A 60,948-nucleotide genomic window follows, 5' to 3' on the forward strand; every position below is an offset into this window, starting at 1 on the left:
GGGTTATCTAAAAAGTCATTGCCATACCCAAGGTCATCTAGAGTTTCACTTCTGTTATCTTCTAGGAGTTTTATAATTTTGTACTTTACACTTATATCTATGGTCCATTTTTTAAACCACATTGTTTTTTTTTCAATGATTTACCATCAGATTTGTCTTCAAAGGACAAAATTGGTATTAAAAACCAGAGTCCTATATTTCAGTTATATGTTACCTAACTCTGGTGAGCTTTTGCATAACAATCACAAGTTGGTACAGTCTTCTATTTATGTTCCAATTTCCAAACCTAAGCTTTATTTTCTTTAAATTCAGTTTTCTGCCTTGATTGCAGGGGTTAGCTTGTGAAAGTAAATAAAATGTTCTTCCTTGGGTTGAAGTATGAGCTGTTAAATTCACACACAAGTTTCCATCAAGAATGGTCACAGTCATAATCCTCAGAGGTGAACCGTGCTTGGCTTGATGTGTAAGTACAAGTAACTTCAACTACTTGCCAAGTAATAATACTACTGGCTTACTTTTATATTTTTCAAAGAACTTTTATATCCATTATTTTATCTGCTCCTCAAAATAATCCCAAGAGGATGCAGGTGAGGAACTGACATGAGAATGCTCGTGGTCACAACATGAATCAGTGGCAGAGACAAGCTTAGAGCAACACCGACTATGATGACAACAGTGATGATGATGACGATGACAGCTGACGTTTGCTGAGTGCACCCTCTGTGCTGAGCACCTCACCTGCCTATCACTGTTAATGAGGACCGGGTGGCTTGTCTTTTTTAGTTGCCCTGAACCCATAAAAGAACAGTGATCGTCTGCCACTAATACTGCTAAATCAGGCTCAGCCCAGCAACTCTGGGTCCTGTGAAAACAAAGAGCTACAAAGAACTCACGAGTGGGAAGCAGAAAAGCAATAGGAGTGGGGTTGACATTGCTTCTAAAATCTGTCTTGATTGCCCTTTGCCTAAAGACATACCTGCTGATTTCTTTCAAAGGAGCACAGAAGTGAGAGCCAGGGCTCTCTGCCACCTTCTAGCCATGTGACAAAGGAAGACATTGACCCTCTTGGGGCTTTGCTGAAACCCTATGATGAAGGATAGAGTGAACCAACTGGTTCTGTTTCTCTGGTGAATCCTGACTGATACAAGGACATTTCAGGCAAATCAGCTCCATGAATGAGAATAAAGCCTGGACCCTCTCTCTGGTGAGGACCCTCAGGTCCAGGTGTGTATAGAAAACCCCACATTCAACCTTAAGCTGCCTTTGAAAGGCTTTGACCAGGGTCCTGCTCTGCAAAATTCTTCTGTTGACCCTGATCAAGCTGCCCCTACCCAGACAACATGGACCACTCCCAGCCACTGTTGCCTCCCTGGACTCCAGAGTAAGAGAGGTGTAGGCGTGGGCCTCCTTCCAGAGGTAGATCTGTCAGTCACTCGGGCTTGGTCCTCCCCATGGCTCTGGCGAGCTGTCTGACGCATCCTAGGAGATCTCTGTGTTGTTCCAGGTCGGGCAGGACACACTGAGATCCATCTTCCCAGAGAATGCTCTATGCTCACCGAGTCTAGGCGGTGCCAGCCATCAGGCCAAGGGCTCCAGGGGTTCAGCAGAGAACCGCAAGGGCTTGGGGAAAGCAAGAGAAATGTTCACAGTACGTGGGGGAGCAACGTCACATTCAGATCCCAGGGAGATTGGGGAGCACCAGGAGCTGAGCGGGCACATACTCCCCGGAGTCACAGCTGCCCACCTGAGTGCCCTCAGCAGGGAAGGAAGGTGACTAAGAGCCTGACAGCCAGGGCTGGGCTTGGCATCCCACCTGGCTCTGGACCTAACACACTGATCACAGTGTATCCACATTGGGCTCGGCGGCCAGGACCTGCTACATGCCAGGGACCTTGCTAATCCCCTAGCGTGAATTTGTAGCAGGCACCAATCTCACACAGTCCATAATTCAAGTGGGTAAGAAATACTTTCATGATTTTCTGACTCAGCCTTACTTTCATTTCGAATCCCCACGCCAGTGGCAGCCAACTCTTGATCTCAGACAACTCAAATTTCATGCCATTTTGCCCAGGAGGATGTCCCAGTTCCGATGGGTGAGAGTGGGGTCATCGTTAGAGACAAGAAGACATCAAGTGAGACCACGATGTCATGAGTCCACCTGGTCACCACGGAGGTGCCCTGTGATCCTGTCTGCATGATCCCTCCAATCTGGGAGGGGATGCAGGGTCGGGGGGTGTCTCTCCACTTCTTCTGGGCCACGGTTACACCTGGGACCCATGTGCTGCTTCCACATCCTGATGGGGCAGGAGAACTCACCACGGGGCTGTTTAAGGCCATGACCTTGTCACGCTGCGCAGTCCTTTCCTTTCTCTGGCCCTCGTTGCCTCCCCGGGTTCTCCCCAGGAGGGGAGCCTAGGTCCCCTCTGCTCCCAGATCCCAGACCTCAAGTGGAGCCTTGGCTCTTCCCCAGGACCCAGCCTCGACTCACAGCTCCATCTCCTCAACCCCGCCCAGCCATCCTCCTTTTCCTCCCCGTCAGAGAGTGGTTTTCTAGTTGGTGCCGTGGGGTTGCTCCTACTCACTCAGGATGTATTTTCCTAAATCTTTTCAGTTTCCCCTACAGCCAAGGCTTTGCACACAAATGTCCGGAAGAGACTCTTGGTATTTCCCTTTGCCTCCTACTCTCACATCCTTTCCCTGAGGCAATGAGCACAGAAGAGCCTGGCTGCAGGAATGGGAGAAGGGTGGGGAAGGGAGGAAATACAGTGGGGAAAAAATACCAGTCCATTTTTCAAAGTGCTACGGGGCGGCTGGTAGGTCATTAAACCGCAACAACGTTGTGATGTAAATATCAACACTACCATTATGTCCACTTTATAGATGAGGAAACCAAGGCTTAGAAAAGTAGGGGACGTGCCCAAGGTCATCTAAACCCCGATGCTTTGCCTGGCTGGTGCCCCTAACCCCAAGGCCATACTTCCTGCCTGCCGCCTGCTCTCCTGCCTCCCTGAGGCTTCCCAGGGGTGTGCGGGCAGCAAGAGCAGGGTCTGCAGGATGTCTGGGTCTCCTGCTGAGTCCTGCAGGTCCCGAGGGGGAGGTTCAGAGCCCAGCCCACAGGCACTAACACATCATTTTTCTTAAGGAGCAGATGTTTGATCTGACTGGGACTTCCTGCCTGGTTCACAGCCAGTAATCAATAAGACAAATATTGGCTACCATTGTTTGTAATCTCCTTTGAGCCTCGCAACAACCTAGTGAGAAAGCTATTCTGACATTCTGTTGACAGAAGTTAACTTACTCGCCCAGGTCACAGGCAGGATGGCTGCGCTGACCCCTAGCTCCCTGGCAGAGCTGTGTCTACCACCCCAAGCAGCACCCAAAGATGGAGCCACTCGGGGTCATCCTTCCCCGTGATAAGGCCACCAAGCTGCCCCCCTCAATAGCCCTGGGTAAGGGAGGGTCATCTCCCCACATCCCACACCCCCCAGCAGGGGATTCCCTCTTTGGAAGCCTTTGCTTTCTGTGGCCTTCCAGCAAGGACAGACCCTTGAAATGGGACTGTTGGTCCCCTGTGTCAGGGAGAGTCCCCTTCAGGCCTAAGGGAGGATCCTCCCGCCCAAGCTGTCCGGAGCCCTGGGCACTTTGCAGACTGACCTGAGGCTCATTCCTCCCCCTCCCAACCCGCCTGTGACCACAGAATAATCAGGCGGCAGGCTCTACCAGGGGAGACTTGGCATCAATGGGGCTTGGGGGTTGGGGAGGTGGAGAGGGGCACTGCCACCAACCCCTCTCAGACATCCCAGCTGGCCTCCCATGTGCTCCTGACAGGGCTTCCTGGCCACCGTGGGTGCTCGGAGAACCTGGAGTCTGGAGCTGCCCCTGGCCACAGCTGTGAGAAGACCCTGCCTCCAGCCTCTCATCAGGCCAGACTTTAGGAGCTGGTACTTTGGCAAAGCCCTCCCAGGCCTGGGGGAAGGAAGATAAAGAGGAACTGAAACCTCTCCCATCCCCTAATCCCTCTCCTTTTCTACCAAACTCCCAATCCACACTGCTGCTCAACTGGGAGGGAGATCTCCTAAGGCCTTTCAGAGCTGAGGTCCCTGTCCCAGCTGCAACCCCTCCCGCCTCCCGCCACTCATCTCCCCCACCCCCATTGCCCATCATGCCCAGGCCAGCCTTCCCCAGAGGACAGAGGACAGCCCTACCCAGCACCGCGATGCGGGCTGCTCCCAGCCCTCCCTGCAAAGCACCAGTCCCAGATCAGTTCCTCACAGGCCATAGGGTCAGGCAGTGGGCTGGAAGGGAGCTCTGCCGGCCAGAGGAGCTCCCCAGTGGCATCTGTGACTCCGCTCCGGCCCTCCGTTGCCGGGTCTTCTGATTTTTCAAGAGAAGCTAGAAATCTAGATTTGTTTGTAAAAGATTCTCCAATGTAAGTGCCAACTGATAACTCAAAATGAAAACAAAATGAACAAAAATATCACCGGGTGGGCCTATTAAAAATAAATTTTGTGCCACAGGCTACTTACCAGTGGAGAACCTGGGCGGGGGGGGACCCTCAATACCCCTGAACCCATAGCTTGACCCAAGCACCAGCAGGGGCCTTTTGTCCCTCAAAGGGGCCTGAGCCACTTCTCTTCCAGAAAGCTCAGTGGACTCTGGGAGTGGGACCTAGCCTTCCTCCATCCCTCTCCCATGCACCCCACACACCCCTGTGCTTTACCCCTTGTGAAGCAATGGCTTCCCTTGGCAGAAAAGGAAGGCATGCTGCTTTCCCACCTGCCAGGGGAACCAGCTAGGGGGCAACAGATCCTGCCACCATCCTTGTCCATCCACAGAGTCCAGGGTGGGATGAGAACCCATGGCTGGGGGTCCTGGGTCTACCCGTCTCCACACTGCGCACATAGGGCCACCAGGACATCAGTCCCTGACCTGGTCAGGTACCGGAGAGGCATCCCCATAGGCTGGGGAGCCATAGAAGGAGCCACATTGCAGAAGTGGGGGTTAGAATCCAGCCCAGCCCACCCTTGACACATAGAATTCTGTGCATCCAGCGTAAGCTGGGTGGCCAGCCCCGCCACCGCGGGTCCCCAAGCTGGCTGTCATCACCCCCACACCGCACTCTGGCTGGACAGCAGTCAGAAGGGTCAAGCACTAGCCACCGGCCCAGCCCATCTAAGGCCCCAGGAGAGCCCCTTGCAGGCGGACTGGGGTCCTGGCGCAAAGGATGCTTGTCTATACCCAGGCAGCCTGGCAGCTTGGGTGTGACGTGAACACATGGCAGGGCCCTGCAGTTCCTTATATAAACCGAAAACCTGCAGACTGGGAGACAGAGCTTTTTCAGCGAAAGCAGGACTAAAGTTGGCCTCTGATAAGCAAACACTTTCTGCTCAGAGTCCAGATCCTTACAAACAAGATCCTCAGAGGGAAGATACTTACAGATACTATGGAGAACAAACAGATTTTAAGCACTTTGACCCAATAAAAAAAGGCTCAATCACCTTCTTGTTTTTTTTAATTGGGGTACAGTTGTTTTACAATGTTGTGTTAGTTTCTACTGTACAGCAAAGTGGAGTTCCCTGTACTATACAGCAGGGTCTCATTAGTTATCTATTTTATACATTTAGTATATATATGTCAATCCCAATATGCCACTTCATCCCACCCACCCCCTTCCCCCCTTGGTGTCCATACATTTGTTCTCTACAGCTGTGTCTCTATTTCTGCCTTGCAAACCGGTTCATCCTTACCATTTTTCTAGATTCCACATATATGCATTAATGTACGATATTTGTTTTTCTCTGACTTACTTCACTCTGTATAACGGTCTCTAGGTCCATCCACGTCTCTACAAATGACCCAATTTTGTTCCTTTCTATGGTTGAGTAATATTCCATTGTATGTATGTACGTCTTCTTCAGTTACCTTCTGATGATATTTTTAAGATGAGAATGGCAGCCATTCTCTATTTCTGACTCACATCCTTCAGAGACTCTGAGTGTCTTGCTTGAATATGTCATTCAGTGTATTTTCTTTTCTACAGGACATTCTCTAAATCAGACTGACCTTCCTTTCTGTTAGTCAGTCAACAAATATTTCGGGAGCCTGTCCAAATGGCCAACCAGGGAGAGGTTTGTGGACCTACTCACCCCTAGCCCGGAGCCTACTTTGCAGAGACTTCCTGCCAGTCACCTGCTAAGAAGACACATGTAGTTTTGGAGCCTGCAGGCCTCCCCCTTCTGCAGCCCCAGAAAGCTCCAGAATCCCAACCCTCCAGCCAAGAGAGGCAGCTGGGAGGGCTGGTCAAGTGGTTCATGAGAACCTGATAGCTGTGCGGCTGACATCTGGGAGCGGCCATCCGGGTGCCGGGCACCACTCGATCCCCGGCCCAGCCCCTGATGAGGCCCGGGCTGCCACCTCCTCCCTTGACCAGCCGTTTTTGGCTGGTCTGGCCCACACCCACCCCCTGCCTTGGCCCCTCTCACATCTTTATGTCCCGGGAGCTTTCTTTCCATTTGGGCCTAAAACACACTAAAGAGCCCCCCATCCCTTGCAGCGCCAAGCTCTGATGCTGATTTGGCAAAGGCAAGAGGCGATCTGGAGTTTGTCTGCTCCTGAGGACCAGCCTCCACTCCCCAAGGCTTTATTACGGGCCTCCAGACCAGACTTTAGGCATCTGAAAGAGCTGCCTCCTGGGGTGGTTAGCAGGGGCACACCTATCTGAGGAATCACAGGAACCAACAGGAAGAGACTCAGGGGCCTTCCTCAGGGGAGGGGTCACTTGGTACCCAAAGCCCTAAGGCCAAGTATGGCTGGCCTACAGCCAGATGGAAGAGCTGCAGCCGAGGTGCTCACTGGGCCTGCAACACCTTGAGCCCTCTCTGAGCCTTGGCTTCCTTATCTTTAAATGGGATGAAGTCTGGAGCAGTGGGGTAGACTTAGGCAGTACAGCCGGACAGGCCTGGATTCAAACCCCAGTTTTGAGCCATGATCTTGCGTGAGTTCCTTAACCTATCCGAACCACAGATATATCATCTGTAGAGGGGAAAGGATAACAGCACTCACCCTCTGTGGCTGTTGACAGTGCTAGAGGACATGTACATAAAGTACCTGGCACAGAGCAGGGCTCAGTAAGCAGGAGTTATCATTATTACGTCATAGGCCTGTTTTGAGGATTAAGTCCAAAGAGATGATGTGTGTGCAAAGGCTTGGTGAAATACAGTGAACAAATGGTAGCAATTACCGCTTACCAGTTTGTCCTCCTCTCCCTGGGCCTCTTCCCCCTCCTTCTCTTTTCTCTGTCTGGTTTATTTTTCCTTCTCTGCCTTAACCTTCTCTTGGCTTCTCTTCCTCTAGTCCCTCCCCTCTCCCCCTGGTCCCACAGCCTTAAAAACCAACCTCCAACACCAGTTTCATCTTCCCTCACTCCAGAACCTACAATGGCGTCCCAGTCTCCCCAAGCCCAAACTCAGCAGCACTGCCATCCCTCACCACCAATTTTACCTCACATCCCACCCCATCAAATTAAAGTAGTGGTTATGGGAAGGAAATCCAAAAAAGAGGGGATATAGGTATACATCTAGCTGAATCACTTTGCTGTACAGCTGAAACTAACACAACATTGTAAAGCAACTATACTCCAATAAAAACTAATAAAAAAGTTTAAAAATAAAAGAAAATGGAAGTAAAAAAAATTAAGGTAGTGGTTTGTAAAGTTTCTAGCATAGTGTTTAGTACATAGAAAATGATTAATAAACAGTAGGGACTTTTGTCATCCTGGTTCTTGGGCATATAAAACAAAGCAACACGGACAGGCAGGGAGTGTTAGGTTTTTGCTGTGCATTTAGCGATCCTTTGGTTAAAATCAGCAAACTCTCACTCATCGAGTGCCTGGCCAGGCTTCCAAAGCTCTGTGTCACAGTATCCTCAGAGTTCCAGTCATTCAAAACTCACTTACAGTTGACCCGTCTGTGCAGGGAGTTGTGCTAGGCACGGGACAGGGGTGACACGGGGGGCTTGGCACAGCCAGAACAGGTTCACAGAAGGACTGGAAAGCAGGTAATAAGGACCCAGGCCCCCATGCCACCTCGGAACACAAGGGCACTGGGTGGACTGGGACACAACCCAGCTTTCTCTACACGGCCTGCCCTATCCACCCCGGGGCCGTCCCTTCTCTAGGCCCCAGTTCATTCTCCCGGCCCTGGCACTCCCTGCCCTTGCCACCCTGGCCTCCCTGCCCTTGCCACCCTGGCCTCCCTTCTGTCTGGTAAAGGAACAGCTCTGGCCTGGTGTGGAGTCTTTGCACATGCTCTTCCTCCTGCCCAGGATATGCTTTCCAGCCTAGACACCTCCAAAGGTGTAAGAACTCCACCTAGAGCCCGCCTCTGCCCATGCTTGTGGGATGGCTGGCTTTCTTTTAGGTTGTTATGAAAAGAGCTGGGTTTGAATCCAGCTCTCTCACCTCCCAGCTGGCCTTAAGCAAGTGGCAGCCCCTCACCTACACCAAGGAGTCCCATGACCACACATGTCAGGGCAGCCGACATAGGCCAGGGGCCTAAAGACAGTGGCTGATGATGAGAGACAGGAACACACCCCATTTTAGAGGCTGGAAAGGTAGGTGGGAATCAAGTGGCTTCAATGCCAGTAAAGAGCTGGCTTTTTAGCCCAAGCCAGAGGGAAGCAGGCAGCATTGAGGAAGGTCAGTCAAGGTCTGTACAGGATGGATCCTTGGAGAGAGCAGGCAGGATCCCACGCCCGGATCTTTAGCCAAACCCTGTTCACCCTATGGTCCATGGGTGCACCCTTATCTTCTATACCAGGTCAAGGGCAACTTGGGAGCAGAGGCCATGCCCCATGCCTCTGAACTCCTCTAAGCTCTAAGGCAGGCTGGGCACCCAACAGGTGCCCAGTAAAGATTGTCACCGGATGCTGTGGTTGCATGGTTCTCAGCAGGCCATCTGGCACGGGCTTTCCGGGGTCTCTAACTCCCCTGCCCAGCATCTCTCCCAGTTAAAAAGATGGTCCCTTCTCCCTGCAACCCCACCCCTTTGCTCCCCTCAATTAGATTATGTCTGTAAAGCACCCTGAGGTAAGTGTGCTATAAATACAAGACATTTCTATTAGATCCAGGTTAGGGAAGCTGTGAGGAGGCGGGCAAAGGACAGGGGCTCCGGGGAGTCTGCGCCAGCTGAACTGAATAGGGTTTCTTGTGGCCCAGATGCCATTAGTCAAAACTGATGGCTGCTGCCAGTTCCTCGGACTTACTAGTAACCAGGGAGGGCAGAGTTGGCCGAGATTCGAGCATGTTGAGTGCTTCGGACTATCTTTCTAGCATTTGCAGCTGGAGTAAGCCCAGGGAACGTTCAGCTGAGACACTTTAAAATTCGTTTTTCGGCCCACATGAATTTAAGGGTTTGGGGGGTTCTCCGGGTTCTCACTTGTTTTCAGACTGTTCTCTGAGACCCCTTCTGAGACGGGACTGTGATGTGCTGGACCGAGGATAAAAGGCCCCACAAGCTGGAACCTGACCCCAACGCTGGGCAGTCGTGGGTCTCTGGCTGAATGCTCTCAAGCACACTCCTCTTCCCATTCTCTCCTTCGATGATGTCTCCTTGGGACGTAAGGGGATCTACAATCCTCATCAATCCTCTCTTTCCTTACCAGCCTTTGAACATCAGCGTGGCTTTTTATTCTTGCTGGTTTGGTTCCCCACTATGGGGTACACAGCACATGGGAGCAGGACATAAGCTGGGCGTTCAACCCACCTCGTCTTCAGGTAGAAGCGCACACTAGGAGGTCCTGCCAGCTGACTGAGATCCACTGGTAGAGCTTAGCATGACCTGGCAGATCTCCCGATGAGTCCCTCCTCAGCTGACCACCACAGATGCAGCCACACCCCTGTTTAACTCCCCATCACTGCCTCCACCACCGACCCTCACCTCACCCACCACCACCTCCCACCTCCCTCCCTCAAGGAATAGTCAAGATGCTGATGAAGTCAAAAGGAGACCTTTGTCAGGAAAACTCCATGGAGGAGCAAATGAAACCAGAGATTGCAGAAGATCCTGGGAAATTTAGAGTCCGAACAAGATCTGCAAAGGGTGCAAGCAGGCAGCCAGCCCTGTCCGTGAAAGGACTGAATTCCATGTCTCCTATCCCACGTCCCCCACAGCCTAAAGGTTGGCAAAGGCCGGCCTGATGGATGAATGAACAGCCATTCACAGTGTGCCTGGATTTCGAGCAGCCCTTTGTCCTCCAAGAGGAAGAGGGGTGGAATTATTCACGGTGTGCCCACGAGGATGCGCCCTTTCCTCAAGGAGCTTGTAATATCTCGGAAGAGACAGAGTAGAAAAATAATAACGGCAGGAATAAGTATAAAGTTGAATGAAGGAAAGGTTGGGGTGCTGCAGGAGACAGGGAGAAGGGGGTCTGACCTCACTGGGTGTCTGGAAAGGCTTCTCTGAGGAAGTGACGGAACTTCCAGCCTGAGGCCTCCCCTCTCCTGTCCCCACGGCCCTGGCCCTTTTCTGAATGCCCTGCTCCATGGCCCTCCTACAGGTACCATCTGCTCTTGAGATGCCCACAACTGAAGGCCCCCTCCAGCACCTGGACATCATGCTCATCAGGTGTCACAACCGGAAGAGGCCTTAGCAGCCCACTGCCTGTGATGCAGACTCTCCTAGCATCACGGGAACTCTGTGATGAACCCACTTAACTTCTGCATGCCTCAGTTTTTTCATCTGTAAAATGGGCCTGCCTTAGATGATTACAAGGTTCAAGCAGGACAAGGGCAGTGACGGTCCTCTGTGGGCTGGGGGCATCGGGGATGAAGTATTTCTGAGGTCTGAAGGCAGCAGATAAAGGCCAGGACGATTTTCTTTCAGACAACTCCACCCCCAGAGGCGCCAGTCCCACTCAGGGATATCTCTGACTCAGGAGTGTGACCTCAGTCAAGGTTCGTGGGATCACACGGAGGGTCTGCGGAGGGTGGCGGGGAGGAAGGGGCTTGTTCCCATCCTGGGACAGGCCTGGCTGACTTTCCATCAGTAATGGCTTCAGGGTGCAGACAGCTGGAGACAGCGAGGTGGGGGTGGCTGGGAGAACGAGAAGCCCAGACAGGGGACAGGAAGGTGAGCGCTCAGCGCTGTGGCACGCGGGCCCCTGAGCCTGGCCCCACGTTAAATATAACCCCGGCCCATTGTTTTCTCAGTTATTGTATTTTGCAGTTTTCCCTCTTGAGAGGCAGCCTAAATGAGGACTGGCCAAGTCAGGGGCCGCCTGGAAGTTCTAAGAACACAATTGTTTTCGTGATGAAAATTTAAATTGTATATTTTCTAAGTTTAAAAAAGCAAACACTCCAAGGTCATACACTGGACCTGTGCCTCCTGGAATCCGGCTGGTTTGCTATTCGTCCTCAAGGTGCCTGAGTCTGGGGGTCCAGAAGGAAGGGTCAGCAGGGGGCCATCGCCTGGAAGATGGCTGAGAAATACACCCAGTGGGACACTCAAGTCCTTAAGAAGCAGCTCGTCCTGGCCCGACAGCTCGTAGGCACCACGGGAGGCTCAAAGGGAAAACTGGCAGATGAGTCCGGCTCAGAGCTCTAATGCTGGGAGACCTACTCACTGCCTCACTTCTAGGGACCCAACCTGCCAAGAACAAGGCTTGCTGGCCTGGGTGACCAGGCCTGGAGGTGGAAGGGGGATGCACCTCTACTTCGGGGCTCAAGACCCAGAGTTCTCCTCTCCTGGAGCAAGTGGGCAGCAAGGGGGCATCAAAGCCCCTCCAAGGGTGCACATGTCCGTGCACTGGGTCCTCGCGCTTCTGTGCTCTCTCCCTCTGCTCCCCTGACTCTCTCTGCTTCTGTCTCTCTAACTCTCTTGCTCTCCCTCTGTCTGTTTCTATCTCTGTCTCTCTCATTCTTTCTCTCTCCCTCTCTCTCTCTTGCTCTCACTCTCATATTCTCAATCCTCAGAGAATCTCTGTTGAACTAATGAGTCTTAATTCCACTTGACAGATGGTAAAGGAGCCCCGAGGGATCCCTGAGAGACCAGCTTGGGGTCAGCCAGGGGCAGGACCAGGCCAAAAATCCAGGGCTTGGGTGTCCCAAGTGGTTTGAGCACTCCACCTCCCCACCAAGCGGGTTGGCCCGGAGGAGGCTGTGGAGACCACCTAGTGAGTCGCCATTCTCCCCTCCTTCCCTTCCCTACAGCTCTCGGTGGCACTGCCCCTTCCTACCACGGGAGCAGGGGAAGCGCCCTCCGTTTTTTCCCTCCACTCCCAGCACCCACTCCTCCCTCAGCTGGGGTGATATCGGCCTACATGTTTACCCTCTGACCCTCCCTCTGACAACCTTGGCAGCCTTCCCCAGCTTGGCACTCCAGGGAAAATGGCTCAGTGGTCGGACCAGCAGATTTATGAGGCTGAGTTCCCAGCAACCACAGCTATGTGCTCCTGACCACAGTGGGTCCCAGCTCCATCAGCGCTGGCTCACCCTGGCCTGCTCCTGGGGAAGAGGTGAGAGGAGGCTGGGCGGAGTGGGTCCTGGGAACCCCTCCCGGCTTCCAAACAGTCCTCTTTGTGTCACTGAGCAGCCAGAGCCTGGACGGGGCAGCTGGGGAGGCCCTGATGTGAGCTGGGAAGCTGGAGACAAATTTTCACTCTAGAAGAGCATGCGTGTAAACAACAACAGCAAACCCTTGTGTAACCTGTTCTAAGCAATTTGTGCATTAGCTTGTTTAATCTCCACAATGGCCCATTATTATCCCCATTTTACAGATGGGGGAACCAAAGTCTGGAGGGGTTAAATGACTTGCCAAGATCCCAGGACCCCAGCCCTGCTGGCTCCAAAGACTGCTCCCAGGCACTTCCCCGGGCCTGCTCAGGGACAGTCTAACAGACCAAGCTCTTTCCAACACTGAGATGCTCAGGGATGTACAACCGCAGTCACACCAGGCCCAGCCCATGCTGGGTTTAATGCTCTGCAGCTGCCATCTTGAAATTCTGAGTCTTTGAAAAAAGGGCTCAGCATTTGTATTTTGCACTGGGCTCTGAAAATCATGTAGCCAGTCCTTGGAACAGAAACCATGCCCCCAGAGGTCATTCTCTGAAGGGAAAGCTGGCCGCTGAGCTCTGCCTCTCCACTTCTTATTCACTGGTCTTTGCTTGGACTTTCTCTAGCTCCTTCTGGGTATATGCTGGGGGCCACGTGAGCTCTCAGTTTGTGTCTTTCCCTGAACAGTGCCAACATGAGAGACCCCAAACACTCCATACCTCTGACCAGCCCTGGAGAGAGAAGCTGGAGCAGGGAGCAGCCTAGGCCGAGGTGAGTTGGCCCCGGTCCCCAGGGCAGCTGGGAAGGGAGGCTTCTGGAGCTATTCTGTTCCATTCCACCTCCTGGTGATGGATGTGTACCTACAGCTCTCCTGAGCCTGGGGCAGGCTGCTCGGCTGTAACACTGAGCTCAGCCCAAGAACCCCACACGCTCAGAACCAGGTGGTGGGGTAAGCTCGGTCCCCTTCTAGGTGTTTTCTTTCCCAACACCCACCCTCTTGTGGGAAGTGATCCCCAGGGTCCAGGGCCCCCGGAGGCTGGATTCCAGGCTGCAGTTTCCACAGTTCCAGCAGGCAGAGCCCTCTCCCCTCAGAGAGCAGGATTCCTTGTGCTTTAATGCCTGAATGTTAGACCCTGGGCCAGTTTCATTCCTGCTGAAGCTGAGAAGCTGGACAGGGACAAGAGGAGACCCTGGGTACAGTGGATAGAGGGCAGGGGCAGGCAGGACACCAGCGTTCCATCCAGCTCTGTCACTGCATAGCAGGGGGACGGGAGGAAGCCAGGCAACCCTCCGGGCCTCTGTTCTCTAGTCAGTCACATTAGAAGATTGGACCTGAGGGGCTTTCTTTGAGGTCCCTCCTTGCTCTGAGAGTCAACAGTTTGAGGACTCAAGAAGATGGACTTTCTTCTTTTCCTTTTTTTGGCCACGCAACATGCAGGTTCTTAGTTCCCCAACCAGGGATTGAACCCATGTCCCCTGCAGTGGAAGCGTGGAGTCCTAACCACTAGATCGCCAGGGACTTCCCTGGACATATTTTAAAGCCAGCCCACTAAGACCAGAATTCTTCTGATTGGGAAGCAACTCTGACATGATCCCCAGCCTCAACTAACATCCTATCATCTCAGCATCCCCAAGACTCCAGCAAAGGCCCGTATGACACCTTCATTCATCTTGCTTGGGGTCAGAAGCCAACTCTTGAGCGAGCGCCATGGGCAGAGGGAAGGAATGCTCTGGTTGACCAGGCTGGTTCCACCTGAATGGCCAGGAGTGAGCCGGCAGTGCGGGAGGCATAGCTCTCAGAGAGAAGTCAGGGGGAGGGGAGTCAAAGCTGCTCAGGCCATCATGACAACCAACATTCACGCCACACAGCCTCACTGACCACCCAAAAGGGGCCACCCCTCCTCTCTGGGGGCACAGAGCCCTCCATGCACCCCTCTATCGCAGCACGGCAGATGTGCCCACCTGCATCCTCTCTAAGGCAAGAGCTTCTCCGGGGGACCACACCTCATTCATCTGACTGTCCCAGCACACGGCCGAGGATCTGGCACAGTCGCTGCTCAGCACACATTTGCTGGATGAGGACTCAAGTCAGAGGCTCCAGAAAATAATGCTATGGAGTGTGTCCTAGAGCACATGTTTCAAGATCCATCTCCAGTGTCACCTTCTTCAAGGAGCAAGAGCCTCCATCATTTAGGACTTTGTGTTGGAAAGTAACAACAATGAAAGCTTTCTCAAATGGATTAAACAAAAAGGGAATGCATTGTTCACATAAGGTGGCAAGTTCAGAAATAGAGTGGATCTCAGGACTGGTTTGACCCAGTGGCTCAAAAATGTCTCCAAGGACCTCGTTTCTTTCTTTTGCCTCTCTGCCACTCATGATGCTATCTTTACCCTAAGGCCGACTTCCTTTGTGGTCTCAGGGTAGCTCCCAGAATCTCCCCCAAACCACAGACTTCTCTCTCATATCCAGAGAGAGAGGGAGTAAGCAAGCCACTCTGCCTCAGCAATCCAAGCAAAATCCTGAGACTCACTCGGATGGACCACATGTCCACCCACCAACAAATCGTGTGGCAGGGGACGGAACATGCTGACTGGCTTACTCCCAACAGGGTCTCTTTCTTCCCGAAGCTACAATGGAGTCCACTGTGTCCAGAGAACCTCATAAAGATTCTCTGAGCAGGAGTGGTGGGTGCCCAGTTGAAGACAGGGTCCTGTCAGGAAAGCAGAAGGGCAGGTAGAGGCAACCATCGAAATCCCACTCCACCTTCCCTAACTCTGCTCACCCTGATGCTGAGCTCCCAAGAACCCTGTCTCCTGCTTTATCTATACACTTAGCACACTAGACTGTAAAGTACATGTTTACCCATTTGTCTGCCACATGAGACCATGAACTTGCTGAAAGCAGGCACCACATCATATCCACCCCTGTGGCCTGTTTCAGGCCCTCACTCAGGGCTGCATACTCAACAGGTACTCAGTTTACATTTGTTCAGTGAAAAAGCTGCCCAGAGTAAAACTCTCATGAAACGGATGTCCCTCTGTCCAAAGAGGCCATAACAACTTCCTGTTTGTTTTAAAATAAGTGTGTGTAGTCTTTTCCTTGCATGATTTCTTAATGTGATCTCTTGCATCCGGAAGAATGGCGCCCGTAATTCCAGGAAGCAGGTTTGTATGTGCCATGCCGCCTGTGCTTCCTGCTCAGGCAGAGACGGGAGGGGGTGGTACACGGGTCCTCCAGGTGCCTGTTCCCTCCTTGCGGTGGCGAGTGGACATAAATGTGCCCACTCACTGGTCCAGTCACCACATCCATGCACCAGAGGCGCTGGGACGGTCACAGGAAACCGGACAGCTCAGAGCTCTGCACATCACAGGCCTGGACTGGGGGCTAAAAACGGCCTCAGGAAGACCAGCCATGGTGGATCAAAGAGTTCTTCCTGCTTTGGAGGAAACCCCCCAGCACATGAGCTCATCCCATGCTGCTCCCAGGAGGATTCCAGATCTCCAGAAGGGAGGCAGGCTGGATGGCCAAACTGCCTTGTCTCCTTAGTTACGTTCTTTGTCTAACCCCTGGGGTTCCAGTTGTGACGGGAGAGTGGCATCTTCGCCCCCATCCCACCAGCCTTGCCAGGCCTGTCCCAAGGCCCAGGAGGGCAGAAAGGACCAGGGTCCAGCTCCCAGCCTCTGCCAGCCCACCAAGCAAGGCCTCAAAATACAAGCGAGGACACTCGGTCACGTGTCCGAGGGGACCTGGAGCTTGTGAAGAGCCACTTCCCAGACCTCCCTCCTGTAAACCAGCTGTGTAAACCTGCCCCTCTGGGGCTGCTTGGTGGAAACTGGGTCAGAGCACAAGAAACTGTTAGGAACCGAGCAGCGTGCAGCCCCGAACAACACTCCTGCTCTTCCTCAAGGAAGCTGAAGGCTCCACCTAATAGTCAACACATCTTCGTTTTGTTGCTTGGAAAGTATAGACAGGGAGGGGCACCACGGTGTGAACACCAAGATGGGGGGAAGCAAGCAAGTGCTGAGTCTGCGGGAGGCCAGCAGCTGGAGCGGGGGCTAGTGGGGTCAGGCTTCCAGCTCAGCACCCCCAGCCCAAGCACACCCCATCCCTACCACCTTCAGAAACCCACACAGCCAGGGCCTGTCGGGCCTTGCATTTTTCTTTGGAAAATTCCTTGGTTCACTTTGCGTTTATCCTCATGGGTTGCCAACACCCAACACACAAACACACACTCTCATAAAACATAATCATGAAACACACACACAAGCCTTTTTTAAACCTCTGTGGGTTCCCTTCCCTCCTTCCTAGTGTATACACATTCCTTTTAGACATTCCATCATTTTATGCATTATGTATAAACATTATATATGTATTTTTATTCTGCCCTGTCTACCTAATACATCACATACAGTATAAACATTGTTTGACATATAAACAATGTATAAACATTGTTTGATAGCACAGCTACTTTAAAAGAGAACAAGTGCAGAAGGCCATGCATTGTGGTCTGAGGGTAGGGGTGGAGGGAGACACGAGAAGCGTGGAAAGGCAAGTCCACAGAGCTTTAAGCGTTGAACACACAGCACAGGATGCACCCAGCGGCTCTGGCCTGGGGGACATCCCCTCGAGCGCCCATTAAGCTCCTCTGGCCTCAGAGGAGGAGACAGATGAGGGCAGATCCCAGATCTACAGCTGGAGGGCAGAGGTTCCTTAAAGAAAAGAATGCAGAAATCCAAAAACAACAAATAGGTACAAAAGTGAAAACTTATTTAGAATGAGAAAATCAAAACAAATTACAAGTTTTAAAAAGCTGACAAATTCCACAAACATCACAAAATCCAAAACGCTATTCCAGACCAGCTTCTGCCTTTGCACAGTTCAAAGCTCATTTCCCTCCCCTCCACCTGCTCTGGGGCCCTTCACATCACCCCAGGAGGCACCTCTGTGCCAGGAACGGGGGGCGGCAAGAATGCATAGGAGCCACTCCCACCCCAGGACGGCCAGCCACGAATGCCACAGCCATGGTGACACATCTCCTGAAAGCTAAACAGACTCCCCCCAACTCCGTGTCCCTTGAGCCAGACCCCAGTGATGCCCTGACAGGCCCCTGCAAGTGTCAGGCAAAGTGAAGGGAGAACTCAGTGGTCTTAACAGATTGCAGTTAAATTATTTTATTTATGCAATTATCACAAATACCTGTGACCATGGGGACACATTGCAAGGGCCCCTGCTGGGCCTGGGAAGGCTCTGGTGCACTGGGGCACCCTGGGTTTGAAGCCTCATCAGCTTCTGGTGGCACCACCTCTGCTAGAGACCTTCACCCTTCACCCTTCACTTTGTCTGGTGGACTTTGTCACAGTATAAATGTCACTTCCTCCTGAACCCCAACCTACAATAGAGCCTTGCTATTCTCTCTCACAGAACCCTGTTTTTTCTCTGTTGAGTATTTTTCATAATTTGTAGCTATATTTTTGTGTGTCTATTGATTGGTGTCTGTCTCTCCCAGCAGATGTCATGTCCCAGAGGGCAGGGACCACATCTGTCCTGTCTACTGTGTGTCCCCAAAGTCTAGTACCCACTAGGCCACTATCCACAATGACAAGGAGAGTAAACAGCGTGCTGCCACATGGTACACTGTGTAGCGTCAGAATGCCAAGCGCCAAGGTGCTAATGAGCTCCTTCCTCTGCTCTCTGCCCGCTGAGTTACCCCTTCCCAATGGCTAACTACCTGCTAAGTCCAAGCAATGCTCAGAGGTACACAAAGCCTAAAATAAAACAAGAGAAAGGAGGAAACGTTACCAGGGGAGGTTATGGGGAATCATCCACGGAGTATCACACCTTTTATACTGTTTATTAAGGATATGAAAAATATCACACAAAATATGAAAACACAAAAACAGTGTGTTTTTTGTGGGGCGGGGGTTTGTTTCGTTTTTTGGGGAGATTTTTTTGTTTTGTTTTGTTTTGTTTTCGAGAAGGATAGCTTTACTGCTTTGCCAGGCAAAGAGGGACATAGCGGGCTCCTGCTGTCGAAAACTATGTGTCCCTTGTGTGTGTTTTGTTTTGAAAGAAGTCAGGAAATTCTGGAAGGCTCATAAGGAAGCAAGACAGACACACAAGATGGAATGGCTTAAACCTTTTTTGTCACACAAGAAACACATTACATTACAGATCCTCCTCGATTTACACATGAAGTTACATCCAGATAAACCCATTGTAAGTGGAAAATGCATTGAATACACCTCACCTGCTGCACATCATACAATAGCTTAGCTAGCCCACCTTACACATGCTCAGAACACTGACGGTGGCCTACAGCTGGGCAGAATCATCTAATACCAAGCCTATTTTAAAGCGTTGAATCTCTTGTGGAATTTATTGAATACTCTGCTGAAAGTGAAAAGCAGAATGGCTGCGTGGGTACAGAATGGCTGTAAGAGTGTCGGCTGCTTACCCCCGTGGCGGCATATGGCTGATGGAGCTGCAGCGCTGCTGCCCAGCGTCACATATCGCTAACCGGGAAAAGATCAAAATGCAAGATTCAAAGTTCAGTTTCGACTAAATGTGTTATTGCTTTTGCACCATTGTGAAGTTGAAAATTTGTTAAGTTGAACCATTGTAAGTTGGGGACCATCTGTATATGAATATTTCCTAGAAATATGAAATTAGGCTAGAAAATAGACTGGCCAAAGAAATAAGAGAGGAAGAAAGATTGAGGGATGGAGAGAGGGAGGAAAGGAAGGAAGGAGGAAGGATGGAGGAAAAGAGGGAAGGAAGGAAGGAGTCATTAAGACCTCAAAATTAGGCAAAATGAGACAAGTTACCTAAAAGACTGTGACGATTCTCAGCCTGAGCTAAAACCGGCTTGTTACATCTGCAGTGAAGTACACCTGATTACAGAACCTTCAGGCTGCACTACCAGGACATGTGCCGTGCAGTGAATTGCTTTTAGGGAGGGGGACCAGAGCTGGCCACCAGCCCTCACCGCACACCCCAGAAAGGGCTCCTGCCTGCACTCACCTGGACTAAGGGAGGTCTGGCCATCACACATTCAGAGGACAATCCAGGGGCCTCCAGGAGTGGAGGACTGATATTCCTTCGTGTCCCCCAGACCTGTTTCCATGGTGACAGAAGCCCTCATGCCTTGTAAACCAGGAGGGGAAGCAGATCACAGGTTCCTGGAAGCAGAGCAAGCTCTCCTCCTCCCTGCCCCCAGCCCCTCTGCCCACTCCAGTAGGTCCTTTGTCTACAGCTGTGTCTGTAAACAACTCTCTGCACACCCCCTCCTCTAGCCCCCGCTTCTCCTGTCTGCAGTGTAGCACATATTCCCCACCCCCCAACCGATCTATTTGGGGAGAATGGGGGAAAACAACACTTTAATTAATCTCCTGCCTTCATTAATTATTGTAATGGCTTTCAACTTGGGGGAGGGAGGGGTCACAACGCGCCTAATATGTTTTTATGTCGACAAACACATTCTCTCCTTGGCAGGGAAAGAGGCCTGCTTAGGGTTTGGGGATGTGGAGTGATTTACAAGGAGCATTAACACCAGAGACATTCTCCGGCTACAGATTCATGGGTTGGCTTTCTGTGGTGACTTGAACTCTCACCCTCACCCTCTTCCTCTCCCCTTAAGATCCCTGCCTCCTCGCCTCACTTTTCCCCCTATCTTAATACTCTTCTTCCCTCTCTTAATCCACCTCTTTTTCCCGTGGTCACATCCCTCTTTTCCCCACCACACCCCTCTTGCTGCCTCTCGCCTTCTTGCCAAAGCTGAGGAGTCTTGGGGAACACGGCTGATGAGCGGAAGCTCTCGGGCTGACATCGTTCGCTGCAAGCAATGAGGCCAGGGTCCTGAAGGGCACTGCGGGCAGGAAAGGTGGGAACCGGGTCTGCTTTGCCCTGTTTCTCTGTGGAGACCCCTCAGCCCAGCCTCTAGCCGTGTCTTACTCTCCCCATTAGAACGGGAGAAGGTTACCAGGGGAACCCTGAGTAAACAAATGCTTTCCAGGCCTTTGTGGCCCTGGGTGGGGAAGCCCACTGGAGAAGTCTTCCAGGTCTGCCATCAGTGGGAAAAAGGCCATTTGGGTTGGCAGAATTTCTGGAGAGGAGGAAGGAGATGAAGCTAAGAAAAACAGTTCCACAAATCACTCTTCAATGAGGTGAGTCTCCACAGCAACCTGCCCAGGGCTGAGAACCACAGAGGCAGGAGATGCACTGTTGCCATGGAAACCACATCCTAGAAACCCACTGGTATTGGTCCCTGTTTGCATTTGCAGATAAGGTGCTGGGGGCAGGGGCTAGACCTGCAGGGTCCCTCAGAGGAACAGGATGGAGGAGAGAGGGAGAAAAGAGGGGAGAGAGACGAGGGGTAGGAAAGAGAGGCAAGAGGGGAGAGAAGATGGAGAGAAGGAGAGAGAGGGTGATAGAAGAAAGGAGGGAGGAGAGGAAGGTTCTAGGAACCAGACAGCTTCTCAGGGGGATCCTGAGTTCTCTGGGCTTTGCCCAGAAGAGGAGGAAGTGCCCTGTGCACTCAGTATGGGCATGTACAACTGAGTTGAGGGGAAGGGGACTGAGCTGAAGCCCAGGCTGAACCTCACGTCAGTTGGAGCCGAGGCACCCACTTGTCCTCATTGCTTTTACTCCATCATTGTTCAAAATGAGTAAATGAAGCATACCCTGGGGTGCCTGCTCACTGACCACAGAACAACCCCCCAAAGGGTCTGGAACCAGAGGAACCCCACTTGGGGCCTCCGGGCCCTCCTCCCCCAGGGCGCCCAAGCACAGGGGTTCCAGAGGGAAGGTGTTTGGAAGTGGGCCCCAAAGCCAGCCTCTTCCCTAATTACTTCCAGACACGGGTCTGTGGTTCCCTTTTTCTGGGAGTTAAGTGGCCACTGTGTGCCTAGCGCCACCTGCTGGTGACCACTGGGAGCAAGACAGCAGTGACTAGAATTGGCCAGGCCCAGTGTGGCCCCCACCACTGAGCCTCGGCAACCTCTTCAAGCCGGGGGTCAAACTGGTACCCTCCTCCACGCCCCCTCGGACGGCCTGTGGGCCAGATGAACTCTTCAGTCAAATGAGCCACAGTCGCATTTGGTGTCTGTGATCTTGGCAAGTCAATTCCCTCTCTGGGCTCCCATGTCCCATCTGTGTGCAATGAAGGTCTAGAAGGGCTCTTTATGGCTTGGATAGTCTGATTCCTTGACTCAAGCCAGAATTTAGCTCCTATCTGGAATATTTCTTTGAGTCCAGAACCCCTCCCCCAATGTACTGTTCCTTGGACTGGGGGCTCTGTAAGCCCCACGTGGTTCAAGGGCAGCCTGGAAGGCATCAGAGTTTCCCCGTCACCCTCCCTTCACCAAATGGGCCCCGCTGAGAGGGAGGCAAAAGCTTAAGCACCATAACACACAGCACCCACTACAAGACATGTCCCAGGCCCTGCAATCCCACCTACCCCTCCTCTGTAGTCTGAGAAAGCTCCCGGGTCCACAAAGGCTCCTAAAAAACTGTTAGAGGGGAAGGAAAGCTGGGGAACCAGCATTCTCCCAATCAATGTTGGTGCCTACCACATCTGCAGGAGAGATGCCACTTTGGGACATGGTGCCAAATGCATAAGGCTTCCTGAGCCCCTGTGATTGCATCAATGCCTGCTGAGCTGTCTGCTGCAACCAAGAGAGCCAGGGCTGCAGTGGGGGGGGGGGTCTGGAGGCAGTGGTGGGCACACCGCTAGCCCAGAAAGGCAGGACGTGAGTGAATACAGGACTTGCGTCAGGAGAGCCAAGTCCAAATCACAGCTTTCACATTTAGTAGTTCCATGACCTGGTGCCATTTTCCCATTTGCCAATTGTAGATAACAGCATTATCTACCTCCCAGAGTTCTGGTGAGGATTAAAATGAGATAATGCACGTGAAGCCCTTAGCACAGGGCCTGGCCCATAGCAGCACTCACCATTACAGACTCAATTCAGAAACTCTGGATTTGGACCAGGCCAACTGTGACTCATCATAATATTAACAACATGTATAAAGTGTTCCTCCTATTAATAACTATTCATGGAGCACCTACTATGTGCCAGCACAGTGCTGGACAACAGGGCTAGAGCAACAGAGAAGACAGATATGATGCCAGACTTCATGGAGTTTCTAGTCTGGTGAGAGGCAAGGGAGAGTGGTAGACGGTCATCAAACAAATAATGACACAAAGAATAAATTACTCTCCATTCTGAAAGGGAAGCAAAAGTGCCAAGGGAGCATATAACTGGAGAGATGACCAGATCTGGGTGGTTAGGGATGATTAATCTTTGCCTCTCCCTCCTTCATGCTGACTGGAATGAGGACATGATGGCTGGAGCTTAGCAACCATCTTGGACTATGAGGCAGGGCTGCTGGATAAGAGGGACCTACATGCCTGATGACTTTGTGAAGGTGTCCAAACCCTCTCTGTATTGTCTAATTCTGATGTTTTTATTCATTTTCTTGAGAGAAAATGATTTTAATCTTCTTTAAGAACACTATTGTTTTAGTTTTTAATTGTCCTTATCCTCGAAAAGCTCTGAACCACTGGACCAGGATTAGTAATGAACATGCTGCCTCTTCATGCAACTGTAAGAATGTTGGGGGCAGAGGGAGTCTCCAGCCCAGGGCTTTCCTCATAGGAGAGTGTTTGTAGAGTTTTGTTGAGTGGGAAGGAGTTAACAAGAGACAAAAATCATGGACGGATAAATTGAAGTTGGATGTAAATGTGGGGCAAGAAACCCAAACCATTTCAAGCAGTGTCTGAGGACAGAGCAAAAGGAAGGCGGTACAGAGAAATTCAGCAGCCAAGGACAGGACCTAGCAGAACAAGAGCCGAAGGACTTGAACCCAGGGAAAGAACTGACCTCCAGAACAAAATACTTTCGGGGTGTTAGAGGGCTCCTCAGGGATGGCTTGAAGTTGACCCTGACCTTGAATGTAATGTCTAGGGAAGACAGCAGAGACCTGGGTTTAAATCCTGCTGTGTCGCTTACTAGCTGGATGAGTTTAGATAACTTGCTCGGCCTCTCTGAGTTTCCGTTTACTCATAAAACAGTAAAAATAGATGGAATGATATGTATGAACTCTCCCCGCCCCGACCCCCGTGTCACTACCTGGCATGTTGTGGCACCCAATCAATCGTAATAATGTCCAACAATCTTTCAGGTGCTGTGGTGGATGGACTTTCAGGTGGCCACATGATCTGGCCTCCTGATGTTCAGGTTTTCCTGGGATCCCTTCCCCTCGAGTGTAGGCGGGCCCTGGGACTTGCTTCTAACCAACAGAGTGTGGCAAAGGTGACCGGATGTCTCTCCCATGATTGTATTAAGTTATGTAAGACTCGGTCTTGCTGGTGGACTTGCTCAAGAGTCTCTCTCCATTGCTGGCTTTGAAGAAAGAGCTGCCACAAGTCCTACAGCGGCAAGAAAGTGCAGTCTGCCAATAAATACCCCGAAGAGCTTGAAAGCGTACTGTTCCCAGTCGAGCCTCTAGGTGAGAGCCCAGTCCTGGGGTTCCTGTTTGCAGCCTTGCAGAAGACCTGGCTAAGCCACACCCAGAAACTGAAGTGATAAACATGTTGCTTAAGTGCTAAGTGTTTGGTAATTTGTCACATGCAGAGAAAGGGAATACAGGTGCTATATCAAGAGTATTTTATGCAGTATTTAAGGAATATATCACGTCACTTTCGTCAGCACATCAACTCTAATAGGGGGTATTATTACCCCTACTTATAGAGAGGAAACTAAGGCTGAGGAAAGGGGCTTGATTTCCCAAGGCCACATGGCAACTGGGGAAGAGGGAGCTGTGACACAGGCCCTAGAGACTACACAGTGAAGAGCCCTGTGCCTGGCCTGCCGGCAGCAACATTAGCTTCACCCTGCACAGTGCTGTGCAGCCACATGAGGGCCTTTAGGCAAATGCTCTCTGCCCAGTTCTCCACAGACCCCACCCCTCCCTATGGCCTGGTCCCCAGCTGTTTCACATGGTTCTCTCAGCCACCTGCCGGGCTCCTGAAGGCATTTGAGTCTCCAACCCCATAGAACTAGGGCACTGGGAGTTACAGGCCACAGAGAGCAGGTCCTGTTTCCTCAAGGGTTTGGGAGCAAAGGGCAAGAGCCGAACTACCCGGGGAATGGAGCAGAGAAAACAAGGTAGCAAGCATCCCCGGGGCAATTCCCTTCCTGAGCTGTGAGGCCACAATGCATCATTTTCATGACATCTGTGTAGGGTGACGTCAGGGTCGCTGCACCCTCCATACCCCAGGGCTGGGCCTGGTTTAAGGACCCCACCCCAGGGAGCAGTGCAGCAGAAGGATAGGGATGCATGGAGACTACAGCCTTAGAGGGGACCCTCCAGCTCCTGAGGCAGGGGCAGCGAAGGGGCCACGGGACTAGGGGAGTCCTCATCTGGTGGTCTCCACAGGAGGGTTACTGCTTCATTTAGAGAAACACAGGGACACAGGCAGACAGCACAGCAAGCCCCAGGAGCCCTGACTCAGGGCTGCACTTACACGGTTGACCCAGGTTCTTTCCTTCCTTCCTTCTTGCCTCCCTCCTGCCCTCCTTCCCTATCTCCTCCCTCCCTCTCTTTCAACCACTTGTGCTGGGGGTGGACAAGGGGGGACTGTCTGTATTTATAACTTGAGAATTAAGGCCAAGTGCCCAGGTGATGTTATTTTTCCCGATCCACTGGAAGTCACAGGATCCACCCAGCCAAGGCAGGAAGGGTGAGCTCTGCTCTTGGGTCGCCCTTCTCCTTTCAGTTCGGCTGGTCGCTTGTGCCTTCTCATGCAATTCACTCAATGATCCCTAAGCTCTGATTAGGGCCCAGCCTTCATCAGGGGCTGGGAGCACAAAAAAGAACCAAGTAGTGTGTGAAAGGACAGGCACCACAGACCCCACTCCCCACGGCGAGAGAGGCTTCTGCCAGGAGGAAGTCTGGCCAGCCCAGCCCGGCTTCTAGGGCTGGATCCCACACTGCAAGTTTTAAAGCTGCCCACCCAGGTGAATCTATTGTGCGGCAGGGGTTGAGAATCACTGTCAGGGAAGGGAACACTCTGTCTCAGGCATCTGTGGTTGCCTTGTCCCTTCCCTTGCTGAAAGCATCTGGATTTTAGTCCCTTCATCAGAAGAAGATGGTTTCTCAGGATTAGGTGAGCTCAAAGTTGCAAAAGAAATACCTCCCCCAGGCTGCAGCGGGCTCTAGCCCAGGCCAGTGCCTCAGAGGCAAACTTCGTAGCTGCAGTATACTGGTAAGTGTCATATTGGAAATGTTCTCAGTTTTTTTTCCTCCCAAAATTTCAAAAGCAAATTACATTTTGAACACTGTTGGCTAAGTACAGCCAGTTTTCAGCAATGAGCACTGCAGGAAGGGATCCAATACAAACCATCACTACGGCATGCTGCTACACACCAGGTACTATATACATCTACCATCTGGACCTCACAACAGCTCTCAATGACACCTCCCCATTTCACAGATGAGGAAGCCGAGGCACACAACTAGCAAGTGGGAGATCTGACTCCCTTACTCCTTGCCTCCTATGAAAAAGACAAGCACTAGACAAGGGACACTGTGTCCTGAATGACACCAGATCACAAAATCACATTTATCAAAGCAAACTGGGCTGAGTGAAGACAGGTGAGTGTGGAAGTGCTGGTGGGCACTGCACTGGGCGGGCTGCCCTAGACACAGCTCCCCCCAGACCCAATCTAGAGAGAGCCCAGCCTTAGAGAACAAACAAGTCTCTCCCGCTGGGGCCACCTCCATGATGACAGCAAGTCTGGACTAGAAAATCACCCAGTGTGAGACTTCTCATTCCAACTCCTGCCCTGGAGGCTCAAGTACCAGGGGCTCTTCTTCAAAACAGGCCCAAGGCCCTTGGTGACAGAGTCTCTTCCTGGGGTCCTCAGCCACCCTGCACCTTCCCCCCTCCCCTCCCTTCCTCTCCCCTCCCCTAGGGGTCCCAGCCCAGATCTGCCACCTCTGTGCAACCACGTGTGAGTTGCTTTAACCTCTCCAAGCCTCAGAGTCACCATCTGTGAAAAAGGGAAAAACATCTATTTTTCTTTGTGGGAAGATGAAACGAGACAAGGGTCTTACCCCAGGATGAGACCATAGTAAATTAATTCCAGTGGAATCGCATGTACTCTCCACGAGAAACCCGAGTTCTGCTATCACGGAAATGCAAGGCAATCGTAAGCCTGGGCTGGCTGAGCGGAGCACTCACCTGGGGCAGGAGGAAGACTGATTTGATGGAGAGATGGAGGTCATGCTCCTGCAGAGACATTCCACCAGGTGGCGCCATGGTACAACATTCACAGCCCTTCAGGCCGACACACCACGATCGCTGGGGTCTCCAGGGTCTTCCTGTACAAGGAGAACAGGGCTTCATTCAGTCAGAGCTAAAGCAAGCCTGAGGCTGTGTCATTCTTCACAGCATCCCTCCATCTCCTTCATCTAGATCTTCATCAAAAGTGTCGGGGGAAGGGGGTGGGGGCACAGGAACAGTGACAGTGGCAATGCCAGGCCATGTCAGCAGCAAAGTCCATCAAGCACTTACTATGGGCAAGGCCCTCTGGTAGGTATTGTCGAGTTTTAGAGCTGAGAGGGGCCTTCAAGGAAATCCACCCTTGCCCCTTTGTTTTTCCAGAATGGAAGGAGGCCAGGGGAGGGTCACGCCTGTCTGTTAGAGGTGGTGGAGAGGCCCACCAGGCTCACCTTAGGGTGCAGCCTGACTCAGGAGGACAGGTTTCAGGTGAGGCCACCATACCTCCTCCCCTCCTCCTTGCTGAGCTGAGCCAGACAAAGCCAGGGGAAGACAGGAAAGGCATCCCATCCGACTGCAAAGGGAACAGAGAAAATGAACTGGGTGTGACTTCCTAGGCTATTCCTGCCTCACCCTGTCCTGGGACACAGGACACTCTTCCTGAATGTCTGCTGAACAGACTGCAGACCTAGGACCAAGTTTAAACCATCCAGGGAGCTTCCTCCTCCAGCCCTGAAGAAGGGGGACATTTCTGTCAGGACCCCCTCATTTCAGAGAAACAGCCCCATGGAGTGGTTCAAGGTCAGTGCTGCGAGGCCCTTGGGGGTCAACTGGGTCAACCCCCTGTGGTACAGATGATTCCGTTGAGAGCAAAAGGGGGTCAACAACTCACCTCAATACCAAAACTCTACAGAATGAGGCAGCTTTCTATGCACTAATATGAAATGTGTCCAGGATACTGTTACGTAAAAAAGAGAGGGCAGAAAATGTGTCTAATTTTCCATTATTTATATTAAAAAAGAAGACAAAATTAGTATATTTGTGTTTGCACATAATTGCATAAATAAGTTCTGGAAGGATTTAAAAGATGCTAAGAACAGTAGTTATAGGGTTGGAGGGGGGGATGCATGGATGGATGGATGGGACAGGGGAGGGAGGGAGACTTTGTCCGTATGCATTTGTACATCGCTTGATCTTTGAACCATGCAAATGAATTCTGTTCCAAAGACTACATTTTAAAAATAGTTTGCCCAAGATCATACAGTGTTTCCCACAGTTGTAGGTAGGATGCTTTTACATGGTAGGATGCTTTCACATGAAATGATCTGGGGTGTACAAGGTGACTGTAAGCAATTCACAAACACAGCACTGAATCATTCAGTGAGAAGGCCATTCCCTTTTCATTTCTCTTCAGTCTTCTGAATCCGTCAGGGGGAATGTCTCAGTGAGATGCTTGTAGGTCTTTAATACCTTTCTAAATCCTGGTAAACTGCCTTTTTAACAAAGAAAAAAGGCATCAGGCTTAGAGCCTTGGTTGACAGCGGCAGCTACCTAAAGGGTGAAAATGGAATCATGTTATTTTCTCTACACTGAATTTACTTGTACTAATACCTACTAGGAATGGCAAGTAACATTGGTCTTCAATTTGCAACAGCAATGTGAGTCTTCCTTTTCGAAATATTTTAAGTAAATTGTATGTTGCTCTAAAGAAAACTATTACATAAACCCTAATGCCATTGCTCAGTGAATATGGTATTATCAAGTGCTAACCTTGCACCAGAAACTGCTAAGTGCTTCCCATGAATTAATATACTGATCCTCCCATCCCTGGGAGGTGCAGATGAGGACACAGAGAGGCAGGGAGAATGTGGACCTTGCCCAAGGTCACTGGCTGACTGGAGGTGGAGCTGGAATTTGAACCCAGGAATCCAGCCTCCTGTAGGGCCCGACACCAGAGGGACTAAAAGCTGGTGGCCCAGTGAATGCAGACCAGCCCTCCCCCCTCCAGCTGTTGTCAGCCTGCACTTTAGGTAGTTGCCCTAAAGGCTCAGCCTCATTTGGACAGCTTTATCTTCCTCCTCCCAAGCTCTGGGTCCCTAAAGCCAAATGGTTTCAGCTCTCCCTCCACCCCCTAACCAAAGGATTATAGACACACACACACACACACACACACACACACACACACACACACACTCTGCAATTCCACTGAAGCACTCCATCTGCTTCCTGAACTTCCTCACTCTTTGGGGTCCCAGGCAGCAGCACAAGGAGGGCTAAGCTCTGCTTCTCCCACCGTCGTGCCCTGCTAGACAGGTTGCTGGCTTCTCTCTCCATCTGGTTTTGGGGGTAAAGCCCTCTGCCTCCCTCACCCTCACCTGTACCATCCTTCAGGGACCCTACATGAGGTAACTGGATTTCTCCCCTTGCCATTTTGCTGTGAAACGTCATGCATTCAGGAAAGCAGGGAAGAGAGCTGCACCCCATTGAATGGCTGTGGCCCAGAGCTGGGAAGCTACGGAGGCCACCCAGCTGGGCAGCTGCAGCCAGCATCCTCACACCTACCCTGTGCCCTCCGCCCTCACAGAGCTGATCTAGTGGTCACAGTGGGTCTCCACAGGTAGTGAGGCCTGTTCCCGCCCTGCCTCTCTCCTCTCTCTGGGCCACAGGCACCCTCTGCACAGTCAGGAGATGAACTACCTCTCACTCACAACCCTCCATCAGAATCACCTGGAGGGCTTTGTAAGAGGCAGGCTCTGGACCACATCCCTCAGCGCTTCTGAGAAAGTCTATGGTGAGGCCTGGGAATCTGCACCTGAAACAAGTCTGGAGGTGATGCTGACATATACCAAAGGTGAACAGAGGAGTGGTCGAGCGTGTGGGCTTGGCCTCAGTCTGCATCCTAGCTCCACCCCCTGCTCACCTGGGGGTGGGAGGGGTGCGGGAGTCCTGGGGGCGAGTTATAAATGCTCTACAGTGTGCTCAGCAGTGAAATGAGGATGACAGTGATTGTACCTCGATCATAAAGTTCTAGTGACAATTAAATGACACCAAGTGCTTAGCACAGTGTCAGGCACACAGCACACTTGGCAAATTCCTCCTGTCCTGACACTCGAGACCTGCAACAAGCCCCTCAGCTTCCAGGAGCGAGAGAAGCAGCTGCATTTCTTCTCCAACAGGAGAAGGTGGGTGGATGGTGACACTGGTCTTAGAAGACCAGCTCTACCCCAGCTGGGGGTCCTCGGAGCTTGGGACGTGGTGGCTGCTCTGACTGAGCCCACAGCACAGGAGCTGTGGTCCAAGGCGGAGCGTCCGAGGAGGAGGTGCTGGAGCTGGAGAAGTCCTCCCCATGCCCTCTGCCCATCTCCCTCACCCACTGCACTGAGGGTGATCCCTGAGGCTCCAGGTGGCAGGAGGGACCCAGAGGGACCATCACCCCTCCTTAGAGATGAGGAACAAGGCCCAAGAGACTAAGTGAGCTGTCCAAGGTCATGGACCCACAAAGCAGAGCAGGGCCTGCAAGCTTCCTCCAGGGTCCAGCCGGCCAGGGTTGGGGAGCCTTCTCTGCCCTCAAGGTCAGGTGTCCTTGGGCAGAGGCTCTTGACCACCACACCAGGGTTTTTCCTCAACTCACAGAGCCAGAGTCCCCAGTCAGGGAGCCCAAGTCCCTGCCTCTGCCAAAAGGCCCAGGAAGAGCCCTGGAGGCAGCAAATCACGTAGCTCTCTCTCAGGTGCAGTGTCTCTTCTGGTGATATGGAACTGTGGTCCTCACCGGCAGGCTAGCTGGAGGGCGGGGAGGGGTACAGCGTGCAGAGCAAAGGGCTTGGAACTTGTGGAAGGAAGGGCCCAGGAGGCCGCTCGTCCTGGGAGATGGAGTAGCAACAGACAGTGGGACCCCAGCAGCTCCTCACCAGGTGGCCCCAACCAGGGAGTCAAACAACCCCACGGGGGATGTGAGTTATTTCCAGCCCCATGGAGGCGGCGGAGGCATGGTGTGAACCCCGCTGTGGCTCACGAGGCAGCCAGGCCGCAAATCCAACCTGACACGGAGACACAGGGCTCCGAGGATTAGCCCTAGAGATTAGCAGAAACCTCCCTTGAAATCTGCCCCCAAGGTGGCCCAGTCTGGGGGGTACCGTCACGCAGCACGCAGGGCGGCGGTGGTGGGGGCAGAGGAGGCAGGGCCCACCCTCCTCAGCAAGGCTCCGGCTAGGATGCGCACTAGGCCAAGGTGGCCCTTGGCCTCTCTCAGGGGCCCATCGGGCTCTGCATCTGGCCACCCAGCCAGGCAACAAGCCTCTACCTGCTCAGAACATGTCTGCACCATGATTTCTGACTGCAGGCAGGCGAGAGCCCACTGAAGGGCATTCACACAGGAGGTAGAGACGCGGCCCCCAGACGGCTTATAGCAGCTCCACAGGCTGCACAACCCCAGGGGGCGCCTTCCCTCAGCTCCCTGCTTCCGCCGACGCAGACTTTCGGACCCTGAACCTTGAGAAGTGAGGCAGAGCGTTCGTTAGCAAACCGCCCAGAGCCCGAGGGGCACAGGGAAGGTTGGCTGAGGAAAGGCGGGTCGAGGGGTGGGCCCCTGGGCCCCGCCCCGGGCCACGTCAACCAGCGCAGCTCTGCTGGGTCTGTGTCATGGGTGTTGCGCTCAATCAACAAAAAGCCCTTCTTTCTTGAACAACTCACGTCGTCCGAGCCCCGAGCTGCTTCCCTTAGGCTGGCTATCAAGTCCCTGGGGCAGTGCCACTGCCCCTGGCCTGATGCCCAGGGCTCCTCCTGCCCCCCAGGGCCTGCCCCAGTCTGTCTCCTAGTCAGAAGCAGGAAGGAAAGCCCTGCCTTCTCTAAAGCACCCTCAATTCTCCTCAAAGGCCTCAGGCTTTGGGAATGGAAACTGAATTATGGAAAAAGACACAGTTCTCAGCCCTGAATTTGTGGACTCAGATTCATACCCCTTCAAGGAATTTTATATATTGAGGGTCCACTTAAGATTTATTTCTTCAGAAAGTCCCACAGCTTTGCAAGGCAAAAAGAAAGGGAAAGCCCAGCTGCAGAGAGATGCACTGAAGGGGGGTGTCAGGAGAGGGAGTACTGTGCAGGATCATCCCTTCCCCCACAGCTGCTGGGCTAGAGCCACAGGAGCCTGGGGGCTGGGGGATGTGCTGGGCAGAAGGAGATGCCACGGGGAACAGCTGGGATACCAACCACGCTTGGGCACCACCTCCCCTGCCCAGGCCCCAGAGGAGCCGCCGGGAGCCAGACCCTCCCTTCCCTGTCTGTGGAAATAAAGACACAGAAAACCCTGAGATAGGAGTCCTATCTGAACAGTATAAAGCTCCCCCGGGAATGTCCATGATAAAGGCCGCCAGCCCCCTCAAGGGCAGCGGTGGGCACAAGGGCAGGGGAAGAGGGTTCTGTTCCCCCGCAGCACCGCAGGCTCTCCGGAGGGATGGAATCAACCTCCACCCCTCTCCCCCATCCTCCCCCAACATACACCCCACGATGGTTTGCTGCCCCGGCCCTGGCTTTCAAGAAGCACCTCTAAAACCTGCCTTCTTCCCCCAAACCACCAGACCCAGAAGGATCTTAAGAGGAAGGTGAGGTGAGAAATCTGGTCCCTGAGCCGGGGAAGCCCTCCAGCTCACGCAGCCTCTCCCTGACCTTGAACGGTCAGCACTGTAGGCTCAGAGCCCTCAGCCATCCGATGCCACACCCCACCCCCCAGCAGGGCCTCCACACAGACCCAGGGCTCAACCAGCCATAACTCAAGGCCTCCACTCACGGAAAGCAGGGCACCCTCAGCCCATGTGCACAGGGTAGTCAACGCCAAGACCCCTGCTTTCTAAGGAGAGTGTGCCGAGGTTAGAGGCTGTGAGAGCCTCAGGAGACTGAGGGAGGTTGAGCAGCCTCTGGTCAGAGACCCTGGGAAGGGAGGCCAGCACCCCGGCTGTGCTGACCCCACAGCCTCATTGGCCCTTCTGGTCAGAGAATCTCTCCCACACCACCCCGGACAAGGCCAACATCTCAGGGTAAGCCAGAGTTATCCAGGCATCGGTCAAGGGGCCCAAGTCCAGGCTTCACCTGGCCCCCTGCCCCTGCTCTCAGAGCCCGTCAGGAAAAGGTGAGAAACCACCCTCCAAGGTCAAATGCCCCCCTCTACCTGGTCCCCAATCCCAATTCCTCTCAAACCACTTTCTCCACGTCTTCCAGATCTACATGCAGTTGTACAATTATTTACGAATGTCTTTACATGGACTCACTTTGACTTAAATTTCTTTATTGAAAACGCCACCACAATAAGTAGAATACCAGTACCACTTGTCATAAATAAAAGGTAGCCAATAAAAATATACCATTAAGACAAAACAGAGCTATAAAAGTCTGGAAACCTTTCCCACCTGCCCTAAGCTCAAGGCCTGCTTCCTAGTAATGGGGAAGTCAGCCCGCGTTCCAGACGCATGAGAATGTACTGGCACACAGCAGAGACTTTCTTCTTGGGTTGGGTGAGAATTGGAGAGGGACTCCCTTTCTTGCTCTGACTTTGTGCTTAATGCCCGATACTACCAAAATGCATCTCCAGGGAATGAGCGTATCACCTGATCCTTTGGGAATGTTGGACTAGAGGCTCCCTCTGCCTCATGCTTAACACAACATGGAAACATTCTCTCTGAGCACACGTTCAAGGCACCAGTGAAGCTCCTCCCCAGGTGCCTGCTCTCACACCGAGGCCCAGCAGCTCCCTCTCCCACACACCTGCTCCAGCAGCCCCCGGAGGTCACCGCTGGCTCAGGTGGGACACCAGGTAGACGATGCCCACCAGCAGGAGTCCACGCACACCGAGCATTAGGAGCAGGAAGACGAGCAGGATGGAGGTCACCGGCTCCACGGCGTGGTTGCCCAGATGCCACTGGGGGAAGCCCATGTTCATCAGCTGCCGGTTGAGGTCACTGAAGGGGGACTGAGCGGCACCCAGCCTGGCGCCTGCCTGCTGCTGGCGAGGGCCAGGACCCCCCAGTGGGGCGCCATGGCCCCTATTGAGAAAGCTCTGGAAGGTGAAGACAGAGAGAGACGAATGAATCCAGAGAGAGCTTCCCTGGAGTGGAGGCACGAGAGGCAGGAGGGCACCCTCTGGGTGGGGCCCTGCTCTCCCCTACGGCCACCCAGGGCCATGCCCTCCTTTCTCAGCAATCCTCACATGCCACCCATGGGGAGCCCAACCACTGAGTCGCAAGCTCTCAGAGCACAGAAAATGCCAGTCCGTGTTCCCTATGTCACGTCAGGGAGAAGATGCCGGGACAGAGAAGAGGAAGGGGGCAAGGAGGGTGGGCCTACACCCAGGGCACAGCATCTGGGCAGGCATTTTTAACACTCCTCACTCCTTCCTTTAAACCCATCATTGTGTGGCCGTGCGTTCCTCTTCTCCACTTACTCTCCAGCTTCCCTCTCATCCAACAGACTCTAAAAGATGCTGGCTCCAGTGGGGGTTGCTGCCCAGGTTAAGGGAGAGACAGCTCTTGGGTTTGAAGTCTGGGAAGGCTGCCTGGAGGAAGGAGAGCTGGGGAGGCAGGGGGCTGGGCAACCAATCTACTGGGGCTTTCCCCAAGTCTTAAACCCCCATGCTGCTCAGCCTGGCTCTCTGCAAAGAGGACTTCGGGCTAGAGAAGGTTAATCACCAGTAAGGGAGCTTCTGGGAGCTAAGGAGTAACTGGTACAGAGGACGGGAGGCCAGCTGCTCCCCTCCACAGGGGCCGGGCGACTACCTGTCGAGGGGTGCTGCTGCGTGGCTGGGTAGTGTTCCTCACACGGGGGTCATCGTCCTGCACAATTTCCCCATTGGCCAAGATCCGAACCATCCTTCCAGGAGCTATGGGTTCCTGCTGGGCTGCACCTTTCCCCAGACCTCAAAACACCTGAAGGAAAAAATTTACCAAAGTTAAAGAGATGCTTGCTTTCAGTGGGAGAAACTGCAATTCTGGGTGCTCACATTGGTGACCCATGCTGAGTAGGCAGTGTGTCTAACTAATAAAAAGGAGAGAAATAAATACAAGTTGTTTGCCAAGCAAAAATCTTTCAGACTTTGAGTCCACTAGGAAAACTATCAAAAAGATTCTTGGAGAAGGAAGTTTTATTATTAACCACCACCTCCAGCAACAATAGGGGTAACAACCCTTGCTGGGGCCCAGGTCCTGTGGAAAGTCCACCCAGGCTCAGCTCACTTACACCTCCCAACACTCCTCAGGGGCAGATACAGCTAGGGACCCAGAGGGGCTTACCTCACTCACCCAGGACCATTCATCCATGGGCAGCAGAGTAAGAGCATGAAGCCAGGAACTCTGGCCCTAGTAGGGAGTCCAGGACACCAGGATCCCCAGTGTCTCCATTTCCCTTCCGTTAAAAAATGGTCCAGGGAGATGCTAAGGGCTCAGGCCTTCTCCCCGCAGGAGATAGGGCCCACTTCAGAGCTACTTTCCTGCAGAGGGCACACTCTCACTTGTCCCTCACCTCTCAGGTAACACCAGGCGGGCACGGCCAGCTTTCCCGAAATATGGGATGAGGGATGCTGCTGAGGCCCCACTCACAGACCACAAGGGGGTCCATGGGCTGGAGATGGGGGCCTTTCCACGCCTCTCCCGAATCTGGGTAAAGGCCATCATTTTTCTCAGAAGATGAGCCAGTTTTCGTCTAAATTCTCGAAAGCACTCGTTACACACACGCCAAAAGATGTTAAGAGCCCTTGTTCTCTCGCCCGTGGCCTGAGCTGGCGGGTCCCCATTTTGAAGCCTGCTGGCCCTTGCAGAAGGCCAAGCGGGTCCGAAGGGTCCTCCGCAGTCCTTTTGTGCTTTGTTATCCCGCCCCGCTGGGTGGGCTGAGGGTGCGGCAGGCCCTCCCTGCACCTGACACTAAGTGGGGATGGGGGTGGGGAATGGGGATGGCGGGGCTTGCTGCCAGGGTGGGAGAGGCCGCTGCCCGGGCCGCGGAGCCCGACTCCGAGACCAGGCCCGGGGTAGGGGAGGGATGCGCCCTCGTTCTCCCGCGCCCAGGGCCCGGACACTCACCTACGGGCGTGGCTCCCGGACCTAGACGGCGTCCAGTCCCCGCGGCTCCCAGGCCGCTTCCTCCCACCTGACCTCACAGGAAGCGCGCGCAGCAGCCGTACGGCCCCGCAGGTGGCTCAGCAGCTCCCTCTGTAGGCCTCTGGGGGAATTGCAGCTGCCGGACCCTGGGCGGCGCAAGGAGCGGGAGAGAGAAAGAGGGTGGGAGAAGAACGAAGATAGGACCGGGTGGACCACAGGGCAGGGAGGGAGGAGACTAGTGCGGAGGAAGAAGGAAAGCAAAGAGAAGGGAGAAGAAGAGGAGGAGGAAAAACCTACGGGGGGGTGGGGGGGCCCTCTGGCCTGGGTGGCACAGGCTCAGCCCACCCGTATGGGTTTGCTGAGCCTGCTCAGCGGATGCCCCTTAAGTAGGACCCAGCCCTGTCCTCAAGGAACTCCAGCTCCTGTTCCAGTGTGGAACTTCCCAGTGGGGAAGACGACACATGAACCACAGGGCAAGTGCAACTAACTGCAACGTGAAGGAAGGCAGGCTTCCTAGAGAGGTGGCCTTTGAACTGGGGCAAGAAGGGTAGGTAGGAGTTTACCTGTCAGCAAATAAGGAAGGGCACCTGGCAAAGGAGTGAACGATAAACCTCTGCCTCTTTCCCCGTGTTTTCACCCCCCACCCCCGCCCACCTTCATAAGCTTCTCCCTGTGGGCCTGTTCACCAGTGGAAGAGAATAAGTTCAGCAATCCCACAACTTGAGTCAGCCTCTGGCAAGTTTCAGAGCTGCTCAGTCTCCTCATCTGCAAAATGGGGCCACACATAGCAGTTTCCTTCAGGATTGCTGTGAAGATTAAGAATAAGAGTCTCTGGCACATGGCAAGTGTTGATAACCATTTGTTGTGATTATCAAGCACTAGATGTTTCTAGGAGCAGATATTTATTAAGCATATATAGACCTAGATGCTCACTAGCCCCTGGGTGGGGCAACAGAAAGATTGAGACTTAGACCTTGCCTCAAGGGCTCATCTTCTGCCACCACGGTTTAATTATTTGATTATGAAAACTTATCAGTAAAAAATGTTGAGCAGGACCCCTGATATCTGTATCTTATTTGTGTATTATTTATTTGTTTGTTTATAAATTATACATGTGTGCTATGAGAGCAGATTGGCATTGTGGATAAAGGGTGGATGCTAGAGCCAGCCTGGGTTGGAATCTGGCACAGCTGCCTTCTGGTGGTGTGATGGGCCAGTTACTCAACCTCTCTGGCCTCAGTTCCTTCATCTGTAAAATGCGGATAATAACAGTACCCACTTCATCAAGTTTTTGTGAAGCACTAAGTACTTAGTGTAAAGTGCTTAGATGAAAGCCTGGCCACAGTATGTTCTCAGTAGTCACTGTCATTGCTACTGCTCCACTACATTAAGTACTACATTGTAAAGCATATACATTAGAAAAGAATAGAATTTCAAAAAAAAAAAAAACTGAAATCCTAATACTTTCTTCCTACACTCTTGCTGCAGGTGGGTATAGTGCATACATAGAAGGGGTAATCCCAAGGCCGGATGCCCGATTTTCAGAGGTGGTCTGTGGATCTCAAAACTGTCTGCACATTGGAATTACCTGTGATGTTTAAAAACAATCCCAATGCCTGAGTCCCACCCCAGAGGTGACAGTGCCATTGATGTGGGATACAACCTGGGCATGAAGAGGTTTTAAAAAACAAATTCCAGGTGATTCTAATGAACAGCCAGGACAGAGAACCACTACCTTCCATGAACTGAGCTCCATACGTGGGGCTTATAACCCAGGAACCCCAAGAAGGGAGAGACCTCTGTGGGCTGGGGAAACCAGGGAGGAAATGAGATGTTTCTAGGAAGGCTTGAGCCAGTACAACAGCTGCCAAATGGACACAGTCTAGCCAGAGATAGCCGTGAGAGCCCATTGGAGGAAGTAAGTCTCTCCAGAGGGGGTCAAGAACAGCTTTAGGAGGCAGTAGTGTTTGACTGCACTTAGAAAAGTCCTATCTTTACCAATTAAAACAACTTCAGGGGCTTCCCTGGTGGCGCAGTGGTTGAGAGTCCGCCTGCCAATGCAGGGGACATGGGTTCGTGCCCCGGTCCGGGAAGATCCCACATGCCGCGGAGCGGCTGGGCCCGTGAGCCATGGCCGCTGTGCCTGCGTGTCCGGAGCCTGTGCTCCGCAACGGGAGAGGCCACAACAGTGAGAGGCCCGCGTACCGAAGAAAAAAAAAAAAAAACAACTTCAGGAGGCTGTGAATCACTTTTCCTACCTCTCCACTTCCTTCAGATGTCTCCCCTACTCAGGAACCTGCAATGGTTCCCTGTTGTCTGCTCCAATAAGACCCACTCATTGGCAGGCTCCAACAACCCTCCAAATCTGGCCCCAGTACACTCTTACCAACTCCCTCCCTCAGCTCTGCCCGCCAGGGTCTCTTCACTCTCCCTGAAGTACATCACCCGAAGTCCTGCTTTGCTTGGGCCTGACTCTCTGCCCAAAGGCCCTCCCCACCCAATCTAAATCCCACCCCATCCCCAAATTTTAATGCCAACAATATAAACTTCAGTTCTGATTGTTCCATGTAGTAATGATAACCTCTAAGTGTACAGAGTCCTTACCACTTCCAACGTGCTTTTCCAGAAACCACATCATCCTTTTTGGATTATGAAATAGGAAAGGTGTATGCTATTGTTCCCCTTTTGCTAATAGAGAAACTGAGACCCAGAGGGACTCTGGGTGACCATCCCGAGGTCAGTGGCAGAGCCAGGATCCCCCCAGCTCTGCACTGTAGGCTCTTTGTATCTAGCCACCACCAAACAGCCTCCCCCAGCGTTGTCCCATCTCTGCTGCCTCTTTACTTTGTGCTCTCGCATCCAATGCCATTGGTACAGGACTGGCCCCAGGTCATGTCTTACTCCCAGAAGGTGCCCGGTACAAATGTGCTTTTGGTTTTCCTGGTCTTTGCAGGGTTACTCTTACATACACTGAAGTTTGACAAGCACTACTTTGGACCAGTGGCTTTTCAAACTCTTTGAATGGCAATACATTTTACATCACAACCTAGTAGCCCCTCCACACACACACACGAAAAAGAAGTTTCAAAAACAATATTATCCTTTCTCTATTTGCTATACGGTGACATTTTCTATTTTGTAAGGAAAGAAAATGCCAATCGAGACCTCACTTGATTTCTCTGTCCACTAATACAATGGTTCTCAACCCTGGTTGCACATTAGAATCACCAAAGGGAACTTTCATAAACCACTGGTGCCCAAACCAATTGAATCAGAACTTCTAGAAGGTAAAGCCTAGGCATCTCCATTCCAGGTGACTGAATAGGCACTCAAGGTTGTGAACACTGATGTGTAGTCATTTTTAAAACACTGTGGTAGATGCCCCTCAAACTTAAAGCCTCTTCGGATACAAAGCAGCAAATTCCACTTTGCTAACAAAGATTAACTTGTATAATAGCCCAAGCCCCAAACGGGGAACATTGCCCAAGGTACATCATCATAATTACAGTCACTTGCCTCCTTTGAATATCCAAATGCCAACAATAAAGACCAACACTGAGGCCCCAGTATAGCACCAATTCTTAAGGAGACCCTCTGGCTACTTGATGGCAAGTTGCCTTCACTGGGCCCCTCCCAGCCTGGCAGGGCCGGAGATTCCTTCTGGCAGGAATGGACACACACTCCAGGTGTGTGTGCCTTTCCTGCCTGGAGGGCCTCAACTAGCACCATACATCTTACAGAGTGTTTAATCTACTAGTATGGGATCCCATATAACATTGCATTAGACCAGGGGTCCCATTTTACAGCAAAACAGGTGCAGGATCATGCTCATGACCATGGGATTCACTGGTTATATGACATATGTCACCAGCGAGAAGCTAATGGCCTGAGGGACTTCCCTGGCAGTCCAGTGTTTAAGACTTCGCCTTCCAATGCAGGGGGTGAGGGTTTGATCCCTGGTCGGGGAGCTAAGATCCCACATGCCTTGGGGCCAAAAAACCAAAACATAAAACAGAAGCAATATTGTAACAAATTCAATAAAGACTTTAAAATTGGTCCACACACACACACACACAAAATATTTAAATAAAAGAGGCTACTGGCCTGATAGAACACTACAACAGCCCACTGAAGGCACAGCCAAATGCCAGCTCAGAGGCAGTACTCTGCAAGGATGGGGTGTCATTCTCAAGTATGCATTCAATACCTTGAATCAAAGACCTTTACAAGCTGCTGTGTCTCTAATTAGAAATGGATTCAGGAACCAAGGGGCGGAAGCAGCAGTAACTGGTACCAGAGAACACAGCAAGAGTCCTGTCAAGCTAAGAGTGCAGCCTGAGTACTCTGAGTTCCTATTTCTGGAGACTCGCAGGCCTGAAGAGGAGTCACTGTCTTGGCAGGAGAAACTGGTCCTGATCACCAGGGGAGGTAGGGCTGCTCTTACAAAATGGGGACAGGCAGACCATGTTTGGCACCCAGGTGATCCACTTGGATGCCTCTGGGTTCTTCTTTACCCAAATGTAATGGTAAAGGGCAGGTGCAGCAACTCTGTCCTGAGAAGGGCATGTGACCAGGAGCCCAGAGCCCTCAGGGACAAGGGTCTGGGTCATGCCACCAGGTGAGTCACTAAAACCAAAAGAGGTGCTAGCCAAGGGGTAGTGGAGGGACCATTTGCAGCTACAACAGAGGGGACTATAGTTTGTCCCACTAGTATTTCTCAGAAAGACCCACCAGAATCTTTAGAAAGGAGATCTGAGTGGTACAAGGAGTGGACTGTGGGAGACGTGAGGATTGCTGGCCAGACCCCCTCCAAGGAAGGATTTGTTGCCCTAATTTCTGGGAGACCATCAGGGCAGCCTTCAGCCATCAGCCCCTTCACAGATTGCTTCACCAGAGACACTTCACCCGAGGTCAAGCCCCTCCAGAGGCTGCCCACATTCAATGACTGATGGAGGTAGGAGGTATCCATGAGCTATTTCAGCTCCAGAGTTCCTCTTGAGGTTGGCTGAAGCTGTAAGGTGCTTTTGGAGAAACTGGTCCATTTTGTTGAAGTTGTCAAATTTGTTTATAGAGTTGTTTGTGGTGTTTCCTTATTATCTTTTTAGCGTCTGCAGGGTCTGCAGTGATATCCCATTTTTCCTTCCTGATACTGGTATTTGTGTCATCTCTCTTTTTTTCTTTCATTCTTGCTAGAGATTTGTCAATTTTATTGTTCTGTTCAAAGAAACAGCTTTAGTTTTATTGATTTTCTCTATTTTTTTTTGTTTTGTTTTCCATCTCATTGATTTCTTCTCTTTATTATTTCTTTCCTTCTGCTTGTTTTGGGTTTATTTTGCTCTTCTTTTTCTAAGCTCTTGAGGTAGAAGCTTAGATTATTTGTTTGAGACTTTTCCTATTTTCTATGGTAAACATTTACTGCTATAAATTTCCCTGTCAGCACTTTTCATCTGTGCACCACAAATTTTGATATGTTGTGTTTTCATTTTCACTTAGTTCAATGAATTTTTTATTTTTTTTATTTTTATTATGTATTTATTTTTGGCTGTGCTGCGCAGCATGTGGGATCTTAGTTCCCTGACCAGGGATCAAACCTGTGCCCCCTGCAGTGGAAGTGCAGAGTCTTAACCACTGGACCGCCAGGGAAGTCCTAGTTCAATGAATTTTTTAATTCCTTTGTTATTTCTCCTTTGACCCATGGATTATTTGAAAGAATGTTGTTTAGCCTTCAGGTATTTGGAGATTTTCCCATTATCTTTCTGTTATTAATTTCAGGTTTAATTCCACTGTGGTCAGAGAACATACTCTGTATGAGTTCAGTTCTTTAACTTTTTTTGAGGTTTATTTTGTAGTCCAAAACAAACCTTTTCTTTTTTTCAACACTGCAGTTAGAAGTTGGCATCAGGGGAAAGGGGAGGGGAAGGGAATGGAAAGGGGAGGAACAAGTTGCGGTGTCATTAAAGAATACAATTCCCCCAAAACTGGGGTGCCTGGGGGGAACTTGGTCTGCTTCAACCCAAGAGGAATCAGATCAAAAGTGGTTTGGGAAGGCCAGAACTGTGAGGGATGAAAAGAGGAGGCAGGTCCAGGGGGTGGGGTTGGGGGGTGCTATTTGGCAACTGGGGTGAAGGGATTGGGCTCCCCCTGCTGGGATCCCTCCAGTCCTTCTGGTCTGGCAGGAAGAGGGCAGACTGCAACTCCCGTGGGCAGGTCTGGGGCTGCCAGATACTCTAGGCTGGGGGCTGGAGGGGGCTCACAAAGGCTTGCCCTCCAGGAAGATGATGATGCAGCCTCCCAACTTCTCTGCCAGAGAAGCTATTTTGGTGAATGTTCCATAGGTGACTGAAATGAATATGTACTCTGCTGCTTTCAGGTGGAATAGTCTACAAATCTCAATTATATACTGTTGGTTGATGGTGGTGTTGAGTTCTTCTATATCCTTGCTAATTTCATCTCTAATTGCTCTATCAATTATTGAGAGGGGGTGTTGAAGTCTCTAAATATAATTGTGGATTTGCCTACTTCTCCTTTCAGTTCTATCAGTTTTTGTTTCACATATTTAGGAACTCTGTTATTTGGTGTATACAAATCTAGGTTTGTTCTATCTTCTTGGTAGATGGACTATTTTATCATATATAATGTCTTTGTCTGTCTCTGGTAATTTTCCTTTCTGAGGTCTACTTTACTCTGTTTTCTTTTCATTAATATTAACATGGCATCGTCTCTTCCATAATTTTACTTTCAACTTGCCTATATTGTTATATTTGAAGTGAGTTTCTTAGCGATGGCGTATTTTTTAATCCACTTTGCCAACCTGCCTTATATTTGGTATATTTAGGCCATTTAAATTTAATGTAATTATTAGTAGGTTAGACCTTAAGTCTGCTGATTTATTTTTCACTTTCTGTCTGTTCTGTTTTTTCATTTTTCTGTTTTTGTTTTCCTGCCTTTCTGTGGGCTATTTAAACATTTTTTAGAATTCCATTTTTATTTATCTATAGTATTTTGGGGGTTTTTTTTTGTTTGTTTTTCTGGGTATTTTTGGCCACTCCACACAGCATGCAGGATCTTAGTTCCCCAACCAGGGATCGAACCTGTGCCCCCTGCAGTGGAATGGTGGGGTCCTAACCAATGGGCAGCCAAGGATGTCCCTATCTATAGTACTTTTTATTATATCTCTTTATATATCTTATTTGGTGGTTACTCTAAATATTGTATTACATATACATAACTCATCCCAGTCTTCTGGTGACATCATTTTACTAGTTTGAGTGAAATATAAGAACCTACTTTCTTTTATATCCATTTACCCTCCCAATTATAATGTAATTGTCTTAAACATTTACTCTACATATATTTAGAACCACATCAGACAGTGTTATCATTTTAGTTTCAAGGGTCAAACATAATTTAGAAAACTTAAGAGGAGAAGGAAAGCTTATTTTATTTACTCATATTTTTGCTTAGCATGTTATATGCATGGGCAATCCATGCTGGGGAGTCAGAGAGGCACCCATCAAGAGTGAAATCAAGGGCTGACATCAAGACCCACAGCAGCACAAGTCTGAGGAGAGACCTTCAAGTTTCACCTGCAGAAAACTGTTCAAAGCCAGCATGGAATGGGTACTAAAGCAATAGCTGGAGAAAGGGATCAAACCAAGAAAATTTGCAAAGGTACATAAAAGATACTTATCACACACCCAGAAGGAAGATAAAGAATGGCTGTGCAACCCAGAAAAGAGATGCTCACCTGGGTCTAAGGGATCCATAATACTTCTCCAGCTCCTCCAATTTGACAGACTACCCTGACTTACAAACTCCTCAGACTGCCTGAGGAGAATGCCTCGACTGCCCCACAGCCTCCTACAGTGCTGACGAGCCTTTCCAGGTCATCTGACTATACCACTGTATCCCTATCTTTAAAACTAAGTAAACCATGCTAAAAGAAAAAAATACAATATTGAACAAAAGAAGCCAGAAGCAAAATGAATCTTACTGCATGGTTTCATTTATATAAAAGTCAAAAGAAGGTAAAATTGAATTATACTATTTAGGGATGCATACTTGGGTGATAAAAGTATAAAGAAAAGCAAATAAATCATGACCAAAATTTAGTGGTTAGCTCTAGGGGAGAGAGAGGAATTGTGCATGGCAAAGGGTATGCACATGATAGGCAGGGGAGGCTATAAGGGGCTGGCAGTGTTCAACATCTTGACCTGGTTGGTAGTTTCATGAACGTTCACTCTATAATAATTTGTTAAACTGCACAGGGAAGGGGTGGGGGACAGAACTGAGGAAGGAGTCAGTCTATCCAGGTCGTGGTCAAATGGGTCTATTCTTTCATTAGAGGCTGCCTAGGTATGGATTAAGTGTATGGCCTCTGGGTTCAGTTGACTTGGATTTGAATTCTCTGGCTCTGCTACCTACTTGCTGTGTGACCTTGTGCAATTTGCCTAACCTCTCTGTGCCTCAGTTGTCTCATCTGTAAAAATAAGGATAATAATACTACCTAATGTGAAGATTAATAGCTCTCAGGCATGCAGTAAACTGGGCATGAGCTTTGTTAAATAAGTAAAAAGTTGTACATTCATTCAACATAAAAATTCCTCGAGGACCTGTGCTGTGTTGGGCCCATCAATAAGCCTTCACAGGCCCGTGGTCTTGGGCCCAAGAACTGGAGCTCCACCTTAGAGGCAATGAGGCCACCTCCCACTAAAATCCAGACCAGATTGCTGGCCCAGGCCAGGCTGAGCCCAGGGGTTAGCCAGAGGGTCCCAGCTTGGGGCACCCCTTCAGGGACTGGAAGCCAGGCAGGCCCTCACTGGCCTCCTGCTTCCGCAGCTGGGCTGGGCATGGGGGCTTCGGGCAGTCTGGCACCAGAACCAGCGGCCTATTCTACTCCAGGGCTCAGAAGAGTGGAGAGAGGTCAGACTGTGAGAAAAGATGAGCAGGGAGAGTGGAGCAGCCGGGAGGGTCCTGGACGCCTTTCATCCCTTCCACAGAGGGAGCAGCAGAAACAGAAGTGCGGGGGTGGGGTGAGCAGAAAAGGAACCAAAAGCAGAGAATGAGGCCAGCCCAGCCAAGCGCTTTTCGTGGGGTCTTAATTAAGCCCATTGTTCCTTTCAGGGTAGAACATATGTTCAGGGCCTGGCTGAGGTTTGGGGCTGAAATTTCAATGGTGCTGGGCCCTATGGCCTGCCGGGGAGGGGAGCCAGGATGGGGGGAATTGAGGGGGACCATCCCTAAGCCCTACAAGAACCGATGGTGTCTCCCAGAGTCATCCTCCACTATTTCCGGAGCAGGAAATAAAACAACCAGAAAGGGTAGCAGAGCCCTCACCCCAGTGTGGGGAAATGCCCATGGGGTAGGACGGAGCTACGGCACCCGAGCAGGCTGTGACCCTCTGTGGGACTCAGTTTCCCAAAGTGTGTCATTCAGGTGAGGCCGTCTAAGACAGCAGACAGTCACCAGTACCTGCCACGCCCACGAGCAGGACCCACCCCACTCACCCACCCCCAACCTATCCCCATTCCCCCCACCTGGCCCCAGCAGCCAGACAGCCCAAGGGTGAAGGGCTGAACTCAGAGTCAAGCTTCCATCTGAATGCTCACTCTGCTGCTCGCCAACTGGGTCGCCTCGAGCGAGTGACTTAAGCTCCCTGAACCTGTTTTCTTATCTGTAAAATGGGGTGATAATTCCCATCCTCTATGTTTGCAATGGGAATTAATGAGGATGAGCCTTGTCAAGCCCTTAGCACATAGTGTCTTGTGCATGTTTACTGTTATCAACAACCCATCATCACACATGTGACCTTCCCCTCCTGTAGCTCTGACAGAAGCCCAGGAGGACACTCAGAGCAGAGGGAGGAAACAGACAGTAAAAAACGAAGACAAAGAAATTTCTGAAGATATGCAAGTGGGCTGTGAAGAATTTTTAAGAGACTTGTAAGCATGTTAAGCATTTCCTCTACATTCTGGGACGTCAAGCCAAGTTAAGGGACCTCAGGAAAACCATGTAGAGTTTGACATGTGTTCCTTGGAGTTTGAAGGATGCAGGAACTGGTGTCCAACTCACATCTGAAAAGTTTAAAGAAAAAAGCCGGGTTGCGGCTGCCCTGGGATAGCTGAGGGGAGAAAAGCAGAAAGTGGGCAGGCAAAGAATCCGTGAGTTCCTCTGGATCATATGTGGAATCTGAAGAAGGAAGCCAGGCTGGGTCACCTTGAGAGTGTGAAGGGACTAGGTGACCCCCCAGAAACCAAGGGGCAGAGAGGGGCCATATACAGAAACAGCAAATGGAGACAATGTCTGTGCCAAGGGAGCTGTAGGTGAGAAATCCTTAGTGAGAGGGATGGTCTGCAAAGAACCCAGGAAGCTAGTTCTAGAGTGAGATGATCAGCATTTGGAAAGAACCACAGCCACAGAGCACCAGCACCAGCGACAACTATAGCAGTCAGGTGAGAACTTTCCTGATTCTTCCCACTTTGGGGTAGAAACCAGCAGCTAGGGATGTGGGCAGGAGAAGGAAGAGAGAAGTTGATCACACCCCCCATAAGCTCACTTGTCTGCCTGCGGGGCTCCCAGTCTGCTATAGGTCTAGGCTGAGGGAGGCGAGAAGCCCTAAATAAAGTTGGAGTTCTTATACTACACTGGACTGGACATTCTAAGATTTGGAAAAAGATGCTATTCATTACCTGTTAGTGATTGGGAAAGCCCTGAAAACAGCCAGAGATCTCGCCAAGGGGCAAAGAAGAATAAGATGGGTAAGCCAGTTTAAAAGGGCTGGGGAGCGGGGCTTCCCTGGTGGCACAGTGGTTGGGAATCTGCCTGCTAATGCAGGGGACACGGGTTCGAGCCCTGGTCTGGGAGGATCCCGCATGCCGCGGAGCAACTAGGCCCGTGAGCCACAACTACTGAGCCTGCGCATCTGGAGCCTGTGCTCTGCAACAACAGAGACTGCGACAGTGAGAGGCCTGCGCACCACGATGATGAGTGGCCCCCACTTGCCACAACTAGAGAAAGCCCTCGCACAGAAATGAAGACCCAACACAACACAAAATAAATAAATAAATAAATAAAATTTTTAAAAAATAAAAAAAATAAAAGGGCTGGGGAGAAATGATATATATAGCTGCTTTCTATTTGCATCCTAGCAAGTCTAGCTCATTCAAAATCCAGTTACAGATACACAACTATGGAGTGATAGTTGCCAAGTGAAAAAGGCAAGGTACAGAACAATGTATAGAGTGGTGTCTTTTATCTAAGAAAAGGGAAATACAAACACAAACAACTAAATACATCATACATACATACATACATACATACATAAATTTCCTTATATATTTAACATTGGAAGGATAAACCAAAAACTAATAAAAATGGTTTCCAATAATGGGAGAAGGAGACAGGATTGGAAATTAGATTTTGCTGAAAGTAAAACCCAACCATGTTGGCACCCTGATCTCAGACTTCCAGTCTCCAGAACTGTGAGAAATAAATGTTTGTTCTTTAAGCCATCCAATCTATGGTGTTTTTGTTATAAAAGACAGATGCTTAACTTAAAAATTGCTAAATTACACTTGATGAAGCTCAATATCTTTATTGCAATGATGAATTTTCAGTTTCAGGTTAATATATGAGGATGATGTAATGTTCTGTTTCTATGAGCCCTTTTTTTGTCTTTTAGGCAATTGATCACACAGGGAAAGCTACTGTGTTTGTCACCTGTCATAATCACATTGATGTACTTTAAAGCTTAAGATCACCAGTGTAAAGTTACTACACACACATTCTTTGCTTCTAGCTCTTTATGCCATGAGCCCATAGTCCTGTTCTTCTCCAGAGTCTGACATAAATTGTGTTTAGGGCTTTCTTAGAGCCCTGGGTTGTGATTTTCAATTGTATCCTGGACATTTTGGCTATTTTGCCTGTAAAAGATCTTTGAAAGGTCACCTGTTGCTTTAGCCTGCCCAGCATGTGTTCTCTCTTCTTCTGATATCAGCAGGCCAGTTTCTCCTGAATGAATGGGCCCTTCTCCACTGTTGGTCCATTTAGTTCAGCTGGCGCTAATCTCACTCCCAGCTCCAAAGGTGACCATGTGGACCAGACCAGGTCTGACAGTATACCCTATCCTGCCAGCTCTGAGTCCATACTGATATAAATAAATGATTGAATAAATAAATGAATAGTAAGAAAAGACAAATTTCCCACACAGAAGAACTCCAAATAATTTATGTAAATATTTACTCCTCCAGAAATGGGAGGTTAATTCTCCATATCATAAGTGTGGACAGCACATAGTGACTTGCTTCCAAAAATTATAGTATGGAAAGGAAAAAAGTAATTACAGTGGAGAAATCTGACAAACACTATCTCACCCAAATGATCGTGATTAATACTATCAGTGATAAACCATACTGCTAATATCATGTACTTTTGCTATGATGTGATAAGAATGGAGACGGCAGCAGAAAATATCAGGGAAATAAGTCAATCTAAAGAACAGAGGGGGGCCTCCCTGGTGGCGCAGTGGTTAAGAGTCCGCCTGCTGATGCAGGGGATACGGGTTCGTGCCCCGGTCTGGGAGGATCCCATATGCCGCGGAGCGGCTGGGCCCGTGAGCCATGGCCGCTGGGCCTGCGCATCCGGAGCCTGTGCTCCGCAACGGGAGAGGCCACAACAGTGAGAGGCCCACATACCGCAAAAAAAAAAAAAAAAAAAAAAAGAACAGAGGGAAAAAATACTGGAAAAACTTAAACAAAATCTCAGAGACCTGCAAGACAATAACAAGTCATTTAACATGCATATAATTAAAGTCCCAGAAGAAGAGAGTAAAATAGAGACAGAAAAACAATTTGAGGAAATAACAACCAAAAATTTCCCAAATCTGATGAAGAACATTGACTTGCAGATCCAAGGAGCTCAGCAAACTCCAAGTAGGGTAAATACAAAGAAAAACACACCTAGGCACATCATAGTCAAACCAAAGATAAAGTGAAAACCAAAGATGAAGTGAAAATCCTGAAAGCAATTAGAGAAGACACATTATGTATAGAGAATCAATGATATGAATGAAAAGTCATGTGGCTTTTCATCAGAAAAAAAACAGACACCAAAAGACAATGAAATGACATCATTAGAGTGCTGAAACAGAAAAATAAAATGTCAACCAAAAAATCCTAAAGCCACCAAAAACATCCTTCAAGTTGAGTGTAAAATAAAGACATTATCAGATAGATGAAATCAGAGATAATCTGTCTCCAGTGACCTGGGTTATGAGAAATGCTGATGGAGGTTCTTCAAGCTGAAGGGAAATGATATCTAATGATAACTAGATCTACAGGAAGAAATGAAGAGCGCCAAAAATGGTAAATAAGTAGGTAAATATAAAAGGCTATATTATTTTTTATTCTTGCGATTTCTTTAAAATAAAATAGACTGTTTAAAGCAAAAATGATGATCATGTAAGATAGGTTTATAACATACGTAGAAGGAAAATATATGACAAACATAGCACAAAGGATGGAGAGGACAGGTAAATGGAATCATACTTTTGGAAGGAAATAATAAAAGTAGTGAAAAGGTATAGAATTAAGAGGCCAATAGAACAAATGAGTTAGAACACTAAAAAACATTTGATTGACCGACCCAAAAGAAGGCAGAAAAGGAAAAATGGAGGAACAAAAAGTTGAAGGAACAAATGAAAAACAAGTAGCAAGATGATACACTTACACCCAACCACATTAATAATTACATTAGAGGTAAATGCATTTATGCCATCTCTACCATCTATATTATAAAATACCATCTATATTATAAAATAATCAGTTATCTAGGTTTCCACATTAAGAAGCTAGAAAAAGAAGTAAATAGAAGAAATTCAACCTTAAGTAAACAGAAGATAAAATAATAATTAAGGGCAGAATTCAATGAAATGGAAAGAGATAAATAAAGGAGAAAGTAAAGACAAAAGTCTGTTCTTTGGAAAGATTAATAAAGTTGATAAACCCCTAGCTAGACTTATCAAGAAGAAGGAGAGAGTACAAAATACCAGTATCGGGAATGAAATGGGTGGTATCACTACAGATCCTACAGACTTTAAAAGAATAATGAGAAAATATTGTGAACAAATTTTAAAAATGAAATAATATCAATCTTAAACACTCTTTTGGAAAACAGAAGTGGAGGGAGCACTTCTGTATCATTCAGGGTCCAATCAGGAGACAGGAACTACATGGTAATTCAAATGGTAATCTGAAGTTTAATATAAAGAAGTATTAACAGGAGATTGGGGGGAAAAGGGGGAAATTGTCTAGTAAGAGTGAAAGAGAACCCTAAAGAATACTGGAATAGCAAACATAATGAGTAACCGCTATTCCTAGGGGCTGAGCTAGGGCAATCATAAATATCCCCCTCCCTGGGCTGAGATCCAGACTTCACTGAAGAGGACATGGCACGACACATTGGACAGTGGAGAGGGCTAAGGTGCCCAAGGTACCATGTGACTTGATGGAAACCTGTCCTCTGAGGTGCAGAGGGAAGTCATCCACAGTGAGGTGCTGTGCCTTGGAACCTGCTACAAAGTTGCTGGGGTGGCCATTTATGGGGAAGTACCTCACCAGCACCACTCCACTGCCACCTGAGGAGGTACCCAGGAAGGCTGCTGGCTGCCACGTGCTGCAGGAACAGGGAGGTGGGGGAGCCACCATGCTGATCTACCTAAGCACTGGGAGCTCATGTTACAGGAAGAAGAGAAAATCCTTCTCTCCTCCAGTGTCCCTCGAGCATCCTCTACTGACAAGGCTTAACGTGGTGCCTGCTGACCAAGGTGAAATATTTACATGACCATCTCCTTGATCACAGAGCAGGCAAAGAAGAATGGATTTGGAGTTGATAGGCAATAGACTGATAACTGGCACAGCCTGCCAATTCATTTTCATGTGGCCAGAAAAACTCTGATAACAAAACTGAAAAAACTGTACAAGAAAATTACAGACCAATATCCTTCTTGAGCATAGAGGTAAAAGTCCTTAACAAAACATTAGCAAATCTATTACAGTAATGTATAAAAAGGATAATACATCATGACCAAGTAAATTTTATCTCAGCACTGCAAGGCTGGTTTAACATTTTTAAAAATCAATCAATAAAATTCACATTAAAGAATAAAAGACAAAAAGTACAAAATCACCTTGATAGATGCACAAAAAGCATTTGACAAAGTTCAACAGCCATTCATGATTTAAAGTCTAAGTGAGCTAGGAATAGAAAAGAACTTCCTCAACCTGATAAAGGCCATCTATGAAAAACCTACCAATAACATCATACATAGTGGTGAAAGACCAGAGCCATGGAAGAGAAGTAAAAAAAAAACTTAACTGGTAAATTTGCTGCTGGAGATGTCACCTTAGATAGATAGGAAAGGTGAGAAATAGCCTGGTTTCTCTTCTTCCCACCCTTTAATCTCCCACCAGTGTCTCCTACTGGCTGATCCCAGGCAGAAACCAGTTCTGCTGAGAGCCTAGGAAACAAAACCCAAGGTCAGCTCCTTGCAACTTAGAGTAGAGCCAGGGAATGGCAAGGAGGGGATCTCAGGGAAAGCAGGGACTATTCCAGAGATGCTGCCACCTTCTGGGAAATCGCCCGCCGTATCTCATGGCAGAAGAGGGCGGGCATGGCAGAAGAGGGAGGGCTTGGCCCTGCACGGCTAGGGCAGCTCGTGGTAGTCCAGCCATATCGTCTTTCTATCTTGGCTGCTGGAGGGCCTCCTGCTCTGGAGGGCCTCCTGCTGCTAGTATGGACTTCTTCCTCCTCCTATAACCCCTTTTCACAGAGCCATCTATTGAGTCACCAAGTGACCCCAAGTCTGATACGCTTGGCAACCTAGCCCCACCCCACCCCATGCCCCCTCCTTCTTGCCTGACACTGAGATCACCCAATCAGCCACGCTACCATGTGAGTCTGTCTGAACTCTGGGTCAGCCAGGCTCATCTGGATTTTCTGGCCAAGTCCTGTAATAACCCCTATGTTGCCAGTAGAACTTATGATTTGAGCTGTCTTCCCAGCCTGGAGACAAATCATCTCTGGCCCCTCTGTGTTCTCACCACACTCTGTTCACATTCTAATAGGGCACTGACCATTCCCTCTGGTAACACTACAGTGGCTTGACTGTGGGGGAACTCTTCCTTTCCATTCTGAGTCCATTTGATTCAGATGAAATGGACCCCTCATTTCCCTTCCTCATCCTCATACCCAGTATTCCCGGGATGGAGCATGTGGCCCAGGCTAAGCCAGTCAGAGCACCTCATTTCTCTTGTCCTAATAACTGGGTCAGAGATGGACATACAACCCCAGTCAGATATGAATCAGAGCTAATGAGACTCATAATACTAATTTGAGCTACAAAGGAAGCAGATATATCTGGCAGGGCCTATCCTCGGAAGGAAAAGAATGTTTCTTTATTGGGACATAGGCTTATCCCAACAGTCCCTAGAGCACATCTTTGACTCAGACCCATTAGTCTGACCATTTTCCCTGTGACTTGCCCACAAATAGGAGAGGACCTGTAGGGCCCAAGCAGGGCAAGTCTATGGGGCATAGGACTATTTCTGTTGCTACCCTACTCCTTCTGCCAGGCCTGGGGAGAGCTTGAGACAGAAGCTAACTAGCAGCTCTAACATTATCCTGGTCTATGGGGCAGGTCACTGTGTTTCTATTTCTCAGCTCCTTCTATACTCTGCTCTGCTGTGCTGGAACTGACTGTGCAAACCACATACCTGCTTTACCTGCCAGCTTCCTGTAAGGTTTGACCACAGGGGTCACTAGAGGGAAACTGACAGACAAGAAGAGGTGAGAGGGGACTTGCTTCTCCTATTTGCTGGAGTTTCCTATCAGCATGGCCCCAACAATGGCCCTGACAGTAGAAACTGATTCTAAGCAAGAAACTTCCAGCTTCCTTTGGCAATCTCAGCACCAGTCTCATCACTCCTCCTTAGCTAGCAGTATCAGCACCAGCCAACGCCCTTCCTTAGAGCTCTGAGCTCTGGCTTCAAGGAAACCCTGCTCTGAACTTGTAGATTCTAACCCCCATTCCTAGAGATAGTAGCTGCTTCCTGTAGTTATTACTCTGTGTTCCCTTGGCATAAACTTTTTGCTTTTTCGCCTTCAGGTAATTTTTGCTTCCAACACCTGCTTGACCAATTTCCTATATTAAATTCCCTCAGCTGAAGTACCTAGAGTACTTTCTCTTTTTCTAACTGGACCTTGAGTGACTCATCTGTTAAAACATGTCAGCAAACTTTCTTGTAAAGGGCCAGTTAGTAAATGTTTTAGGCACTGTGGGCCATAAAGTCTCTGTTGTGACTATTGAACTCTGCTGTTGTAGCACCTAAATCAATGAGCATAGCTGTGTTCAACAAAACTTTATTTACAAAAACAGGTGGCTGGCTATAGTTTGCTGGCCCTTGTGTCAAACTAAGATTTCAAAGGAGTCATAATAGGTCAAGTCAGGAAGCCAATCCTTAGACAACCTGGGAGTGACTAGATCCAGCAACTAACTCTGGGCAAGCCTACTCTTGAACTTTGGGGTGTTCATTTATAAGATGAAGTGGTTGAGCTATTACTAGATTATCCTTACATCCCTTCCACCTCTAAAAGTTCAGTGGTTCTGTTATTATCTCCAAAACACTAACTCTGCAAAGCGATGTCTCAAGTCAGCTTCCCCAGGCAACAGACTCTGACGTGGAGATTGCTGTGCAGGGAGTTTATGGGAGAGTTCTCTTAGGACCAAACCTGTGGAGGGGACAGGAAAGGAAGAAAGCCTGACTGGGAAGAGGGTGAAGTTGGGCTGAGATATGTTCTCAACAAAGGCCTCATTCTACCCAAGAAAGCTCTGAAGCTGGGATGGTCCTTAAGGTTATCCCAAGTTGGGGTGATGGGGATGGATATCTATACCCCACTTTGACCAGCCATCAGATGCAGGCTGTGCAAGAAGGAAACATGACCTTGGCTATGGCAACTACATTAACCTGAGGCAATCTCTGAGGAGGGTTGACAGCCAAAGGCACTTCTAGCATCTAAAAGAGTAAATCCTTTATTGCTAAAGAGCAAACTGGATGGAGCATCACTGTAGCATCCACTACAATCCACCCCTGTGCTGCTCAGATCTCAGATTAATTTCTTTAGATAAGTTCAGGGTGCAACTTCTCTAGAATTATGGGATGCTTTATTTACTGGGGGATAACTCAGAAAATGAAGGCATCAGCCAGAAGAAAACAATACCTGCTATGTATCTGATCTCGGGCTACAACTGATACACATAATCCCCCTCATTTTCAATCCATTCTAGATTTCCTTCCCCCATAGATATTATCTCTGCTGGGCTCAGTGGTTTACCTGATGGCATGACCCTCATCCCTGAGAGGTCTGAGCCCCTATCACCATGCCCTACTCAGGTTGTGGCTGCTACACTTGTTCATCTATCACCAAGATTCATCCAAGTAGATCATCTGGGTAATGAACATATTACTCCCCGCCTCCACTTTGTATCAGTTGTCTACATCATTCTGGGGATTGAAATCAACTACTCCTGCCAAGATGATGACTCATCTTCCTGCTTCAAGGAGCTTGATATGCCAAGGCTGCAACCTAAACTTGTAGTTCTATGCACTCATGTTCTATCTCCTGTTGGAGCACTCTCCCTTTGGGTTCCTAGGGTCTGCACACCCAAAATGGCGGAGGCAGGGAGCTAAATTCCCCAAAAGGGTCATTGATTGTGATAGAAAGTGGGGCTACTCCTGCCTCCACTCTATTGATTCCGGGACTCATGTGTTCTACCTTACTGAGTATACAGCACCATATAGAGTGTTGATTTAGAATGTACACTATGTCTGACAAAGAAGACATACAGATGGCCAACAGACACATGAAAGATGCTCCACAACACTAATCATAAGGGAAATGCAAATCAAAACCACAACGAAATATCACCTCAGACCTGTCAGAATGGCTATCATCAAAAAGACAACAAATAAAAAGTGTTGGTAAGGATGTGGAGAAAAGGAAACCCCCATGCACTATTGGTGGGGATTGTAAATTGGTGCAGCCACTATGAAAACAGTATGGAGGTTCCTCAAAAAATTAAAAATCAAATTGCAATATGATCCAGCAATTTAACTTTGGGGTATTTACCCAAAGAAGACAAAACACTAATTCAAAAAGACATATGCACACCAATGTTCACTGCAGCATTATTTATAATAGCCAAGATATGGAAGTAACCTAAGTGTTTTTTGATAGATGAATGGATCAAGAAGATATATATATACACACACACATACATACATACACAATGGAATATTACTCAGCCATAAAAATGAAATTTTGCAATTTGTTACAACATGGCTGGGTAGAGGCTATTATTCTAAGTGAAATAAGTCAGACAGAAAGACAAGTATCTCACTTACATGTAGAACCTATAAAAACAAAACAAAACAAAATAAAAACAGACTGATAGATACAGAGAATAGATAGATGGTTACCAGAGGGGAGGGCGATGGGAAGGGTTGAAATAGGTGAAGGGGATTAAGAGGTAAAAACCTCCAGTTATAAAATAAGCCATGGTAATGTCATATACAGCATAAGGAATATGGTCAGTAATACTGTAATAACTTTGTATGGAAACAGATGGTTACTAGACTTATCATAGTGATCACTTCATAATATATGCAAATGTCAAATCACTCTGTAGTCACCTGAAACTAACATAATATTGTAAATCAACTACATTTCAATAAACAAACAAACAAAAGAATGTATGTTATGTTCTGGAGGATGGTATCCTATCCTTTCTGACTCATTGGTGCCTTCAGCAGCCCATTCCAACACTCTGTTAGGCCAGCAGCTTCTCAAAGATGCCATACGTGAAATAACCAGTGGATGCCATGATCCTGTATCCAATCCCTCACCTTTTCTAAGACATAAGTCCCTTGATCATACACAATGCAATGTGGGCATCCTAAGACAGGAGATTTATGTTGGAGCTGAAATGCCAGGAAAGGCCTCTGGAGAAGTGGAAACAACTTTTTCCCCTAAGACATGGATTTGAAAAAATTGCATATTTTAATATTTCAAAACCATCACCTCCTGCTTTCTCCTAGGCTTTTCCCCTCATCCTCTGTCTCCAGACTTTCTCTAATGTCCTCATGGCATTTCCTGGGGTGTAAAATATGGACCATCAAAGACTGGCTAATGAAACAAGATTAGGGATGAATTCCATAGTGTCTCCCTGCACTGTAATCTGAGTTCTCACCACACACCTCAGGTGGCTAGTCTCATGCGTTTGCAGAGCCCTCTGCTGTTTGTAGAACACTTTCATTCACAGCGCTACATTTGTAATGACAATGCTTTCTTATATCCATATGGAACATTCAGCTCTCCCTCAAGCTGGTTCATACCTTGTGTCTTACTCCAGGCAGAATTAAGAGACCCTTCCCTTGCCTTCAGGACAACACACCTTCCTGGTGGTCCTCCTTCCTTTCTGGCCACTCCTCCTCAATCTCCTTAGCTCTTCCTCCTCTCTTATGCCTTTAAAGCCTGGAGTTCCTTAGACTCCCAGGCCCTCCTATTTTCACTCCATGCTCTTTCCCTAAACTGTCTCATCTATACCCAAACACTGGCTATACCCAGATGGCTTAACAAATGTGCATCTCCAGCACACACTTCCACCAAGACCCGTCTTGGACATCTCAAAGGCACCAAATGCAACACGTCTTCTGGTGATCTCCATCTCACTGACAAGTGCCCCATTATTTCTATTATCCCTACCCTAATGCCCCATACTTGATCTATTGCCAGACTCTGCCCACTCTCCCTCTCTCAGCTAGATCCAGCCATTTCTCTCCATGCCCTGGCCCCAGTCAAGCCCCATCCTCTCACCCGGACAGGCCCCTTGGCTTCCCATCTGTGAATCTGCTCTTTACATACACACTCATCTCTCCATAAATGTACATGGTGAACATGTCAGTCCCCAGTTCAAAACCACTCAGTGGCCTCCTACTGCTCTCAAGGTAAATACCCATGAAGCTATGCAGGGCCCAGCCCTACCAAAAGGAGCCCTGCCAGCCTTCCAGCTTCATCTCAAACCACTCTCCCTCCTTCTCTGTGCCCCATCCACAAGGCCCTTTCACTAGATCAAATGTCCCGTGCTCTTTCCTGCTTCAGGCCTTAAATATGTTGGTCCTCTCTCTAGAACACCTTCCCTGATTGCAAGCTTCCATTGCACCCTAAAGCTTGTCACTCATAGCTTTCACCGGAGTTTGTCATCATCTATTCGTATGACTGCTTTGTTAACATCTGCCTCCCCCAAGTAGACGGGCTGTCAGCCTGTAAGAGACTGTGTGTTTTGCTCTCCTGTGCATCCCTATTATGGACCCAGTGGCCAGCACCCAGTAACCCTCAATAAAGCATTGCCCTTGCTATGAGCTGGGCACTATTCTAAGTGCTAGACATCCATTAGCTCATTTAAAACAAGAACAACCTTGGATGTGAGCACTATGGTTGCATCTATTTTTAGATAAAAGAATCAAAGCCAGAGAAATTAAGTAATTAGTCCAACATTACAAAGAGATTAAGATACGTCCATAGCCTGTATTCAGACCTACCTAGCTGACTCCACAGTTTACTTTTTTTTGTTTGAATTTTTGAATTTTATTTTTTTTATACAGCAGGTTCTTATTAGTTATCTATTTTATACATATTAATGTATACATGTCAATCCCAATCACCCAGTTCATCCCACCATCACCACCCCCCTCGCCACTTTCCCCCCTTGGTGTCCATACATTTGTTCTCTACATCTGTGTCTCTATTTCTGCTCTGCAAACCAGTTCATCTGTACCATTTCTCTAGGTTCCAAATATATGCAATAATATACAATATTTGTTTTTCTCTTTCTGACTTACTTCACTCTGTATGACAGTCTCTAGATCCATCCATGTCTCATCAAATGACCCAATTTCATTCCTTTTTATGGCTGAGTAATATTCCATTGTAGATATGTGCCACATCTTCTTTATCCATTCGTCTGTCAACAGGCATTTACGTTGTTTCCATGACCTGGCTATTGTAAATAGTTCTGCAATGAACATTGGGGTGCCTGTGTCTTTTTGACCTATGGTTTTCTCTGGGTATATGCCCATTAGTGGGACTGCTGGGTCATATGGTAATTCTATTTTTAGTTTTTTAAGGAACCTCCATTCTATTCTCCATAGTGGCTGTATCAATTTACATTCCCACCAACAGTGCAAGGGGTTCCCTTTTCTCCACACTTTCTCCAGCATTTGTTGTTTGTAGAGTTTCTAATGATGCCCATTCTAACTGGTGTGAGGTGATACCTCATTGTAGTTTTGATTTGCATTTCTCTAATAATTAGTGATGTTGAGCAGCTTTTCATGTGCTTCTTGGCCATCTGTATGTCTTCTTTGGAGAAATCTCTGTTTATATCTTCCGTCCATTTTTGGATTGGGTTGTTTGTTTTTTTAATATTGAGCTGCATGAGCTGTTTATATATTTTGGAGATTAATCCTTTGTCCGTTGATTCGTTTGCAAATATTTTCTCCCATTCTGAGGGTTGTCTTTTCGTCTTGTTTGTAGTTTCCTTTGCTTTGCTAAGTTTCATTAGGTCCCATTTGTTTATTTTTGTTTTTATTTCCATTATTGTAGGAGGTGGATCAAAAAAGATCTTGCTGTGATTTATGTCAAAGTGTGTTCTTCCTATGTTTTCCTCTAAGACTTTTATAGTGTCTGGTCTTACATTTAGGTCTCGAATCCATTTTGAGTTTATTTTTGTGTTTGATGTTACGGAGTGTTCTAATTTCATTCTTTGACATGTAGCTGCCCAGTTTTCCCAGCACCACTTACTGAAGAGACTGTCTTTTCTCCATTGTATATCCTTGCCTCCTTTGTCATAGATTAGTTGACCATAGGTGTGTGGGTTTATCTCTGGGCTTTCTATCCTGTTCCATTGAGCTATACTTCTGTTTTTGTGCCAGTACCATATTGTCTTGATTACTGTAGCTTTGCAGTATAGTCTGAAGTCAGGGAGTCTGATTCCTCCAGCTCCGTTTTTTTCCCTCAAGACTGCTTTGGCTATTCGGGGTCTTTTGTGTCTCCAAACAAATTTTAAGATTTTTTGTTCTAGTTCTGCAAAAAATGCCAGTGGTAATTTGACAGGGACTGCATTAGATCTGTAGATTCCTTTGGGTAGCATAATCATTTTCACAATATTGATTCTTCCAATCAAAGACCATGGTATATCTCTCCATCTGTTTGTGTCATCTTTGATTTCTTTCATCAGTGTCATAGTTTTCTGAGTACAGGTCTTTTACCTCCTTAGGTAGGTTTATTCCTAGGTACTTTATTCTTTTTGTTGCAATGGTGAATGGGATTGTTTCCTTAACTTCTCTTTCTGATCTTTCGTTGTTAGTGTGTAGGAATGTAAGAGATTTCTGTGCATTTATTTTGTATCCTGCAACTTTACCAAATTCATTGATTAGCTCTAGTCATTTTCTGGTGGCATCTTTAGGATTCTCTATTTATAGTATCATGTCATCTGCAGACAGTGACAGTTTTACTTCTTCTTTCCCAATCTATATTCATTTTATTTCTTTTTCTTCTCTGATTGACATGGCTTCCAAAACTATGCTGAATAATAGTGGTGAGAGTGGACATCCTTGTCTCGTTCCTGATCTTAGAGGAAATGCTTTCAGTTTTTCACCATTGAGAATGATGTTTGCTGTGGGTTTGTCATATATGGCCTTTATTATGTTGAGGTAGCTTCCCTCTATGCTCACTTTCTGGAGAGTTTTTTTTTTATCATAAATGGGTGTTGAATTTTGTCAAAAGTTTTTCTGCATCTATTGAGATGATCATATGGTTTTTATTCTTCATTTTGTTAATATGGTGCATCACATTGATTGATTTCCATATATTGAAGAATCCTTGCATTTCTGAGATAAATCCCATTTGATCATGCTGTATGATCCTTTTAATGTGTTGTTAGATTCTGTTTGCTAGTATTTTGTTGAGGATTTTTGCCTCTATATTCATCAGTGATATTGGTCTGTAATTTTCTTTTTTTGCAGTATCTCTGTCTGGTTTTGGTGTCAGGGTGATGGTGGTCTCGTAGAACGAGTTTGCAAGTGTTCCTTCCACTGCAATTTTTTGGAAGAGTTTGAGAAGGATGGGTGTTAGCTCTTCTCTAAATGTTTGATAGAATTCAACTGTGAAGCCATCTGGTCCTAGACTTTTGTTTGTTGGAAATTTTTTTTTTTTTTTTTTTTTTTTTTGCGGTACGTGGGCCTCTCACTGCCGTGGCCTCTCCTGCTGAGGAGCACAGGCTCCAGACATGCAGGCTCAGCAGCCATGGCTCGCGGGCCCAGCCGCTCTGCGGCACGTGGGATCCTCCCAGACCGGGGCACGAACCCGTGTCCCCTGCATCGGCAGGCGGACTCTCAACCACTGCGCCACCAGGGAAGCCCTGTTGGAAAATTTTTTATCACAGTTTCAATTTCATTACTTGTGATTCATCTCTTCCTATTTTCTATTTCTTCCTGGTTCAGTCTTGGAAGGTTATACCTTTCTAAGAATTTGTCCATTTCTTCTAGGTTGTCCAGTTTATTGGCATAGAGTTGCTTGTAGTGGTCTCTTATGATGCTTTGTATTTCTGTGGGTCCATTGTAACTTCTCCTTTTTCATTTCTAATTTTATTGATTTGAATCCTCTCCCTCTCTTTCTTGATGAGTCTGGCTAAAGATTTATCAATTTTGTTTATCTTCTCAAAGAACCAGCTTTTAGTTTTATTGATCTTTGCTACTGTTTTCTTTGTGTCTATTTCATTTATTTCTGCTCTGATCTTTATGATTTCCCTCCTTTTACTAACTTTGGGTTTTGTTTTTTCTTCTTTCTCTAGTTCCTTTAGGTGTAAGGTTAGATTGTTTATTTGAGATTTTTCTTGTTTCTTGAGGTAGGCTTGTATTGCTATAAACTTCCC

At 48.9% G+C, this 60,948-nt stretch overlaps 1 protein-coding gene across 1 annotated transcript; it reads right to left on the bottom strand.

Moving 5' to 3' along the window:
* Positions 1 to 33,112: 33,112 nt before the first annotated feature.
* FAM241B (family with sequence similarity 241 member B) lies at positions 33,113 to 35,965 on the bottom strand. The gene is made up of 3 exons (XM_060092201.1): positions 35,889 to 35,965; positions 34,593 to 34,742; positions 33,113 to 33,877 (listed from the first exon to the last, which is right to left on the bottom strand). The coding sequence occupies exons 2-3, from the start codon at positions 34,683 to 34,685 to the stop codon at positions 33,608 to 33,610; spliced, it is 363 nt and encodes a 120-aa protein (XP_059948184.1). The 5' UTR covers positions 34,686 to 34,742; positions 35,889 to 35,965; the 3' UTR covers positions 33,113 to 33,607.
* Between the last annotated feature and the right edge of the window lie 24,983 nt (positions 35,966 to 60,948).

This window comes from Mesoplodon densirostris, chromosome 1 (genome assembly GCF_025265405.1).
Source record: "Mesoplodon densirostris isolate mMesDen1 chromosome 1, mMesDen1 primary haplotype, whole genome shotgun sequence".
Lineage (NCBI taxonomy): Eukaryota > Metazoa > Chordata > Mammalia > Artiodactyla > Ziphiidae > Mesoplodon > Mesoplodon densirostris.

Excerpts from the sequence above, each read along its gene's own strand:
- FAM241B (XM_060092201.1), bottom strand. The coding sequence starts at position 34,685 with ATGGTTCGGATCTTGGCCAATGGGGAAATTGTGCAGGACGATGACCCC. Across the intron at positions 33,878-34,592 it reads GCAGCAGCACCCCTCGACAG|AGCTTTCTCAATAGGGGCCA; the intron begins GTAGTCGCCCGG and ends TTCACCTTCCAG.